The following is a 58,091-nucleotide window of genomic DNA, read 5'->3' as shown; positions in this document are numbered from 1 at the left end:
AGTTTCAATAATACCATTGTGACAGTTACAGATGTACGAGGGTGGGTGGTTTCTTGGTGCTCCGCGAGTTCTTGTGGGTTCAGAGGCATAAGAAGAGGAACATCATTTGTTGCTCAAACCGCAACAACAAATGTTATTCATATGGTAGTGGATCATCCCTTTCGGAGTCCTATATATGGATTGATTCCTCTACTGACGAGGTTAACTCTATTTGTTGGAACAGTTTCCTTTGATTTTCTGCACTTATCCTTTCCTTTGATTATCGCTTTCTAGGAACCCTTGTTTTCTGTAAACAGTAATTGGCTCAGGATTGCCCATTTCTCATTCCAGATGGGGAATCTTATTGCTATTACTCAATCAAGCATGAAACGTATGCTTGCATATTCGTCCATAGGTTAAATCAGATATCTAATTATTGGAATAATTGTTGGAGACTTAAATAATGGATATACAAGCATGAAGTCTATCCATCGAATATATGCTTCAAGGGACACCATGGCATAATCGTCGTGGTGAAGTAGGGACCTAAAAGATCGGATGGAATGGTACATAGACAAGTAAATCCCTTATGAATTCCAAAGTATTCTTTTATTCCAAAGTATTATTTTAATATATATTAAATAATCTTTTTGTAGATTTTTATATTAGACATAAAACAATATAAATGATATATTATATTAATTTAAATAAATATATAATAGTATAAACTAAATAAATGGTAATAATTTAAATATAAATATGTGATATCTATAGCACACTACAATATATATTATAGTGTATTTTATATTTATTTTTTAATATATGTAATAAAATATATTTTATTACATAAATATGTAATTTATATATATATATATATATTATATATAGTATATATAAATATATATTATATTATATATATAACATAATACAAATATAATATAATGTATTTTATATTTATTTTATTATATAAAAAGTGTGTTTTATAATTATTTTATTATATACATAGTGTGTTTTATAATTATTTTTATTATATATATATATATATATAACATAATATAATATATAATATAGTGTACTTTACATTTAACATAGTGTGCTTTGCATTTATTTTATTAGATAATATATAATAAAATATATTATAATACATAAATATATATACTATGTAAAACAAATACATTAATGATATAAATATAAATATATTATATATATAACATAATATAATATATTATATATTGTATTTTATACTTATTCTATTAATATTTATTGTATAATATAATATATGTTGTATTTTATATTTATCCTATTAATATAAATTTATTATATATAATATTATAAATATCTATTATATAAGTATATAATAAAAAAATATATATACTATGTAATACAAATACATTAATAATATATATATAAATATATAATATATATAACATAATATAATATATTATATATTGTATTTTATACTTATTCTATTAATATATATTGTATAATATAATATATGTTGTATTTTATATTTATCCTATTAATATATATTTATTATATATAATATTATAAATATCTATTATATAAATAAAATCTATTAGATAACAAACTATATTATATATTATACAATGAAATATAAAACATATATTCTATATAATGTAATATAATATATTTTATATTTATTTTATTAATATATATATTATAATATCATAAATTATTTTAGTAATATTTATTTGTATTATTTGATATATGTAAAATAATATAATATAATACAAATACAAATATAAATTAACAATATAAATATAATGAGGGAGGCAAAATAGGGTTTGACGGATAAAGTTCCTATTTTAAGTTCCATCATTTTAGTTGGAACTTTTTTTTTTAAGGGAGTAAGGAAGTTCTAGGGTGAACTTCTTTACTATATAAGTTTCGTGCTCCAAACACAAAACTTGTACCGTAATGGGGAAGTTCCTTCTTCCTCCCCCCAATTATCAAACACGTCCCTACAAATTGAAAACTTTAGTCTATTTTAGAAAACTTAGAAGAGTTGAGAAAAGGAAAAAGTTTATATAAGGTTGCAACCTTAAAATGTAGAATTAAATATGTACTTAAAAAATCCATCGAAAAAGGTTGTTTTGATGCTCAAAAACCATTTAATTGATAATCTCAACATCGAGATGTATAAATATGAAAGAAAAAAAGATTTTGAGTCCTAAAAATAGTGCATCTTGCAACACATTATCTAGATCGTCCATTTTCAAGAGTTTCATATGTTTAAAGATCTACTTGATTTTAACTATTTTTGGAGTTTAAACTTTTATAATTAGATATGAAAATTGATTTTGAGATAATCATAAGAATATTTTATACCAAAATTGTATGCTATGATAAAATCTAGAGGTGCATCTTAATTTGGATTGTTTAAGGTTGGATTATTGAAAATTTTGATACGGATTTTGAATATTTGAAAAGGAAAAAATATGCAGATTTTTAAATCATCTTAAAAACTACCAAAATCATCTTAACATATATTTCCAACAAATATAGTGGTGTTTCTCAAAATTTTCAACAATTTTTTAATTTTTTGTATTTTTTAATACATTTATGAGGTTGGACGAATTGCCGTGGAACTCGCCCCAATCCGGCCTCGCCATTGGGACGACTCCGAGTGACACGCCCGAGTCGGCGTGGCCTTGGGCGAGTCAAGGAATGGTGTGTTCTCTAGTAGAGAGAGGAAAAGATAGAGATTAATATATAAAGGAAATCAATTACGAGGAGCCAAGGAGTCGTCCTCTTCCTATTGTTTTAAATCAAAACGTTGGGTAGCATCGTAATTTATTGTAGTGTAAGGGTAAGTCTGGTCATTTACCTCTCCTTTTTATATTTTTGCTCGTTAAAGTTGGAAGGACTTGTAGCACAAGAAAACCAGAGTGAGAGACGAGGGTTTCTTGCTCCTATAGCAAACCCAAATCATCTGCAAAATTTCTCCTGTTTTTCCTTGAAACGGCCGGCTATGTCTGCTTTGAAGTATCTCGAGTCTCAGAGGAATGCTCAGCCCGAGCTCGCTGAATGGTACAGTTCACTCGCAGATTTATATCAGAGGAAGCTCTGGCACCAGCTAACGTTAAAGCTCGAGCAGTTTGTTGCCCTGGCTGTGCTTCAGGTACCGTCTTTGAATTAGCGTTTTATCATGGTATATACTTACTATTGTATATTCATTCGTTGTGCTGTTTCAAAATGAGGGTTTTTGTATTTCTAGTTTTAGTTTAATATTTCATGTATTCTCCAAAGGTTTTCCCGTGCAGCTGTTTTTTCTTTATATTTAGATGCTTTCTTACGTTGATTTTTTTTTGTTTTTCACTCTCATGGGTTTGACTAATTAGGGTTCTTATGTGTTGTTTTTTAATGTTCTGAGAAAAGTGATTGTGTTTGGTTATGATATAGATCTAGGGATTGAGACACATGTTAGGTGTGGAGTTTCTGTTTGATTAGATACACGGGTTTTCAGTTAGGAAATGGGAAAATTGGAATTAATTGCTCAAACAGCGTTATTTTGATATTGGTTTGTGAACATAGATTTTTGGCATTTCTGGATCTTCGAATTGTGATGATATGTGACATGTTGTTTGGATTAGATACAATGTATATAATTAGTTGGGTGTTTTTTTTTGGGATATATGGACTGAAAGATATTTTTGTATGACTGAAAAATGTTTTTTTTTATTTTTATATAATTTTATTAGAAGAAATACCCGGGTTTTAGCACTACAAATAAGTGCATTGATATGTGTGTTGAATCAGGTTTTGGGGGTGTTGAGTAAAACGACTGGATGCTTGTGAAATTAAGTGTTTTAGTGTTATTCATTGGATATGGGGATTGAATTTATTTGGGTATTTTAACTTAATATTCAGGCTTAGGAAGCCCCTTCGCCTGATAACAATCTCCACCCTGCCCTCAATTCAGAATCATTTTTCACATAAGTTGAAACATGGTCTTTTCTGTTTGTCCAATCAGAAACCACACTCTATGCCCCTTCTATAGCAGTCTCACCCTTAAATTTCCTATCCGCAGTCCTTTCTATAGCAGTCTCGCCCTTAAATTTCTTTTGTCCATAGTGGTTACCAGGCAGTTAATACAACACTCTCTGGTGCTTGTCATAGTTGGTAGTTGGAAGGAAGCTTGGTTGCAAGTTGGAGCGTTGTTTCATTCTAAACATATTTCAGAGACCAATGTGACTCTCTCTCTCTCTCTCTCTCTTCTCTACCTTTAATTCAAGGGAACAAAATTTCCCTTGTGTAGCACCCATGTCTCCCATGTATTTCCCTTTCATCAGCTGCGTTTGTCTGCTGCTTGTGATGTCCTCTAGTTTTCAGTGGAACTTCCTTAGATTTTCTATGTGTGTTTCCCATTAGATTTTCTATGTGTGTTTCCCATGTGATTAAATTGTTTTTTCATGCATCTCTTATCACAATTCCCCCCATCTATATTCTTTGTGTGATATGCCTGTGTGTGTGTTGTTAGTGTGATGTGCTTCTGTGTGGGTGTGCGTTCCTGTGTGTGTTAATGTATATTACTTCTATCCATTTGTTTCTCAACACTTCCCTTCCACGTGCCAATTTCCCGAGTCCTTTTAAACTTGTTTTTTTCCCTTTTGGAAATTATGGCTTGTCTAATGGATCGCCTCTAACTCATTACCCTTTCAAACCTCATAATACTCCTGATGTTCACCCTTCACTTGTATGAAAATCACTAGCTTTACACTTTTACTCCTCGTTAAGTAGGTCATTTGACCCGTCTTGATTCTTGTTGAGCCTTTAGCATGGAGTGACATGTCACCTGTAAGGCACGTCATCACCAAGTTCAAAGGTCTAAGACAGGTTTGATTGTGTATTTTATGTAGTCAAGATTAGTGTCTTTGATAAAAGCATGTGTTCATCAAGTTGTACTCAAGGTGGTTGAGATTCAGATAGATTTTTCATTCTTAAGATGCTATGCTTTTTTGGCTTCAAGTCCGGGTGACAATTCACTTTGCTTTCCTGCCTCATGGTAAGCATGAGTGGTTTGTTGCTGGGTGGATGGCAATTTTAGTCAGTTTTGCCTGGCTGATCAAAATGGCTTTGAACTGTTGAAAGTTGGCATGGAATCAGTTTGAGCTTAGACCGAACTGTTTTCTTTGATATAAATTAAATCTCACGGAGGATGGTTGCAAAATACTAGGTCTTTTTATCCCATCTGCTTTTAACATAATGAGGATGTTGCGCATCTATTTGAGTTCTGCTCATATAAATATTTCTTGCTTAAATGCTTAATTCATCTTGGACTTCTCTTTTTCGCAGGCTGGGGATACTCTAATACAACTGTACCACAATTTCATAACTGATTTTGAGACAAAAATCAACCTTCTGAAACTTGCGCACTTTGCTGTCATAGTTTCTCGCCAATATTCAGAAAAGGAGGCTGCTATTAGCTACCTTGAAGGGGTGATTGAGAAGCTCCGTCCTTCTAGGCAAACACGTATAGAGGAACCCATTCTTTATGTCAAGATGCAAATAGCGGCATTCAAGCTTGAGCAAGGAGACCAGAAAGAGTGCAAGAAACTTCTTGAAGAGGGAAAGAGTACTTTAGACAGTATGACAGATATTGATCCTTCTGTCTATGCTAGTTATCATTGGATCTCATCCCAATATCATAAATCTCGTAAGGAATATGCGGAATTCTACAAAAGTGCTCTTCTTTATCTTGCATATACGAATGTGGAGTCTCTTTCAGAAAATTTCAAAGTGGTAAGAATTTCTGAATGCATCTTTGAAGGAGAATGGATGAAGCTAATGCAGATTTTCCATGGTTTCTTAGTTTTTGTTTTCCTTTTCCTGCTGGTTTATTTGATTGCACTTGGTTGCTCTCTTGTGAATATTGGATGTCTTAAATGATGCGAATTTAAGCTTATGCAAAAAGAGGAAATATGGAACTTATTGTGTTTAACTTCTAATAATTGATGATGATGATGATGGTGATGACAATGATGATAATAATGATCAATATTTGAATGCCTGGCTTCCTCTGGGACTTGTCAAGGGCCTGGAGTGTGTTAGCTCGCACCAAGTGGACTCGCTGAGTCTAGTTAGAGCTGGTTGAGTTGCCCATGAAAAATCTCTCAGAAAAAAGGAAAAAAATAAGAAATTCCAAAATACAAAGATAAAAAAATTAAATATATATAAAATTGAAAGAATATGAAAAATTGTTTTATTAGGATTCGAGCTTGGATCTAGTTGATTTGAGCTTTGGAAATTGTCAACCAAATGGTGTTCAAATGTCAAAGTCTAGCAAATCTGAGATTTTGAGAATCTTTTGTGAAAAATAAGCCTATGATTCTATGTAGAACTCAAAAATAGGCTTAAGTAACAAATATCAACCATGATCGAGGTGGGATTGTGAAGAAATCATAAATTTTCCTACTTCAGCCAAACCCTAGTTTGAAATTACAATCCCACTAATCCAAGAAACCTGATGTTTTTCTCTCGAATATACATTTCTAGCAGCTAGAGAATGTGAAAACGACCCTAAACACTAAATTTGAAACCAAATCGGAGCTTGGTTGAGTATAAAAAGTGAGAAAGCAGAGGTTTACACCCCCACCACCACCACCCCCCTCTTGTACTTGACGAATTCTAATAGACTTGGTATGTTTTTTTGATAAAGAATAGACTTGGTACGTTAGGAACTCATTGAGTTTGACAGCTTGCCCTAGTTATTATAGTAACTGGGGCAACTTCAATAACCTGTCAAATCTGAGTACTTCGGATGAGTCCACGTTAGACTCACCTTTTTTCTAATACTGATAATAATAACGTCGAGAATTATAATGGCGATTATACAGATCCGAAAAACAATAATGATGATTTGATGAGGTTGAATGGCGACAATGATTATGATGTTGATGATGCCCAATGCTTTAAAAGGACCACCTCGGCAAACAACGGCCTTGGTCACCAAGGCAGCGTCTTGGCCTCTGAGGCAGGCTCCTCATAATTGAGGTGCCCCAACAATAGTGGGAAGGGGTCTAGATGGGGGTATTGGGGTTGGGTTGGGTTCGATACCAAACCATTGTTCAACAAACGGACCGCCCAGCTCCTAGGCGGTCTAGAAGGCTTGGGCGCATCGCCTAGGCCTAGGCGGCCAAGTTGGGCGATGGTCCCTGGGTGGCTGCCTAGGCGGCCGCACAGCGCCCACCCCAGAGGCGGAGAAGTACTTTTTTTTTTTTTTTTCTTTTTTTTCAAGATATAAAGTTTAGAATGATGGGTTTTAGGTTCATTTGAAACTTAAACCCACAAGAACCCCTTTTAGAGAGAAAGAAACCTCCAAAAAACTACATTTCATTGGATTGAATCATTAAAGTGTTTCTCAAAGTTTGGAGTTCGAGCAACCAAAGTAAGTGTATTTTTTAGATTGCTTGTTTTATTTTGAGATGTCTTCTTTAAGAGTTAGTCGGAGTGAGATTCAGGTTGGAAATATGGATACAACCCGAATCCAAATGACAAACATTGCGTTAAATACAATTTTTGTGAAAAATACAAAAAGAGGCATAAACTAGTTTAAAAAACATCTTACCGGTATTAAGGGGGATGTTGCCCCTTGTAAAGATGTTCCAGAAGCTATCTGAGAGGAGAGTAAGCAATTTATACGTTATGGAAAACAAAAACAAGAACAAAATCCTTGCCATAGATCTATTTCTATTTCTGCTGCTTCTAGAAGAAGTGATCCGGGTTGGAAGTATGGGTACAACCCAAAACCAAATGATAAAAATTATATAAGGTGTAATTTTTGTGAAAAAGATACCAATGGGGGTATTAGCTGATTCAAAAAACACCTTGTTGGTGTTAGAGGTAATGTTGCTTCTTATACAAAGGTTTCTGAAGCAGTTCGGGATGAGATTAGACATTTTCTGAATTTTGAAGAACCAGAAAATGATGAAAATAAGCCTTGTTCTATGATGTATCTTCTCCAGGTTTTAGTCGGAGTGGTGATCCGGGTTAGAAGTATGGTTATATCCTGAATCCAAGTGATAAAAATCGTATTAAATGTAATTATTGTGGAAATGATACTAATGGGGGCATTTATCTGTTTCAAAAACACCTTACCGGTATTAAGGGGGATGTTGCCCAGTGTAAAATGTACTTGAGGCTATCAAGGGGGAAATTATACAATATTTGAGTTCAGAGAAGCACAAAGAAAATGGTAGAGCAGCCAAGACTCCTAGGACCTCATCTGCACAGACTGCACATACTAGTAAGAGGAAGGTAGAAGAAGAGGAGGAAGAGGCAGATTCAAAAGAAACAAAGGAGGACAAGCGTTATGTTGAAGAGGGAGATGACTCTGATGATGGTGGCCTCGACTCTGATGCATATGATGAGGCTTGCCCTATTGATATTCCCTCTGATGATGACGACGACGACTGAAGACTCTTGCCTCTTGCTGCTGAGTGTTGAGTGTTGAGTCTGTCGGCTGTTGTGTTGAGTCATGAGTGTTGATTTTTGTTAGACTGTATATTTTCTAAATTTCTGTATATTTTTGTTGTGTTGAGTGTTGACTTTTATATCCTACACTTGTATGGTTTTGCAGTTTACTATTTTAACAATACGGATTATCAAAATTCTCTTCTTGACGTCAATTTTTTTTTCCAACTTGGAATATGGTATATTGGTATGTTTTTTACTTTTTTTCAATTGGGCAGCCGCCCAGGTTGTGGACGCTCCCCTAGGCGCTGAGTGGCCTGGACCCCTCAGGCCGCCTAGGATCCGCCTAGCGCTTTTTGATACACCGTACCCAACCTCCCTAATTATGATTATTTATTAAGTCAAAATTATGGTTGTTTATTAAACAATAAGAAAATTGACTTGTAGAGTGTTTTTTGTGCTTTTGTTATATTGTGTGTACATACATGAGTTGAAACTTGAACTGTTGAGACTCTGAGTGATTGAAACTTGTCCATCTTGAACTTGAATTAAAATTACAATTACTTCAGTCATACAACATTGTGGATATGGATTAAGGGCCATACATCACATAGACCTTATGGACTAAACAATGACATGGGACACCTTACGAACAATTATAATGTCTCAGAAGGCCTCTGAATCCATTCTCATGTCCCAAAAGTTAAGAGAAGAAAAGAAATGTTAAGTTGTGAATTAAGATTCATGGTGATCATCAGTTCATCACCACTAGGTCCACCACCATCATCACTATCGTTTGCATTTGATTCCTAGGTCCACCACCATCGTCACCATTGTCACTATCAGTTCATCACCACTAGGTCAACCACCATCGTCACTATCGTTTGCATTTGATTCCTACTCTTCATCATCGAAGTCATTCCACTCCTTAATGTATTATACCCCTTACTCTATCTCCTCTAAGTCAGGCTCCTTTATTGTTCTCAAGCTCTTCCTTGAAGATCTAGTAGCCTATGTTGGCTCGATGTGCTTCCAGCAGCCTCACGAGCTTGGCCCCAACTCAAACTCTTATGGAAACTCTTGATCATATGTATGTCTCTTAGCAATGGGTTCAATATGAAAGCACTCTGGACAAGACTCTTTCAACCTTTGTTCAAACTGAACATGTACAAGCTCATTATGTTTCTTTTGCTCAAGTTTGTTTGTCCTTTACATAAGGACATATTGGATAATGCATGAATGCCTGATTTTGAATAAAGTTAATCTATGTTGGGATGCCTTGTTAGGCATATGAGGAGTGCATATGAGGAGTGATAGGAGCAGGAACATGAGTTAAGAAATCACCAACTCAAATGAGCTAAAGTTGTGCTCACAACCACATGAGCTACAAGTCAGATTCAATACACAACTTCTGCAATTGTCTTAGCTTTTCCCCCTGGTGTGGCCATCATAGAGTTGCATTACCTAGCAAAGATTTATAGTAGATGCTTAGAATATAGAGTATGCTGTAAACTAGTAATGTAACTCGCAATAATATCCTTACTTCGCTACTATAGAAGTCAAGTAATCACAATTTTATGATGAAAAAGTAAGTACAAAGATTACATGGATGGATTTTGGTCTTCTGCCTTAACTGCAATATCTGTCCCAAGTGACTCTATTGAGAACTGGTACATATTCGACTCCATTGTTACTAGGTCCTCAGTTCTGTCATCTTTCATTTTGATATTGAATCCATCCATGATCCAACCTTAGTTATCAATGTCATAATCAATGGAAAAGTAAGCAGGGCATGGAAAATGCTTTGTTGCATGCAAGGGCCTGTATAGCTGGTTGGGACACTTATCATCTACAACCTTTCATTGTACCCATAGTTCTCTGATTCACTTCCTTAATAAGACCCATGAGTTGTTCTTCATCACTATCTACCATGCACAAGACCTTCACCGGTGGATCAAATGCCTCAAGGGAGTAGAGCACCCCATTCCAAAACTGAGGTTGCAAAATAATTCTAAACATTCAATTCTTGGTCCATTGTTTAGAAACAAACATATCCCTGAGGTTGTTTATATAAGAAGTGGCAAATATTGTCACCCATGGCCTCACAACTCCCTCTTCTATGTGAACTTCCTTATCATGCCAGGACTTGTGTGCGACACTTTTGCTTTCTTTATTTTGATTCCACAATTTTCAATTTTCTTATCGCCTCAACCTCGTGGTCGATCCAATGCACCTGCAGTATGCCCAAAAAATACGTGACCTTTTTTCTGACAACAGTGTGGCAGTCAAAATATTGGCTACAACCATATATTTAACCACTCGAATGACATATTGCTTCTCACCTCCTTTGAACTCTGTCTGCTATTACTGAAAATAAACTCTGCATTTTGAGTTTGCTCAAATGCTTCAATGGGCTTCGGAAAAATTCTCCCCGTTAGATAATTCACCATGAATTCATGCTGATTCCCCCTCCTACAAGTCCATGATCAAGCTTTATTGTGACCTCGTGGTTCCTGTGCACTGTGTGGGTCTTAAAATACTTGTGACTTGTGAGCTCCACTTCTTCATAAGCAAGGGCTCCTTGAACTCATAAGGTGTGGGGGTTTTTCAACCTAGGCCCAAAGTGCCTCATTCCAACATAACTTGGAATCTCCAAGTTAGTGGCATTAAAAGAAATGCTTACTTGGTACATCTGTTATGTATCAACATACCCGATCCTTGTCTTCCTTCTTGAAGTCGTTTTCTGTGGTATCCTACTTCTTGTCTCTAACCACAATCTCATGATCAAGGAAAAATAAGAATCAATAGGCCGCTTTGTGTAAGGTTTCTTTAGCCCAAACTCCCTTTGCCTACTAATTTCGGGGCCTACCTTAGACTCCCCTCTTCAGTATAATAATATTCTTCTTCTTCGTTCTTCCCAAAGACCTCATATTTCTTCTTCTCTTCTTTCTGCTTTTGGCCTACCTCAAATTGGTCAATGGTTCTTTCCTGGTGCCAACTTTTATGTGCCTATATCACTTCTAATATTGGCCTAAGGTTTCTTTACTCTATGTATGCTAGCATAATAAATATTGTTGCAGAACTTGCATTCCGCCCTATTTCTGCCCTATTTCAATGTTTTGGATTGGGCAAAGAGTCATATTTTCAACCTTGATCACTTTATTTATTTGAACCTGAAGATGACATTGTCAACTACTCAAAAACGAAGTAACGTAACTAACATCCAGACCTGAAAACTCCACAAAACCGAAACCCAATCTTGAATATATATAGGATGCAATAAATCAAGCTTCAGTCTTGAATAAAGTAAAGAAATGAAAATCAAATATTGAAGGAAGTGTTAAACTCAATCTTGACAAATGTTATCAAGAAACTTAAGCCCATACTAGACAAAATTTACAAAGCCAAAAGGTCTAAAATTGAAAATCAAAACTAGGAAAAAAATCACACAACCAAAACCCAAGTATTGGAAAAGGTCACTCAACCAAAACAAAATATTGAAGAAGGTCATCAAAAACCCAAATTGATACTAGAAAAAAGTTGCAAACCGAAAGGTCCAAAATCAAATTTGAAAAAGGAAAAAATTCACAAAATCCGAACCCAAATTTGAAAAAATCTCAACAATTCCAAATTCAAACCCTATCTTGAGAAGGGCTAACAGACCCAAAAACCCAAACTTGGAAAAAAAAAACACAAACATAAAACTTGAAAGGTCTAAGCAAACCCTAAACCGAAAATTGACATAAACTAAGCTTTTGAAACCTAATTAAATTTGCTCGAATCATCGAGTTTTAGTTTCGAAGACACCCCGTTGGATACCGCTTAAGTCTCTCAAACAATTGCTTTCTACCATTTTCGGTTTTGCAATATTCACTAGTCCATAATTTCTCAAAAAAAAAGAAAAGAGAAGAAATATTCAATAGTCCATAAAAAAGTCCCTAATGTTGCTTTTAGAGGGTTTTCTATCTCTACTACATGGAAAAAGGACCCCACTCTTGGGGCTATTTCAATCCTCAGACGGGGAACTTGGAGCCGCTCGCCTAGGCTGCTAGTATGTTCCCTTCCTAGGTGCCCCTCCTAACCTTAGCGGGGTACTTAGGGCCTCAGCTCAGACGTGGCTGCCTTTTGTATTATTGGATGTAACTAATAGTTATAATGGACTGATGTTGGTAGTAGTACTAGTAATGGTCTTATTAAAAAAAAAAGTGCTAGTAATGTTAGTAATAATGTAACATTCATATTGGCATTTATATTTTATTATGTATTATTATTGTGATCAGTGTTTCAAAAAGTGCTAAGACCTAGGCGGTCGGGGGGGTCCAGGCTGCCCAGCGCCTACCCGGGCGTCCAGGGGGGCGCTTAGAACTTGGGCGGCTCAGTAATTTTTTTTTTTTTTTGGGTTTTTCTCACTAAAATAGCCACAAATGGGTTTTAGGTTCATTTGAAACCTAAAATCCACAATTTTGCACCTTTAGTATTAAAAAAATGACCCAAAAATGGCCTCAACGAGCGGCATCTCCGCCTCTAAGCGGGCGTTTAGGCGGGCGCCTAGGCTGGTTCGTGGGCGCCTAGGCGGGCACCCGAGGATACCCGCCTAATTTGGCAGCCTAGGCTTGGGCAATGCCCCCAGGCCTTCTGGACCGCCTAGGCGGGCCGCCCAGGCGCTGAGCGGTCCGCTTTTTGAAACACTGATTGTGATAGAATGATTATAATAAAGTTGATGCTTTTTATGGCCTCCTATGAGATCTAGATGATGAGACGTGGTCTTGATCTTGAAGACATGAACTAGTTTTGTGATTATTGAGACTTGTGCAATGGAATTTGTAATAGAGCTACTCTTCTGGTATCCCTTGTTTGGGTATCTGCTTCTGGAATGTATGATTGTTGGCGATGCCCCATCGATAATTGGCCTTCTGTTTGCCCTTTCATTTTGAACTCTAAAGAAGTATTCAAAATGATCTTTGGAAGAAAATGATCTACTTGACCATTGGGGAAAAAAGAGAATTGTTGGTGAGCTAGTAGATTAATGAAGAACATTTAAATGGAATTAGTAGATGGAATTAGTAGACTTTAATTTCTATTGGTTGTTAAGAGTTTTGCATTGTAGTAAAATTATAGCATGAAAATTAAAATGGAAGATTTGTTTGTTCAGTTAGCACTTCAATGAGTAATTGACCTCCCTATCTTATCATGATCACGAGTTTTTGTATTTTGAATTCCTAGGGAGTAAACCTTATGTTTTTGGCCTACTTGTCATTTGTCTTGTGAGGTAGGGAAAAGGATCTGGAAAAATATTCATTCGAAGTCCAAATTATCGAACTTCTATTCTTTTCTCTATTTTATGTTTATTGTCGTTTGGTTAAAGAAATAGGGTAGCCAAAACACGTTTATTTGTCTTGGGAAATGAAGTACTTAGAATTATGAAGTGGAAAGGCATGGAACATAAATCGAAAATAAATGAAAAATAAAAATTTTAAAACTATTTTTCTATAGGTACGGGGATCAACCACTATAGGTGGTGATTTTGGTTCGGAATTGCGACTCTATTTTTCTGTAAAGGAATCACGACAAATCCTGATTCTTGAAGTTAGGAATCGCGATTCCACATTTTTTGAATCTCGTTATGATGTCTTTCGAATCCAGATTCTACTTGACCAAATTTTGTGATTCATAAGTGTACGAGACTTCATTCAACCAATATGAGACCTCGCGTCCAATTTTTAGTAGCAACAATCAGAGATATTTGGAATCTAAATCAACAACATCAAAATGATTGCTAGAATTTTATGTGTTTCTTAAAATTTTAAAAAAATTCTTTGAAAAATTTTGTAATTTAAATTTATTAATAGGTAATATAGATATCCAAAAACTCTAATTATCACAAAAAAAAAAATCCAAAAACTCTATAAGCGTGTTTGCTAATGGGAACCACATCTAAAAACTCTATGAGTGTGCTTAGGGTTAATAGTTTATATATATATATATATATATATATATATATCTAAAAAGCCTACACCCCACATGCCCAATTCCATTTCTGCCTTTTAATGTTCTCCAAACCTCAATCATGAAATCCTGGTCTACTACTTGATGGTCCAAAGCTCCATTTCCCCATATACTTTCGCATTCACTCACACTCTCAAAATATGCTCTCTTGCCCCAAAAAGGGAAGGAATGCATGCATGGTCAAAACAGGTTTCCAATCAGATATCTTCTCTCTAAACTCTCTCACTCACATGTATGATCTCTCTAGAGCATTGTTCAAAAAAAGGGACCGCCCAGTGCCTAGGCGGTACGGAACCCGCCTAGCCCCTAGCCCAGGGCGGTCGCCCATGGCTAGCGCCTTGCCTAGAGGTGGAAAAAATGAATTTTTTTTGTTTTTTTGTTTTGTTAATTTGAAAGATTTAAAGGATAAGAATGATGGCTTTTAGGTTCATTTGAACCCTAAACCCACAAGATGCCCCTTTAGACTAAAAAAACTCCTAAAAACTACATTTCATTGGATTGATCATCGAAGTGTTTCTCAAAGTTTGGAGTTCAAGCAACCAAAGTAAGTGCATTTTTTAGATTGCTTGTTTTAATTTGAGATGTCTTCTTCAGGAGTTAGTCGGAGTGGAGATCCGGGTTGGAAATATGGATACAACGCGAATCCAAATGACAAAAATTGCGTTAGATGTAATTTTTGTGAAAAGATACAAAAGGAGGCATAAACCGGTTTAAGAAACATCTTACCGGTATTAAGGGGGGTGTTGCCCCTTGTAAAAGTGTTCCTGAAGATGTCAGAGAGGAGATTAAGCAATTTTTAAGTTATGTAAAATAAAAACAAGAACAAAATCCTTGTCATAGATCTATTTTTGCTACTCCTAGAAAAAGTGATCCAGGTTGGAAGTATGGATATAACCCAAAACCAAATGATAAAAATTGTATAAGGTGTGATTTTTGTGAAAAAGATACCAATGGAGGTATTAGCCGATTCAAAAAACACCTTACTATTGTTAGAGGTAATGTTGCTTCTTGTACGAAAGTTTCTGAAGCAGCTCGAGATGAGATTACGTCTTTTGAATTTTGAAGAACCAAAAAAAGATGAAAATAAGCCTTGTTTCTATGGAAGTATCTTCTCCAGCTTTTAGTCATCGGAGTGGTGATCTGGGTTGGAGTATGGTTATATCCTGAATCCAAGTGATAAAAATCGTATTAAATGTAATTATTGCGGAAATGATACCAATGGGGGCATTTACTGGTTTAAAAAACACCTTATCGGTATTACGGGGGATGTTACCCCGTGTAAAAATATTCCTGAGGCTACCAAGGGGGAAATTATACAATATTTGAGTTCAGAGAAGCACAAAAAGAAGGGTACAACAATCAAGACTCCTAGGGCCTTATCTGCACAGACTACACATACTAGTAAGAGGAAGGTAGAAGAAGAGGAGGAGGAAGAGGTAGATTAAGAAGAAACAGAGGAGGAAGAGGCATATTCAGAAGAAACAGAGGAGGATGAACATTATATTGAAGAGGGAGACGACTCTGATGATGATGGCCTCGACTCTGATGCATATGATGAGGCTTACGCTATTGATATTCCTTCTGATGATGTTGATGATTGAAGACTCTTGTCTCTTGGTGTTGAGTGTTGAGTCTGTTGACTGTTGTGTAACTTGTGTTGAGTCATGAGTGTTGACTTTTGTTAGACTGTATATTTTCTCAATTTCTGTATATTTCTGTTGTGTTGGGTGTTGACTTTTAGATCACTTGTATGGTTTTACAGTTACTGTTTTAACAATATGAATTGTCAAAATTCTCTTATCGACTTCTATTTATTTATTTTTATTATTTTTTCAAGTTGGATTGTTGGAATATGGTATATTGGGATTTTTATTTTTTTTCAACTGGGCAGCCGCCTATGTTTTGGGCGCCCACCTAGGCGCTAGGCGGCCTAGGACCCGCCTAGCGCTTTTTGATACACTGCTCTATAGACTTGGGTTCTGCCAAAGTGTTTGACACCATCCCTCAAAGAGATGTCGTCTCGTGGGCCTCAATCATATGTGGGTTTTTGAGGAATGATCTAGAGAAAGAAGCTGTATTAACATTTTGGATATGTGAATACGAGGCCTACTACAAGGACACTAATGAGTTTGCTACCAGTATGCTCAAAGAGTGATTGCAACAATGGGTTTGAGATTGGAGGGTCGAGAATGGGGAGATCAATTCATGGTTTTAATGTGAGAAACATGATGATTGACTGGGAAAGGGTGTTATGCAATGCATTAATGAAGATGCATGCCAAGTGTGGGGTTGTGGAGATTGCAAGGCTTGTTTTTTAATAGCATGGTAGAAAGGTGTGGCTTCTTGGACCACCATGATCTCAGGCTGTGCATATTGTGGTTGCATTGGGGAAGCTATTGGGCTCTTTGATGAGATGCTAAAAGCAAGGGTGGAGCCTAATGAGGCCACCTATGTGAGTGCTTTGCATGCTTGTGCTGTGTTAGGTGCTTTGGGTCTAGGGAAATCGGTGCACCGATACATGATTGATAAAAATGTAAAAATGTGTCTTTTCTTGGAGAATTCTCTAGTGGACATGTATGCCCAATGTGGGGACCTTGACATGGCCACGAGGATCTTCAATGCAATGGCTCATAGGGATGTAATCACATGGAATGCCATCATGTGTGGAATAACCATGCATGGCATGGTACAAACACCCTCGAACGTTTCTCTGTTAGGGCAAAAGGAGATATTCGCTTGTATGCCATTACTTTCATCGGATTTTTTTTCTGCAGTAGCCATGTAGGTTTTGATTGATAATGCAAAAAAAAAATCTCGAGTGAGTTACTCAAAAAAAAAAAAAAAAAACTAACGTAGGAAGTGGTTTGACGTAATCAACATCAAACTGCCACAACAAGAAAATTAAAAAAAAGTAATTTGATGTTTTCAACATCGAACCGGTGGTAAAATTGAAATAAATAAAAAAGTATGACGGTGTAAGTATGAGAAAATATGGATCTAGAAATAATGAGGGAATAAAATTGATAGTAAAAAGTGCTAATGAAGTTTCTATGAAATGGTTGGGCTACTTATTGTATTTTATTACCTTTTGGGTTGGGTCTATATCGTTCTCCTTTTTGATCTATTGTGGATGACTTGATACATTCTCATGCAATAAACTAATATTGGAGCCCCCCACCCTCCTTACAAATTCTGCAATGTATGGGTTAATCTAGTTAATTGCCGTGTCTACAAGTTTGATAAATTCTAGGTGGTACCAAACACTGGTTTCCAGCCTCCTCTTAAATTCCAAACAGGTTACCAAACACAATATTTTCCTAGATCATTGAGCTTCACAGGGAGAGAGAACTTCTAGGTTCTAGATAACAACATGCTTCCATTTGTCATACAAGCCCTATGGGTGTTGATAAATTCTTGTTTGCATCATTCCGAAATTTCAAGAATATGTAATAAATGTCTTATTTTTAAAATACATTATTTTTGGGGAAAGGGTTAACTTTATATTTATAAAATAAAGTATTACAACAAAGAATAGAAGTCGGCATCCCACAAATTGGTTGCTCAGTTTACAAAAGTATTTTCATTGATAAATAGGGATTGAGGAGAAGAGAGAAAAACAGTAGAGAGGTAGGAGGGTGGCTTCATTACAGAGCCTGATACACAAAATAAGTACAAAAATATGCGAAGTTACAGAGTGCTGTATGTGGATCTGTCTTCAGAGTAGGCTTGGATGCTTGTGTCCTTACTGGCCTTGCTGCAAGAGGGAAAGGCGGGGCGAGGGCTATTGGTGTGAAAGAAAGAAGGGATAAGAGGGAAATGGGGTATTGGGTAGATTTGGAGGGGTTTGAAGAAAGAGGGGATTGACAACAGTGGGGAGGGGCTTAAGAAAGGAGAGAAAAGACAAAAGGGTTAAGAGGGTGAGAGAGAGTTAGAGAGAGCAGCAGAGAAGGAGAGTGAGAGGGGAGACGAGACGAAGGGTTGCGAGAGTGAGAGAATTAGAGATAGTAGGGAGCAACAGAGAGAGAGGGTGAATAGTGCAGTCTGTTTACTCCAAAAATGAACTTTCATAGATATACTTTTCTATCTTTTTCCTTTTCTCTTCCTCTTGTTTTTGTCTCCTTTTTTTTTTTTTTGAAAGAAATAGGAGGTAGAGTGGGAAGAGGGGTGAGAGATGGGAGAAAGAAAAAAGATTAGAGGGTAAGGGGTGCACATGTGAGCTTCGATTCTGTCATCCTCACTGGCCTTGCTGTTAGAGGGAAAGGAGGGTTGAGGGCCATTGGTGTGAAGGAAAGAGGGGGTAAGAGGGAGATGGGCTAGATTTAAAGGGGTTTGAAGGAAGAGAGGATTGACAACATTGAGGAGGGGCTTAAGAAAGGAGAGAAGAGGCGAAGGGTTGGTATGATGAGAGAGAGTTAGCAGTTATGGGATAGCAGTAGAGTGGGAGAATGAGAGGGGAGACGAGACGAAGGGTTGAGAGAGTGATAGAGAGTTAGAGATAATGGGGAGCAGCAGACATATGGTGAATAGCAGAGAGTTTGTTTACTCCAAATTGAATTTTCTAGGATATACTTTTCTTTTTTTCGTCTTCCCTTTTTTTCTCCTTTTTTTTTTCCGAAAGAAATAGGAGGAAGAGTGGGAAGAGGAATGAGAGATGGGAGAAAGAGAAAAGATTAGAGAGTAAGGGGTCTCAAGGAATAAGGGGTGCACATGTCGTGTTATGTGCTCCTTGGCTAATCTATATGCCTCACAGTTGGCCTCCTAGGATGTGATTGAAAGTGACATGTGGATGGAGCTGCAAAGGAAGGCAATATGCTAAAAAATGATCATGTTGCTAGAATCTAATTCTACAATCAAACCTTGGTATTGCAACCAAGATTGAGGTACGAGCTTGAGGCCTTCTAGGAGGGCCTTTGCTTTAGTGAAAGTGGAGTCTGAAGTCCCAATGAAGTCTGAAAAAGAGAGGAATATACCGGACAAATTTGGTAGGGTGCCTTCTATTCCAAAAGGTCTCGGGTTACCAAGAGAAGAGCCATCGATGTTTAGCTAAAGGAAACCAGTTGGTGGGGGAGAGGTATAGAAGGGACTTCCAACTAGCGAGTGGCTAATTGGGATAGATGCGAAAATGGGGATGAGCTTTGCTCAGAGAGAGATCAAGGCTGTGATGGTGTCTAAAATGGAGCTTTGACATTTCGATACTCCTGTGAAGGTTCCAGAGTTCCTCTCGAGCTAAATGCTCCAGAGAAGTGCAGCAATTGTTGGCTGCCATTGTCCAACCATCGTGGTCTGGAGGGGGACGTTCATGGCGGTTGGATCCTTGGATTGAGACTCTGATGTGCTAAGAGAGGCCATTACAATGCAAATGTAAGAGATAAGGGATTAGATCCAGTGCTTCACAAGCAACCAAGATTTTGAGATTCCTAAGGGAAGGGAGCCTAGGGACTTCCAATGAACCAAGATGAATTCCCCACAGTAGTTTCCTAAGGTTTTGCATACCTGGTGCGTCCAAAGGTAAATTGGGGTATCGTCTATCAAGATCCAAAACTTACCGTTTTGTTGAGCGTTCTGCAATTCGTCTCATTTCTTAAGAGATAAGAGTCCTCCATGAAAGATGAGCTTGGACCCAGTTCTATTATGAGGGGGTGAAATATGGTCCGGTAGAGAGATGAGGTACGAACTGCTATGCAGAGGTTATCAATTGCAGAATTTGCGAGGTGTTGGGCAAAAGCAACAAATTGACAAATTGCCTCAACTTCCAAGGGCATCAACTCAGCTTCTAGGAGCATAATATCATATTGAGTTAGTTGTTTTACCTTGAACTCTTCCAACAAAAAATGTTTTTGAATTTCTACTATTTCTTCCAATATTTGTTTGCTAATCTAGGGCCCCAAACTGCACAACCACAAAGGACAGTTGGCTGTACAATAGTGCGAAAAAACTGAACATCCCAACATAAGGTGGTGTCCTTTTTGCATTTGCTTCTCATTGCAAAGAAGGCTTTTATACCTCTTGCGATTCTTTATGCAATGCATTTATCCCATTTATAATTGTTGGAACATTCAAAATCTAAATATTTATATGATGAAACAATCTCAACCTGCTCAATTCCTATCTGAGAAGCAAAGTCAGTATTTCGTGTACCACATACCATAATTTTAGTTTTTTGAACATTAATATTCATTCCAGAATATTGGCAAAATTCATCCAAAATGTGAAGCATTTGCTGCTGACCTTGAGTCAACTTGGAAATTAAAGCCAGATCATCTGCAAAGAGCTAGAGATGGATGTGAGATTTTCCTAACCGAATAGAATGACTGAGAGGAATTTTTTTCATCCTTGTCTCTAGTTCAACAATGAAAATAGCGAATAGTGTGGGGAAAAGAGGGTAACCATGGTTAACACCAACAGAGCTATGAAACATCACACTTTCATGAGAATTATCATCTTTGAGGTGGATACATACCTTTGATTTGAGCATTTGGATTGCCAACATCAGAGGCATTCTGACCTCAATATTTTGTAGTCTTTGCTGTGGCTTTTTTCTAATTGAGAGAGTCATATGCTTTAGATAAATCCACAAAACATTTGAAAGTCTTCTCGTTTTTGGCCTTTAGCATGATCAATGAGACATTTCAAGGTGATGAGATGATCTACTGTAGAATGATGTTGTCAGAAACTTGCTTGAGAAATCGCTCGTAATTTTTTCCTCTTTGTCCATCTACCAATCTTTGATTCCGGAATAGTTTCCAAAAGCTTTTCCAAGATATTACTGATTACAATCAACCTGTAATTGTTTAAATTTGTTTTACTTCCCTACTTAAACAACATTACAACTTTCTTAATACACTACTCTTTGTCTAACCCAAATTCCAAATCATGACTGTGGTTTCTCCACACAATTTCCCAAACAAGAGGTCCATGCCATTTTAACATTTCTCCATATAAGCCTTCCTAAGGCTAGTCTTTGTAATTCTTCACATTTTCTTTAAATGTAAGAGATAATTTGGTATCAGCATTCTTTAGTGGTTCCATTGCTTTATTATCCTTGAATAAATCTTGGTAAAAGTTCTGAACTTTTGTGAAAGAGGAATGTTTTGTGTTTTTTGCCATCTTCACGGTAGCCTCCAAAAACTTCTTGGTTCTCTTTTGAGCAAATGAAGTAACTCGGTTTGGCGTTCTCTGACGTACTATATCGTCTTGTTGCGAATTAAATTTTTATAGGATTTGATAGAATTTTCATAGTGTTGGAGTGTCAATCTTGCTTTTTGACATTCATCATTAAACCATTGTTTCTTCCTCACACTTTTACATCCTGATACATGATGAGCAGCAACTAGTATAATGTTATTAAAGTTTCTATCATAGATAGGAGAGCACCATGTTTTTTGGACTTTAGCTTGAAAATCCAGTTTAGCTTCCTTCGTCGGTCTATGCAAAAAATATTCTTTTCTGATACTAAAAAGAATGTAAATTTACTGACATAATAAAATATAAAGGAAATTGGAAAAATTCAACCAATTTGTTACCTACTTCGAATTTTTTAATGGTTGATAGACTCACAGTATTTGTGAGCAGAAAGTCAATGCTAGAACATCCTTGGGGGCCTGCAAAATTAAAAGTATTTGACCATGGAAATCACTCCATCCCATTCAACGCTATGAGGTCTAGTGCTTGTCCCCATTGTGGCAGTTATTTTCCCCTGTAATTAAAGGCTTTGTCTTGTTAAAATCTATTCCATTCAACTTTGTTTTCTCAATCCAGGTGCCCCTGAGCGTCCTATTGAATAGTTTGAATTTGCTCTGGCCCAATTCTGGCATTAAGATCTCCACAAATGAAGATTTTCCCAGTTTGAGCAAAAGTAGTTGCATCTCTACCTAAATATTGAAATGGACAGTCTCGTGAAATACCTTCTCTATTGTACAAGGTAGCTTCTCTTGGAGCAAAAGAACAAAAAGCTAAATGCATCACTGATGTGTGCTGCTTAATTTTAAGCAAACATACGAAGTGTTTTCATCCACCTTTCCAATTTGAACTTGCTTGCATAAATGGTTGCGAAGAAGAATAGCCAAACCTTCGAAAGATCTCCCTCGCTTTTGTTTCCTTTTGTTAGGAAAAGAAGTAGCACGAAAAGCAGGAACTATTAAATCCCGGAACTATTAAATGGGGGATTCCTCATCGTGCCATGTCTCAACAATGCCAAAAATGTCAAATTTACTGAAAAAAGAAATATTATACAAACTAAGAACTTTATCTATTACAAAGCCCACACTATTAAAAAATTCACAGTGCAAGGACCAAAAACCCTATTTATTTTTATCTTTGATAAATGCACTGTATTTGACATTCTAGTATGCAAACCTACCTTCTTCTCTTGCTTGTTTAAGTTTAACTTTTTTCCATTCTTCAGTTTTTTCGCAAGTTCCTTACATGAAAGGTCTTCATTAATCTTAAGTTTTTCCCCTTTGAGATTGCATCGATTGTCCCAAATCTTTTCTTTTGCACATGTATCTCTGAAGTCTGAAGTTAATAATGATATGACGAGGTCGCTCTCCTTTGCGGCCTGTCCTGTATGCCTCTAGAATAGGCTGCTTCAGAACATGCATTTTGCTTCCAGCAATTTCGGAATTTCTCTTCATCTTCTTGTTTAGAACCCCCAACCAATCGAAGATTGAGGGTTTTTTCTCGCTTTTCCTCCTCGTCTTTAGGGTTTTGGACATCACAACACCGACATCGAAAGTGCTACCATCTGTATGTCCGATCCTCGAATCAATTACTTCTAACTTGTTTTGAAAATCTCGAGTAGTAGTTGTTTCAATTTTCGCATCTAGCTCTTATATTTTCTGAAGGACTTTTTTATGCTGGTTCTTTAAGAGATTCTAAAGGAATTTCATCTGTGTAATGAAAGTTTCCACCATGGTTTCTAGATGTTTAATTTTTGTTTACATCGTTCTCCCATTTAATCTTTGGAATTGTAATCATTTTTATTTATTCAAGGGTATTTTTCCCAGTTCATCTGTCTCCCCAAGAAACGACTCAATCTGTTATTTGTGTTGCAATTTCTTTCTTTGTCTGCTTCTAGCGAGGCATATGTTAATAGTAGACAAAGACTTGAAAGATAAAGTAGTTGATGTCAAGAGAGTAGGCGATAGGTTTTAGCTAATTAAATTTGTGTTAGGGTAGGAGATAATTAATGTTATTAGTGCTTATGTGCTATATGTAGGACTAGAGGATGGAATTAAGAGGCAATCAGTGTTTCAAAAAGCGCTAGGCGGCACTTAGGTGGTTGGGGGGTCCAGGCCGCCCTTTGCTAGGTGGGCGCCCAGAACCTGGGCGGCCTAGCAGAAATTTTTGTTTTGGGTTTTCTCTCTCTAAAATAGCCTTTAATGGGTTTTAGATTTCAAATGAACTAAAATCCATAATTTTTCCCTTTAGTATTAAAAAAATGACTTAAAAATACTCTCAAGGAGCTGCATTTCCCTTCTTGGGTGGGGCGCAGGCCCTGGGCGGGTTCAGGCGAGCACCCAGGGATATCCGCCTTGACGGTCGCCTAGGTGATGGGCCGTTCGCTTTTTGAAATAGTGGTGACAATTATGGGAAGACATGGATGGGCTAATCCAAGGGATGCCAAATGGAGAGAGGAGGTGGAAGGGTACATGGAGGATATGGTTTTGGGGAAAGAAATGAAATCAGTGATGCTATTTTGGATTGTGCTATGGCTTACGACTTAGAAAAGGAAACATCTACACTAAAAAGCGAGATGAACATTTTATAACTTATAAAAGTGGATCATATAGAACCTAGATAGACTTCGTTCTAGTTAAGAAGGCAGGTCGACCATGTAAAGTGTTTTAAGGTTATTTAGGCGAGAGTTTGACCACGTGACATATGCTTGTGGTTATGGATGTCTGCATAGAGAGAGGAACATGAGTGAAACTAATAGGTGTCCAAGAATTATGTGATGGAATTTAAGAAGGGGGAAAATAGACTTATTTAGGAATCAATTGGTAAAAGAAGGAAATGGAATTTTGAGCATGAAGTTAATGTCATGTGACTAGCAAAAGAAGTTTTAGGGGAATCTAGAAGGAAAAGAAATTGGGATAAGGAAACTTGGTAGTAGAGTGATGACGTTCAAAAGGTTATTAGTGAAAAATAATCATGTTATAAAGCTTGGCAATATGACAAAAATGATCAAAACTTAAAAAAATATAAAAATGCTAAGAAAAAGGCTGATAATATAGTAAGGCTCAACTTAAGGCATATGATAATCTATATAGTAAACTAGTGGCAAGAGAGTAAAAGCGATGTGTTCAAACTAGCAAAAATGAGAGAGAGGAAGTGTATGGATCTCGATCATATTCAATGTATGAAAAGTAATGATCAAAGGTTCTTGGTGAAGGATGACGAGGTCAACAAAAAAGGTGGAGAATTTATTTTCAAAAATATTTAAATGATGAACATTGTAGGAGCACAACATTAGGATGAACCTTTGACATAGATGAGTTTGGAGGTCATAGCTTTGAGAAAGATGAAGTTAGGAAAAGCTTTAGGATCATATGGTATCCTGATAGAGGTTTGGAAGTGCATGGGAGAGATTAACATATTGTGGTTTACCTAGCTGTTCAACAAGATATTGAGAACAAAGAAAATGGCAGACGAATGATGAAAAAGTACTATGATACCTATCTAGAAGAACAAACGAGACATACATAATTGTACGAACTATCGAGGAATTAAACTTATGAGCCATACTATGATTTAGAGAAAACATATGATATGGTATCTAGAGAGTTAATTTGGTGGGTGTTGGAAAAGAAATGAGTCTCTAGAGCATATATTGGTACTGTGAGAGATATGTACGAGGGAGCTCCAACTAGTATGAGGACAATGTGGAGAGTAGTGAGTTTTTTTAGTGATACTAGACCTATATCAGGGGTCAACATTGATCCCATATCTCCTTGTTCATCTTATGAATAAGTTAACTATGCATCTATAGGATGGGGTACCGTGGTGTATGTAATTCGCGGATGACATGGTTTTGATTGATGAGACTAGAGGGTCTCAATGCAAAGTTATAACTTTGGAGGGATGCTCTAGAATCTAAATGTTTTAAAATTTAGTTGGACTAAGACAGAATATATAGGATGCAAGGCTCATAATATTAACAGTAGAAACAAGGAAGTAGTTAAGATTGATGGCAAGAATACCCAAAAGAGATTATCTTGTATATCTTGGGTCGATAATCTAAGGGAATGGAAGGATTGAGGAAGATGTCACGCATTGAATTAGAGTTGGGGCGAAGTGGAGATGTGATCCGGAGTTTTATGCGATCGCTGCAATACCATTGAAACTGAAGGGAAATTCTATAAGACGGTTATAAGATTGGCCATGTTTTATGGAACAGAATGTTAAGCGACCAACAAACAACATGCCCATAGGATTGGTTTACTGCGATGGGATGTTGAAATGGATGAGTGGGTTTACTACGATGAGGATGTTGAGATGGATGAGTGGCAAGACAAAATGATAGAATTGAGAATGAATACATCTGAGGGAACTTAGGGGTGGCTCAAATAAGCAATAAGATGACGGAAAGTAGATTCAGGGGACTGACCATGCGCTATGTAGACTTAGAACAACATTGGTTACGAGGGGTGATTTGGTTCAAGTGGGAGGTTTTAAAAGGGCAAGGGGAAGGCCCAAAAGGATATGGATGGGAGTAGTGAGAAGAGATATGGTGACGTATGGTTTGACCGAGGCTATGGTCTTTGATAGAGTAGAATGATGGAATAGGATTCGTGTAGCCGACTCCAAATAGTTGGGATAAAGCTTTGATGACGATGATGATACTCTTCAGGGGTAATACAAAAGATAATTTTATGTTCTATGCAAGTGAGCTTAACTTTTTAATTGGGTTCTCCCTCGATTTTTTCCTATCATTTGGAGGTTAAAAATATCACTAAGATTAACTTGTGAATCTTTCCCTTAAAAATAAGACCAATACATGGGCATTTTATGGTTAGAGTTTATGAAGTAGGGCATTCTAACTTTACCCATAGAATAGTGTACTGTAAAAAGTCCAATAGATATTGAAAAAACTGTAAACAAGGAAAACAATTTGCAGAAATTTGTGAATTGTTGAGAATTGAAAATTATAAGTACATAGGACAAATTTTTCTTCAAAAAAAAGTAGAGGAAAAAAGTAGTTAGAAATACTGAAAAGATTCAATTGCCAAATAACTTAGAACTCATATTTTTGTATCAAATTGGAGGGTGGAACAAGTTCTTTGGTACCGTCTTTATGTCTATTTTATGTTTTGAGCTGCTTGGCACAATGATAGCGTAGATCATGATATTTTACATATTGTCCATTGATTTTCTGTCTTAAGTATTTGTTTTAATATGGTTTTTAGCTGGCTAATCATTTTGTTGAGTTTTTGTCTTTCAGGAGTTGGCATTTGATTTATCTCTGGCTGCTTTATTGGGTGATAACATTTACAACTTCGGAGAGCTGCTAGCACACCCAATTGTAAGATAAAAATTGAAAATACTTAGTACCTTGTTTGATTATTTTGAACATTTTTTTCTTGGAGTAGTAACATCTCCTATTGTTTGATGCTCCAATAGCTTGCTTATTTCAGTGGGCATGCTTGCTGTTATTTATTTGAAGTGTTTTCTTTCTGTTGTCTGTGAGCGATGCATGGTTTTCCTTCTCTGGTTAGCTTGATGTATATTTTGATCCAATCAATAGCTCAACTTTAAAAGCAGCATATCTAAAGAGGAAGATTGGAGCTAGTTTCAATGGAACTAGTCCAGATGTCTCCCTTGGTGGCTTGGCATAATGATGGTAATTTTGGTCTTCCCAAGGGAAAGGCCAATCATATTTTAGAGGCTGACTATTGGAAGAGCATAACATAATCATCAATACTACAGCATGTTGGTATTATAGAGGGCATCAAGGAGGGGCTCTTTTGTGGGTATTGGCTCTCAAATTTGAGAAAAAATGAACTTCCTTGATTCAGAGTAGGGGTTTAGATCCCTTTATGCAAAATTGCAAATACTCATGTTCAAACAACTAAAGTACCCCTTGTGGGGAGCATCCAAGTGCATGGAGTGACAAAATGCTTACAGGAAAATAGTCTTCCCAATAATTAAAAAAAAAAAGAAATTCCACATCCTGCGAAAAAGTGGGGCATCAATAGAAATGAATTCCAGTTTGTTAACCAAGCCTTTTTTGGCATTTGGGTCCAGCCAATACCTTGTAGGTTTGCCGGTGGGAGCAAGTGTACATTCTACTCCGGGGTAAGATACAATATTTCCTTTTTTTATGGTAAGGGCTTAGTGAAAGAAATGAGATGGGTGAGGCTGTTCTAGATTTTTCTATGGCCTATGACCTAGTAGCAGCAAACACTTTTTACTTAAAAAAGAGAGATGAACATTTAATAACCTATAAAAATAGATCACATAAAAGCCATGTGGACTTCTTTTTATTTAAGAAGGTAGATCGACCATCATGTGAAGACTTCATGTGAAGATTGCAAGGTTATCTCGGGAGAGAGTTTGATTACCAAACATAGGCTCGTGGTTATGGATGTTTGCATAACATGCAAGAGATGGGGTGAAATTAATAGGTGACCAAGAACTAGGTGGTAGAATTTTAGAAATGAGAAAATAGACTTCTTTATGGATAAATTAGTTAAAGAAGGAAAATGGAACTCTGGACATGAGGTCAATGTTATGTGGAATGAGATAGTTGACTGTATTAAGAAAGTGGAAAACGAAGTTTTAGGAGAATATAGAGGGAAAGGAAATTCCAATAAGGAAACTTGGTAGTGGAGTGATGAGGTTCAGAAGGCCATTAGCAAAAAATGGTCATGTTATAAAACTTGGCTAGAAACGATCAAACTTAGAAGAATATAAAAATGTTAAGAAAAATGCTAGACAAATAGTAAGGCTAAACTTAAGGTATATGATAATCTATATAGTAAATTGGGAGAAAGAAAAGGTGAAAATGATGTCTTCAAATTAGCAAAAAATGAGAGAGACAAAGTATGGGGATCCAGACCATATTAAATGCATTAAGAATGAGGATCAAAGGGTCTTGGTGAAGGATGAAGAGGCAAATGAAAGGTGGAGAGTTTATTTTAAAAAATTAGTAAATAATGAATACAATGGGAACATAGTGGTAGAAGGAACTGTTGACATAAATGAGAGCAGAGGTCATAGATACATTCACACGATTAAGATATCAGAAATGAAAGAAGCTTTGAAAAGGATGAAGATAGGAAAGGCTTTAAGATTAGATGATATCTCGATAGAGGTTAGGAAATGCATAGGGGAGATTGACTTGACTGGCTGACCAAGCTGCTCAATAAGGTGTTGAGAATAAAGAAATGCTAGATGAATGGAGGAAACGTACGGTGCTACCTATTTACAAGAACAAAGGAGATGTACAAAATTGTGTGAACTATCGAGGGATCAAACTTAGGAGCCACACTATGAAGCTCTGGGAGAGAGTGATTGAGCAACGACTAAGGAATGAAACGAGTGTATCAGAAAACCAATTTGTTTTATGCCAAGGAGGTCAACAACTAAGACTATTTTCCTACTTTGGCTGCTGATTAAGAAGTTTAGGGCGAAGAAAAGAGACCTCTACATGGTCTTTATTGATATAGAGAAAGCTAATGATAAAGTACCTCGATATTTGATTTTGTGGATGTTGGAAAAGAAATGAGTATCTAGACACTACATTGACTAGGGTGAGAGATATGTACGATGGAGTGCTAACTAGTGTACGACCAACTTGTGGCGCGATGAGCGAGTTTTCAGTGACAATAGGTCTACATCAGGGGTTTGTATTGAGCCCGTACCACTTTGTCTTAGTTATGTACGACTTAAGTAGGTACCTACAAGATGAGGTACCGTGGTGCATGTTGTTCGCAGATGACATAGTTTTAATTGATGAGATCCAGAATGACGTCAACACAAAGAACTTTGGAGAGGGGTGCTCTAGAATATAGAAGTTCTAAAATTAGCTGGAAAGATAAATTATATGAAATGCATTTTTAGTAATAGTAGGAGTAGAGACGAGAAAGTAGTTAAGATTGGCGGTCAGGAAATACCAAAAAGAACGCACTTTTGATACCATTGGTCAATAATCCAGAAAGATGGAGAGATTGAGGAAGATATCGCACATAAAATTAGAGTTGAGTGGGCAAAGTGGAGGTATGCAACCGGAATTTTATGTGATCTCCGCATACTAATGAAGCGGAAGGGCAAGTTCTATAGGACCACTGTGAGACTAGCTTCACTCTATGGGGCGGAATGTTGGGTGATCAAAAAACAATATACCCGTAGAATGAATGTAGCGGAGATGGGATATTGAGATGGATGAGTGGCAAGACAAGAAGGGATAGAATTCGAAATGAATACATTCAGGAAAATTTAGGTGTGGCACCAATAAGCAATAAGATTAGAGAGAGTAGAGTTAGGTGGGCTAACCATGTGTGGCGCAGACCCAGTACAACACCTATTAGGAGGTACGAGTTAGTCCAATAGGAAGGCTAAAAAAGGGCAAGGGGTAGCCCCAAAAGGACATGGTTGGAAGTAGTCATAAAATATGAGGATTTATGGCTTCACTTAGGGTATGACCCTTAATAGAGAAGAATGACGAACCATGACTCGTGTAGCCGACCTCAATTAGTTGGGAAAAGGCTTTCATGATGATGATGATGATGGTAACTGTTTTTCATTTTTCGTTGATTGTATGGTTGATTTACAAAATTGCATTTTTGTAGGATAAACACAAAATTTACATCATGAGTTTGGAAATTGATGTTTGATGGTGCCACCTGGTTAAGAGTGCATTTGATCAAGCATTTTGAATCACTTCAATTATGTTTTTGAATTCCTTCATTTGCAATTGCGATTTCATTTGACTCTCATCATGAGCGTCTTCAAATCTCAGCAAATTCATCTGCCAAATGCTGTGTTCAACTGCTACCATCTTTTGCATGGAAAAATAGTGTTTACTACGTCACCCTCAACAAATAAAATTCTGAAATCTAACTAGAAGAGTTGAAATCCTGTTTTGGGGCACCCCCATTTCAGCTTCATTTGCTAAGAAATATCCGCTTGAGAGTATGTGAGAAGCATCCATCTGTGGTATCGTGGATAATACCCCCAATTCCAGCAGGTCTATGGTTGCCTGTGAAGCTTCCGTTGAATAAGTTTAAAGACCGTTGTTGGTGGCAGCTATCTGCTGCGTCTTAGTTTGTTAATGTATTTGGGCCTATGCCAGTGGTGTTGTAGGTCAGTGATGGAGGACTATACTCCTTTTCTTGTGAGTGCCCAATGGGTAATGTGACTTTTGAGTCTGCCGACAATCTTGACATTGTTTGAATGAGTTCCATTTGCAAACTACTATTCCGTTCTACCATGTGTGCTGTGCTGTGCTGTGCTGTGCTGTGCTGTGCTGTTCTTTTGGTAGAATGGTGAAGAGGATTACTCCTTGCAGTGGGAGAGTACAACTCATTGATTAAGTCTTCTACTGAGGATGGAGTGACCCAACTCAAGCAATCTCTGGAGCGGATTGGGCGGGTAGCCTTGTAATGTAGGAATAAAATGAGGTGGTACTGTCTAAGTGTCCTCTATGCACATTACAATCTATTCATGATTAGTGCACTTTGGATTTGTAAATGGCTCATTCTGAGAATTTTATCAGATACCACTAATCCAAAAGCTAGAATTTTTTAACTTTTCAAAAAAGAAAGGTGGTTTTGGGATTTTCCAAAAAGAATGCTTATCTTATATCCCGGATCAGAATTAATGTGAGTTTTGGAATTAGTTGAGCATTCAATCCGTATTATGTAAGTTCAATTAAATAAAATTAAAAGATCCACCGGAATCTTATTTGTTAAATAGATATTAACTAGAATCTCACAACCAAACCTACAATGAATACAATGCCCCGTGTTATGAAAATTGTACATGCCTTTATCAATTCCTTTTATTTAGGCATGTCACTTCTAGGCATGTACTTTACTTGATATGATAACCATGTTCTAAGTAAGATCTCTTCACATCCAATATTCTGATGACAAGATTGAATCCCAATATTATCTAATAAATTTTTTTTCTGTGATTATATTGAAACCCTACAATCGCAGTAATTTCATTTTACTAGGATAATATCACAGGTATCATTGGTTAGATGAGTTACCATCTGGTGATGCTGAGGCAATCTACAAAAATTGTGGTCAAACAAACCCACTAAGACCTCGTTCCAACACCGTTTTAGAGCAACCGAAATGGGCAGTCCCATTAGCTGCATTTTCTCTCTTTGGTGGGGTTGATAAGATAAACATGGTCTAGCGTCTGTCAATATTTCTTACTAAGCTTTGCCAGACAAACAGATTGATTCTGCCTTCGTTAAATGGTACTGGGTAATATGATTCTAGTGTCATGCGACTGATGCATATTTCCCTCAATATTCCTCTTTTACCATTGGATAGTGATTTCCATGTTATAACTTCCTTTGTCTGATTTGTGCAGATGAGGAGCGAGAAGAATGTGTTGTGGATTTATGAAATATTGCAGGCATTTAATTCTGGTGATTTGGTCCTCTATCAAGTACTTTGCAGTGTCCATAGAGATCGTCTCATTGAGCAACCTGCATTAGTGGAAAACGAGAAGAAATTATTAGAAAAGATCAATATCCTTTGCCTGATGGAAATCATTTTCAGGTAATCACTGTTATGGTTTGAAGGTCTTTACTCGCCAAGTTCTATTGGGAATTGCCTGGGGCCTTGGCGGTAGTATTGCCGAGCCCCATGGTGAGGTCTCCGACTCCATTCTCACCAAAGGGTAGGGGCTCAAATCCCCACTGACTTACCACTTTCACTTACCCAAAAAAAGTTCAATTGAGTAGTTGTGATATTGCATTTTTATATTGATTGTTACTGAAACATGCCTTTATCCTGTTTTGTCCAAGTCGCCCGTCGGAAGACCGAACGATTCCACTAAATGTCATTGCAGAACGCACAAAACTTTCCATAGAAGATGTGGAGTATCTTCTTATGAAAAGCCTCTCTGTAAGTTTGCATTAGAATGTTCTCAACTTTGCAAGCTGTAGGCATTCTTACCATGTATTTTGTTAATATCGCTTTATATAGGTTTTCTTTAAAGTTTTTCAAATGCTGATGCATTAAGTCCAAGGTGATAATGTCGCCCATGCATTTTTGCTGACCTCTATGTTTTGCTATCGTTACTGAAGGATCCAGCAATGTGAATATTTTTCATTCTTTATATGCTAGCATTTTGAAGTTTTGTGATGGTGCTGGTAGTTATTATAGCTTGAGCTTTCTTTTATTACAGTAGTCTCATTTTCCCTTCTAAATTTGGTTCGACATTTTGTTACTTGTGGTTCATATTTTTGTTTTTGATGAGAAAGATGGTCTCTAGTATTCTTTGTAAGATATCTTTCATACTGGAATTACTTTCTATCTCATCTCTTGCTGCAAAAAGCTCAGTAAAGTTTGAAACTTAGAATTGGTTAATTTTTTCTGACGCAATATTTTGCCTCTGTCCTGATTCTTTTCGTATATGATATAAGTATTAAGACTGCCTTGAGCAGTAGGTGCTCCTGAATATGGGAAAGGTACGGCATTTACCAAAGTTCCTCTTATCACTTTTCATAGTTTTGCATGAATTGGGGAGCTTTCATGCGACCTACCTGATTCATCTCAGCTTGCTAATAAGTAAATCTTCCATGAGTCGCTAGGGGGAGACCTACTTGTTAACTGCAAAAGCAACTTTTTTGGCTGTTTTGATTCAAAGGTCCTAAATATTTTATGTACTATTGTTTCTAGATGGAGATCCAATAGCCAAATCTAGTAATTTGGTTTAAAGGCATGCTAGCAATGATGCAGTCCATACACTTTCATCATCATCATTGTTCGAGCATTAACTATTTGAGGTCGGCTACACGAATCTTGTTTCACCGTTCCACCCTAAGGGCCATGCCATCATTCAGATCATAAGTTACTATATGTCTTCTCACTACTTCCATCGATATTTTTTCTACTTCTCCTTTGCCCTCTTAGAGCCTTCCACTTAAAACGAAATCAGTGTTGTTTGAGGTCGCTGCTTCATATGCCTAGACGACCTAAGTCTACTTTCCCTTATCTTCTAGCCTATTAGAACTACCCTTGAGTTCCCTCAGATGTTTTCATTCTGAGTTCTATCCTTTCTTGTCTTGCAATTTCTCCATCTCAACATTCCCATCTCAGCTACACTCAGATTGTGGATACATCGTTTCTTGATTGTCCAACATTTTATCCCTTAAAGTATGGCGTTACAGCCGCCATCTAGGACTTCCCTTTTAATTTCATTGTTATGCAACGACAACATAAGACTCAAGAAGCACAACTCTAATTTGGCCACCCAACTCTAATTCTATGCGCAACATCTTCTTTAATATCTCTTTTTTCATGGATTATTGACCTAAGATATCGAAAGTGATATCTTTTCATCAATCTTAAGTAATTCCTCATTTCTATTTATATTATTTACTAGATTTGCATTCTGTATTTTTTGAGTACGTCTAGTTTTAAAACCTTAGGATTCTATAGCATCCATCCAAAGTTCTAACTTTGAGTTGATGCCATCTCTCTAGTCTCATCAATCGAAGTTATGTCATTCGCAAACAATGCCCTGCAGGAGGACCTCATCTTGTAGATGCTTAATAACTTGTTTGTAACCAAAGCGGGCAGAGATATGGGCTCAACACCAATCCCTCATATAGGCCTACTGTCATTGATTTCAGGGTGTGCATGTGATCCATAGCCTTTACTCACTAGATTTCAGGGTCCACATGTGATCCAATTGCTGATTGGAATTCCTGCAGCTTTATTGTCACTACCGTTTGGAAATTGGGCAACTGATTAACATCAATTACAAAAGAATATGTATATAAGTGTCAAAACTATTACAGAAAAATTACTGAAGATAGCTTAATTTACTTGGGTGTTTTATCAGAAAAGTAATTGGGATATTTTTTTCTTATTTTGGCTGCAGGTTCATCTTATTGAGGGAATAATCGACCAAGTTGAAGGTACAGTGCATGTTTCTTGGGTGCAACCAAGAGTTTTGGGCATACCACAAATTAAGTCATTGCGTGACCGGCTCGATAGCTGGTTGGATAAGGTTCATACCGCCCTCTTATCAGTGGAGGCAGAGACCCCTGATCTAGTTGCTTCATAGAATATTACGAGGTTTTCTTTATAACAGTTAAGGTCCTAGGCCTTTTACAAAGAGAGAAGAAAAGAGATATGCTTACAATTTAAAGAGTGAATACGCTCTCTTTGTTTTTTTCCCCCCCTCACCCACCTGTTTTTGCATGCTTTACCATTTTTGTGATGGGGGCAGCTTGTGTCCCTTGTTCACTATGCGTGTGAGGGCTGTATTTTTTTATTCGTGAACTTTTATATGTGCTAGACTGTTAAGGCGGATGCTTAGCAGACCTGATGAGTGGCAGGCGTTAACGAACGGCTGTTCTTTCCTTTTGGGTTTTCAACTTAGAGAATGTTAAATGATCTCTCGCTCTCCATTTTTTTCCTGATTGATAGCTGATATTGGTTGCTGGAGTAATGGATATATCGGGTTGTGTGGAGAGACAAACTGGAACAAGTGGATGGGAAAAAGTGAGAAAACTAGGGGCACCAGAGGGAGATTCCGGCAAACTGCCCACTTCTGATCTACTACTTGGGAATTTTAAGATGAAAAATGTCTCTCTCTGGAGAACCGTAAACTGTCACATATTATGTTTATAGGGAATGCTTAGCGTTTTTTCTGATCTACTACTTGGGAATTTTGGAAAACTAAGGGCCCCAGAGGGAGATTCTGGCAAACTGCCCACTTCTGATCTACTACTTGGGAATTTTAAGATGAAAAATTGTTCTGTCTTTGGAGAACCGTAAACCAATTAAAGGGTTTTGTTACGCTTATACTTTTAAAGTACTCAACATTTTTGAACATTTGGATATCTTTGTTTTGTAATACAAGTTCTTTTTTAGATGAGTGGCAGTTTTGGTCATTTAGAGAGGTATAATGGATATTTTTATTAATAAATAGCAGCATTTTATAGTAGTTTATGTATCAAATCAGGTTGGTGATGTTATTATCTACTATTTTTTGTAAATGCTTTTGTTTTTATTAAGAATTTCCATTTTATCTTTGACTAAAATATTTTTAGACAAAAAGTTACTATATAGTTTAAGGGTATCATAGTGTCAAAAAATGTTGAGGGCTTTAAGGGTATACATCATAGTGTAGAGGGTTTTAAGGTTATGCATCACAAACGGTGTAGTGGAACAAAACCCATTATTAAAATGAGAGCTTAGTGCATATGAAGCTTCCTTGATATCAATGAGAAAGCTCATCTCCGCCATCCATCGATCACAAAAAACGGGAGGCGGTAATTGAGTTTATGGACTATCAAAACTTTTGACGTGATAGAGATCAGCTTTTGCATGCATGTGAAGGATTCAAGTATGATATGCTTTATATTAGTCGTTTGACTCGAATTCGTTGGCTTCTAAATTTATATATTGGAAAATATCATATGAGCTTATAACCGATAGAATTATAGCCAATAGAAATAGTATAAGCTTGACAACTCGACGCTCACAAAAATGAATAGAATCACAAATTTGGGACTTTTCTAAAAACATATCTAAATTTTGGACACGTTATTCCTCATCTATGTGGTTTAAATGTAGGCAAAAATAGATGAGCTTAAAAATGCAGGCAAAAATATATCGCCGTTTTGGTGAATATGGACCATCCAGATCACTTCCTATCCCTCAACATGGGTCATCTAGCCTATGTTGTTCCATAAGCTGGTCAATTTACTTGGACAATAGCTTAGGATGGGGAAACTCCCTCACGGTTGGAAATCTCTCTCATGTCAAATTGCGACCAAGTGAGATATCTGCCTACAGCCCATTGTTTTCTCTCTCTCTCTCTCTCTCCCAACAATGTTATTCCTCTAATGTATTTTAGAGGAGAAATAATGGACCGGTATATTTTTGCGAGGGAAAAGGTTTATACAAGGGTGAGGTGAAAAACAATTAAATCAAGGTGCACCTCAAAAATTTTCTAGAAAAGGTGGTTTTGATGTTGAAAAACCCTCAATTTGATCATTTCAATCTCAAGCTGTATGGACATGAGAAAAAATAGATTTCAAGCTTGCAAATATTGTATTTTGTAACCGTCAATTTTCTGGATTTTCAAGTGTTCATAGATTTGTTCGATTTATACTTTTAAATACTTCTATTTATAAATTAGAGATAAAAATAAAATTTTAAGCTCTCACAAAGAATTCTGATACTGAAATAACATGTTTATGCACTACTGAAGTTTTGCTTACTTTGATTGGTTAGAGTCCCAGCCTTATACAAACCACACCCTTTTGTGAGATACTAGAGCCAATTATACCCCTTGCAACTTTGCGATATTGGGATATGGTGAGTCACATGAATCATGCTGTGTCAGATCCATAAGCATATATATGTCATCTCAACTATGTCATCTTAACCGATCCAAATCTATATGAATGTCATTTCAACTGTCATCGTTCTGGAAAGCTCTCGTTATGCAAGTGATATATATGCCAACCTTCTAGCCATCATGCCCAAATACAATTTTATTTTTAATTTTTTGTTTTACAATTACATTGACACCCAATTTGGGGTTACTATCCTCTCACAGTGCTGCACCTGTGATAAAATAAGATGACCAAGGTTTCAAAAGTAGTATGGTCATTTAATTTTGTCAAAATTATTTTTTATATTTTACCTTGGGAGAGGAAAGCTTGTGTACACCCTTCTCATCCTGCATAACGGTGGATTTTCCCTTTCTAATGTGACGAACTTAGTTCTACTTTACATGAGAACAATAAACTCTCAACTCTTGCGACTGTAATCCTTCGATCTCAATGTTGTACAAAATTACAGATACAGTACAGAATTTCCCTCTTAGAGAACGGCCCAGATTCATTGACCATCAAGAGGAGTCAATGGAGAACTCGACCCAAATAACATAGACCTGCCAGATCAAGGTTGAGTGTAGGATTTCTCACCTCTGTAGAGAGAGAGAGAGAGAGTTTCTGAGACCTACCAGTTGAGCTAATGGGCAGGAGGACATCTAGAGGAGATACAACTCCACTACAAGAATATTGACTGCCTAGAATAAATAGTGACATTTTCTCACTCTTGCCTAACAAATGGTGAAGAACTAGTATCCGTGCTATAAAATGAGTCATCCCCGAGCCCCCCACCATAGCAGTTCCCCTCTCTCTCCTCTTCCCACCTCAGCACCTCCCTCACATACCTAAACCCCTCGGCCACATTGGCCCTCTCTCTAGCCTTAGCCTGCCATACAAACAGCTTCCTCCCAGTAATGGAAGCATACAAGTCCTTAAACTTCATGGCTACATAGTAGTAGGCTTGGTGAGCCAGTGATTGGTTTGTATGGTGGGTTCGCACTGGGCTAAAGTCGTTGAACCAAGGGCATGTAGAAAGTGGGACACTGCTGACCTTCTCTTCGAAAGAGTCATATTTGTTCAGGATTAAGACGAAGGGGGTGCTGGTGAAGCACGGGTGGCTAGCAAGGGTAGTGAGGAGCTCCTTAGCGTGGAGCATTTTGTTCTTGAGTGGGCCAGAGGGCCCATCGGGAGCCCACAATTGGTCATAGTCACTTAGGGCCACGCAGAAGAGGAGGGCCCGCACGTCCTCAAACATGGACACCCATTTGCACCCCTCGCTCAGGCCCTTGGCGCCCATCCTTATCAGTTGGTATCTGCATGAAAACAAATGCCACATATAAATACCTCAAAAGTGTTTTACTTTTCTTCCCAAGTAGTCCTTTGCCTTTTCTTTTTTCTTTTTAGTTTGTGAGGGTGGCTAAATAAAGCAACTTGGGATGCGGTTTAGTTATGTCAAGGGATAAACTTTTTCAACGTCTTCAGTGACACCGGTTTGTACCACGAAAAGTACGCATATCAAAACGAATGGTGTTTTTCTATCCTTGAGCTGTTTCTTAAGAGATTGTTGAATTTTTCTAAAATGCTTGCAAACAATTTGGTATTAATGTTAGATAGAAACATGTGTTGCGTGCTTTTTATGGTGTATAAGTACACAAATGGAAAGAATAATGTAAGAACTGAGAGGAAAGAGAGGGGCTTACTTTGGGGGAGGTGAAGATTCAGAGTTCTCATTGAAGGGCTCTGACATGGGACTGCGGTCCTCGAGAGCAAAGTCAATGAACGTGAGCCCATTTCCTAGGGTGACTCCTTCGGCATACAGGATATCCCTTTCAGATGGTCCATAGTCATTGCTTGATACCTCCACAGCCTGTGATTGTTATCAGAGAAATTAATACTGAACATATCAGAATAATTTCATCTTATATCACCAATGAACAGTCAAACTTCTATGAAGGGTAATGCAGACCAGTTTCCTTTGAAAGGTATTTAGAATAGGCAGCTCAGTAGGTTACATTAATTCAAGCCAATCAATCCTCCCATGAATGGCAAAGGTATTATTGACATAATATTGGATGAAAAAAAGGAAACATGTAATACCACTGGTATGGAAATCGGGAGAGGAGGAGGATGAAAAAAAGAAAGCACGCAATATGTCTGGTATGAAAGTATGAAATCAGGAGAGAGAGAGAGAAAGAGAGAGAGAGAGAGGCGGGGGGCGAGCGCTGAGGTACCTTTTCTAAGAAATAGTTGGCTACATCAGGCAAGAAATGAAGCTCATCCCTTCTCTTGAAGGTTTCTTGGATAGCAGCATCTTTCCAAACCTCCTCTACAAGGGGAGCATACTCTCGTGTTGCAGCGGGAAAAAAAGCATCAATCTCTCCCATGGCAATAATCTCAAGAAGCCAGTCAGAGAAACTCTTTAGCCTTGGGTTGATGGAGTAGGCACATTGCCTTGAATTATATTCAAGTTCCCCCGCTTGGTTTCCAGAACCAACTGCTTGAGACATTTAAAGTCTTTAACTTATCAATATGCCTTAGCAACAGAACCTCAAATTTAACGATTCCATGTATGATATCGAGATTCAGGATGAAAAAGAATGGTGAGGCTATGTAAGCAAAGATATTGTCAGTCAAAAGTGAAGGTCCTAAAGAGGAATATAAAGAAGACAAACCAAATGAACCATCGATAAATGACATAATTTTTAATATATCTTTATATGTAGATGTGACCATAATAGTCGTCTTTGTATTGCTTTGCTACAGAAAATACATTTTAAAAAATATTCAGCAGGAACCAACCCACATTGACTATTTTGGACAAAGCACCAAAACCAGGTTCCTCAGACCAGTTACCTGATTCTGAGACTGTTTCATCAGGACCATGTGTTTTCATCATAGACAGAGCCTCCTCTTCAAAACGCTCTCGACCATCAAGTAAAATGCTCAGGTATTTGTATAGATTGCTTTGAATCATTAACTTGATATTCTGCAGTTCATCAGCAGAAAAACTGTCCCCATACAAGAACTTAGCCTGTTACATTGCCAGCAAAAGTGTCGTTAAATAGAAGGATAGAGGACATCGTATAGAAGAGAAGTAAAGAAATTATAACAACTTGGACAATGGAAACTCAGTAAAATACTATGGTTTATGGCAACAACAAAACTTCGGAAAAACAAAATCCCAAGATATTCCACCAAAGCAAGAAAGTTTGAAATAATTTGTTGTTTTTGACACATGCCCCATGTGAAGTTTTGCAAATCCAGACACGACTAACTTTAAGATACAAAACAAGCAAATTGGCTACCAAACCCATAAATCAGAACCCATGCAGATAGACCGTCATCCCTAACAATGGAAGTACGCAACTGCAAGAAATGATCAATTGGAGTAAAGAGAAAAATAAAAACAGATTGCAAGGTACAAGCAGAGGCTACACACACTCATAGCACTTGTTTTCTAGTACCTACAAATAACATAGATAATTGGATCTCACATAAGAGCTGATAGACAATCAAAAGCTTTGACATTATCAAGAAATCAAGAAGTAAACAAACAAATTCAATTGTAAGAAATTGGATACACGCCTTCTTTAGCTGGTAAAATATAGCAGCGTGATGCTATCCTATGATACCAAAGATGGAATGCAGCCAAATAAGCAATGACTTCCCCCGAAAAAAAAGAAAGAGTACTGAGCAAACCTTTCATAATTTACCAAAAAGAAGAGAATACATTCCATCTAAGCAAAATCACGAGAACATATTTTTCATCCAATTACAGAATCATATAAACCAGCAGAATGAACTGTAAGAAGAAAACTCTAGCCAGTACCTGCTTGAAAATAGTGCTGCTTCCAGAGCCTTGGAGGCCTATGAGTAAAAGCTTCTGAATTCTTTTCTGCTCTAAATACTCTGGAACAGTTCCACCAGAATTATTAGCAGTGTCGTCCTTTGACCCGTGACAGTTTCCAGGTGGTACAGGCAATGAGAATAAAGAACAGACCAGCCGGGTTGTTGCCTGACTAGCAAGGACCACGGACAAAACTTTTTACACCAATTCTTTTTAAAAGTCTACAAGGAAAAGATAACAGAAAAACATCGAAAGGTTTGTCGGGTTTGGTAACTTAATGCAAATTTTAGCCGCGGAGAGTACCTTTCCCCATATGTTCCCTTTTATGTTATTTTGGCCTTCCTCCTCATAGCGTCCATCTTCATAGACCCAAAAATGAGTGTCGCGTGGACATTGCACCTTTGCCAACTGAAAATTATAATAATAATCGCATAAAAGTCTTCAAATGATAATAATGAAACGGATAAAGTAGCAGGCAATTGCCCACCAATCATAGAAAATCCATGTAGTTCATGTTCTATGATGTTAAGGTAAATACAATTAATGAAGTATGAAGAGTGAGAACATAGAAAAAACTACTATGTCCAAATGGAATTTCTATAAGGCATCCAACATAGAGGAAACCAACCATACACATTTGGCCTTTTGGCTTAGCATTTAAGGCACAAGCAGCACAGCATTATGGCCTCCACACCCATGATCATAAAAAAGAGATAACTAACAGTAGTTTCAAAGGAAAGAATATAATTCACTTAGAATTTCTCAGAAATTTCTTATCTGCAAGTACTATAAGAAAGCAATGATCAAGAGAATCTTCACTACAATATAATCCAAAGTATTCACCAAATATCAAAACTTAATATGTTAAACAAAATTCGTATGACATGTAACTACAGAAAGCATTGTAATAGAGAGAATTTCCATGACACCAGAGGAGACATTAAAGATCAAAACTTGACATGAACATTTTATGAAGAGAAATCCTATCAAATCAAGATATTTATGGATTTTAATGGCCAAACTGTTCAAGTACATCCACATTCTTTTACAACGATATACTTCTAACAACAAATAACAACAATTATGAAATATAGTCTGTGATATCAACTCCCAGAAACTTTGGGGAAAAACAAGTGATATAGGGAGCTTTAAGCAATGACCAAATCAAAAGAATGCAACGGTTACCTATACAAAATATTTTCACGAAAATGCCACATAGCAAAAAACAAGCAGTAGACAATAATAGGAATCAGTGAAAAAATTGGGATAAAAGCCCGTAGAGGTACAGCTTCATGAGAATCATGTGGTTACCTTCAACATCCTCAATTCAATCTTTGTAATTTCCCGATTATTGATGTAAACCTCTGTATTCCCTTTGCTTGCATTAGGAAGAAGCTTCCCTCCTATATGCAGATTGGAACTAATGATTCTTTCTGGTTTTTCTCCCTCCTATACAAATTAGGAAGAGGCATAAGTAGGGTCAAAGAAAAATGTGCAGATAGACACAACACCCAATTCCTAGAGTCAGTATCAAAGAACATAAATGAAAATAGTGAGTGGACACTGGACAACACTTATTTGTAACAAGATTGGCAGCAAAATGACCAGAACATCTGAACAATATGAAAGTATCGCTGGAACCGGTATAACTTCGCATAGTAAATTTTAAGATGATTATATAGCCTGACCTACTTGCCTATGGGGATGCAGTACTTTCCGAGCAAGTTGCCACTTTTTTATCATTTTACTAGGCAGTGTTCAACCACCTTATTTTTTGTTCGTCGCACTCATTTCTTGTTCTGGGCACATATGATGTCTGTTTTAAACATTTTCCTGTTTTTTTTTTCAATCTCCATTTTAACTGTTTTCCTGTTCCATATGACCTGGATTGACGAAGGCGGGGTTCTAGCTCATTCTCAAAACAAATAAGAGAGAGAATTCCTCAAACAAAGATTTAAAACCACTAATAAAATTAACTACGAGTAAACAAATGTTCATCTTTAATTGCAGATATCAGACATTTCAAATTAAGGAAGGAGGTAGCAATTTTTCTTAAATTAAGAGATCTTTACCTTTCCCCAAAGCCCTGATTCCTTGTCATACCAATACCTCCCAGGCTTCAACTTCCTTGGAGGCCTTGCGCACCCAAGTAATTCGCTGAGTTCTTCCTGCCTCAGTACCCTCCCATTCACAATAAGTTGCTCAGGTCGAAGCTGATTTGCAGGGCATTCTTTCTCAGCCTTCATGATTTGCCTCACCTCCAAGGGGTTGAGAAGGCGACAAAGCATCCTTGAGCATTTTCCCAATACCATTCTCTTAGACTCGTCAATAGGCAACCCAATGCAAGTCACACATTTTCTTCCTTCAGGCATAGAACCCATTGCCCGAAGCACACAATTGCAACAATATCTTGCATCACAAACCAAGCAAGGCTCTCTCTCTTTAAGCCTGCTCTTTCTTCCACACCTACTACATACCCCTTTCTTCCTCTCCTTCTCTAAAGTCCCAAGCTGAATACACTGTACAAATTGCTTCTCTCTAAAATTCAGATGAGAAGGAGCATCTTTCCTTCCAGATGCATTAATAGTATCGAACGTGACAATTGGGTTTTTCTTAACTTCGTTCATGGTGGGCATAGATGGGTGAGTTGGGGGACTTTGGGTATGGTCAGGCGACGGTGAACATGAGTTGGATAGAGAGTTTGGACTTTCAGAAGATCTAGTGACCACCGCCATGTCCCGAGAATGGTTAAGCGAACCCACAAAGTGAGGTGAACCCAAATCCCTATGACTCAGTGAAATCTCAGAATGAGATGAAGCCAAACCCCTACAGCTCAATGAACCCACAAAATGAGATGAACCCATATCCCTATGGCTCAGTGAACCTACAGAATGAGGTGAATCCAAATCTTTAGAACTAGTGAGTTCGCCTGATACATGATGAAAATTGTTCTCTATGACTGATTCAGAGGTTTGACCAAGGGGACCAATGGTTACAGCAATATTTGAACACGGTAAGTGAATTGGTTCTACAATGGGAAGAGCAGAAGAGCTCACAAGGGTTGCATTCGATAAAGGTTCAGCCAAGGCAGCAGCAGCTATTCTCAAGGGCTGTACTTTTATGGGATCAATTTTGGGGACCTCATATGACACTGGTGGTCCTTTGTACTCAATGGCAATGGAATAATCAGGGTTTAGTGTTTCAGGGAGTGAAGAACCAGACGGGAGCATATCTTTGAGTACTTCTTGATACGTCTTCCTGTCGATGACCTCTGCCATAGCTCTCTCCACTATATCAATAGGTGTATCAAACCAAAACCTCATAGGAGGAGGTGTCTTCCATGGAGTGATGGATATTTAATCGTCAACCTGGAATATATTGCATAATATGGCAGGAAACAGCATAAGTTTCAATATGAAGAAGCTTAGGTAACCCTGACAAAGAAAATCTCATTTGAGAAGTATGAAACAATAAATGGATTAGCGAAGTACTAAAAATCTAATAAGTAAGACAAAAACAAAACCAAAAACAATAAGACAAAAACAAAAACAAAAACAAAAACATCCACACACACACACACACACACACACATATATATATGGAACATCATATTTATTACAACATCCTGAAAATTAAAAGCTCAAAAACCATAAAATATTATCTCATGAATCAAGCAAATATCCATTTCAATATCTTAATTAACACGACAAGTTTTGATTCCCAAGGAAGCATAACCCTAAAAAGCATAATCACTTCATAGAATCATGAGCGAAACCTGCAAACCATTCCTATTGCACAAAACTAATATTTTTTTTAAGTAGTCTATATGCCCCTTGTTATAAGCCCAAAAAATCCTAAAAATGTGTTCTTCATATACTAACGACCTAAAACCCTAAAACAACCACTACACCAAGTTTCCTAAGCAGAGGAACCTTAAACCACAGATGATATTCAAAAAGCTAAACCTACTGGTAGGGTAATCTGTACTTTCTGATGGAACTCATCCAATTTTATGCGGCGATTCTATCAAAAACACATTAAATGAAAACTTTCATCCCTAGACCAAAAATTAAAGGACAAATAAAATAAAGATGAAACTTTTTGGATCCCTAGTAACGCGAAACCGAAAAATCCAGCTTCTACTCTGCAATTTCACAGAAAATCCCATTTTTGCAGTCAAATGAATCTTTTCCAAACCATATGTAGCCTCAAATTTATATGCATATGGAATCAAGATCGAAAGCCTTGGTGACTTGGATGCTGGGATGTCCACTCGGATATATTACTGTCCCAATAAAAAAGAAATTCATTTACAGTCGAAATGGACACCTTTTATGGTCTAAAAATCTAAATGATCCATAGAACGTTATGTAAGAAAACGAAAATAAAATATCCTAGCTTCTAATCGTTTTACATGAATATTTTATAAGAAAACAACCATAACAGAAAAAGAGAAGCTTTTCATTAGCCTCTGATAATATCACAGAAATTATAGACATCTGAATAAAAGATTTTACGCTTCGCGATAGCTCAGATACTATCTGATGAGCTTTCTAAAGTTCCACGATGAAAAACCAATCACGAAACCACCATTTTTTAATTACAAAATGAAACAAACACAAGGGTTTGGAGTTCTTAAACATCACCAGACCTAAATTCAACATAAAACTTCCAGCTCAGGATCAAAATTAAGCAAAAGCTACGGTATCTTCGCGCCATGGATCATATTAATAGATTTATACAGTTCACCGCCAAAAGTTCATTAAAAAAATGTCATTTTAACAATCAAAAGAAAGGATTTCTCAAGAAAAATCTCAGATAAACGGGATTTTCAGAGAAAATACCAGGAAATGAAGAAGAATTCAAGGACGTCCGCGGTGGAAATTGGATAGGAGGAAACGATTTGGTAAAAAGAAGCTCCAAATAATCAATCAAAGGTATTTCTGCTCAATGACTTTGGGGCGTTTTAGACAGCAAAGCATGCCCTCGTTATTTAACTAAAAAGGTCCTAGTCGTTAATCCATATGACCATAATAACCTTCATCTTCTTAAAAATTCAAAAAATGCGACGCGGGATGGCAATGCACCGGGACCACCGGTAGACCCGATCCGGGTCCGGGCATCTGGGTGTCAAAAAGGGACCTTCCGGGTCGGGTCGGGTCGTGGTCCCGGCCGGATCCGGGTCCGGGTCCGTCCGGACCTGACCCATTGCCACCCCTAATGCCAAGATCAAACTTCTTCCAAATTCCTAAACCTCCCGTTTCTTATTCTATTTTTGAGGGGAAGATTTATGCTGATATCCTTCATTTTTTTGGAATTAAAAATGGATAAAAGTTTATATAAGATTGCAATCTTAAGATGTAGAAATAAAGATGCACTTCAAAAATCCATTGAAATTTTTTTTTTTAATGTTGAAAAACCCTTTAATTGATCATCTCGACATTGAGATATATGAAAATGAGAAAAAATAAATAAAAAAATTTGAGTCCCAAAAATTGTATATCTTGCAACACATTATCTAGACCGTCCATTTTAAAGATTTTCATATGTTTATAGATCTACTTGATTTTAACAATTTTTGGAGTTTAAAATTTTATATTAGATATGAAAATAGATTTTCAAATAATCTTAATAATTTTTTACATCAAAATTACATGTTACGATAAAATTGGGAGCTGCGTCTTAATTGGATTGTTTAAAGTTGCAACCTTATAGAAACCACACCCATTAAAAATATATCCCTAATTTACGCTTATATCTCTACTCTTTTATTTGTTTTCCATAATGCCATCGGTGTGAAATATCAAAATCTGAACCGGAACTATTGATAAAATAGTTCAAAAATTAAAATTCTGAACCAATTTTTTTTAAATCAACCGGTTTGGATTTTGAAATTATGAACCGGTTTATTTGAGTGTTGGGCTTGCAATTTCAAAATCCAAACCCCACTCATCACCTGCTTAACTTGATCCCTTCTCCCAAAACTCAAATAAACAAGTTTGGGATTTCAAAATCCGAATCGATTGGTTCACAAGAAACCATATTAGAATTTAATTTCCAAACCAATTTGTTCATGGTTTTTGTTTGGATTTTGAAAGTCCAAACCAATATCAAATTGAAAAAATAAAAAATTCATAAAGCAAGGAAATTACAAAGGGTGATTTTTATTTTTTTTAAATATATATTGGCATAAATTTCCTCTTTTTGTTTATTATGAGTGAGTTGGATATATTCGTGCTTTCTCAAAAAGATATGAGAGTGACAGGAATAGATCCTTTATCTTCACAAATGTCAAAGGCAACATAAATATATGCACGAAAAATGCCCAATTGCTGTGGATATATTTATCGTTTATCATTGGTATTTAAATAAGTGGGAAATGTTGAAATTAAGTTATATGTCCTTTTCAAAACCCATCAAGATTCGAATCACATTTTAAGTCAATCAAAATGCATTTTTGCTTTAGATCCATGATTTTGTCGCTCACAAAATACTGCAGATTTGATGAGCTTTAAAAAATTAAAAATAAATTGTGAGGATAGGTCTAGAAGTATGGTTTAAAATAAGGGATTGCATACAATGAGAGTATTTCTCTTTAGTAAAAGGAGGTCATAATTACTTACAACCATCCGATATGAAATCTGATAGTTTGGTTGCATTATAAAGTTCAAAAAAAATTCTTTTGAACTTTGAGTTTGGTCAATGAAATAAATGCAACCACCCAATTTTACATCCAAAGGTCAAGATTAATTGTGACTACTTTCTACAAAAGATAAATAATCTCATCACATACTTTCCCTTAAAAATAATATATTATTAAGGTTCAGAAATTTATTTTGAGATATATGTCATGCCGATCGCGTGATCGACTTGTGACATTTTAAGTACAAAATCCCTCCCTAAAATAGATTTTTGAAGGAGATTGTATTTGAACAAGTGTGTTGGCTAATATACGAAAACCCCATTTTTAATAAATTTACCATCGATACTATCACATAATATGTCAAATGTTAATGAAGGAAATAAGGATAAACCATTTCGCCACCTCGTTAAATTTGGAGCATTTTTGGCGTCACTAAAGCTTACAATTTTGATTTTTTTTTTGGTTTTTGAATTTTTTGCGATTTTTGAAATGTTTTTCTACTCCAATTGTTGGTTATGATGAGGGAAAGGAATGAAGCTTTCATTTATGTATTTTATGCTAACCACAATCCTATAGCATTTAGTCCTGGAAGGATTCATGGGGTTTATTTTGTACTTCACAAAAGGTGGCCATGATAGTCGCACATGGCCGTTATTTCAGCTTTCCAATTTGGTTACTTGCTATTTTGATATTTTAAGGTCACCTTTGTATTGTTATAAACACATACACTAAAGCGGTATTGTCAAATTCGCTTCGCTTTCGCCGCAGAGGCCAAAGCCTTCACATTTTAGGCTTAGATTGAAGTTAAATGAAGCTTGGTGCTATCGGTCAGATTTGGTTTGCTTCAGTTAGGTTTAGGTTTGTTTCGGGCCGATTCGGCTGAAGCAAAGAAATATCTCTATAAAACTTTTTTTTTTTTTGAAATTTTTAATTTTAATTTTATTTTTTTCATTTTTTATATATTTTATATATAAAATTTTAATTTATTTATATTAATTTTTTTAAAAAAGTATGAAATCTTCCCCCGAATTGATTGAAGCACCGAATTGCTTCATTTTTCTCACCGAATGAGAAGACTCCGAAGCGAATCTAACGACATTGCTCTAAAGGTTGATTGTGTTAACTATAAGTTATGGGCAAGCTTTCTATGCTTTCCCCACAGCATAGAAGTTCTATCCTCCTCCCCATTATCCAACCATCCATTTTGAATGGAAGGTTAAGATTGCCCCAATCACAATGTCACGTCTCTACACTATTTTATTTTTAATTTTTTTTCTATGAACTATTTTGACACCAAATTTTGGACATTCATATCTCTATTAAACTCGCACTAGTGAAAAATATAAAAAAATATTTTCAATAAAATAAAATAACCAAAATACCCTTGAAAATTTCAAGGGATATTTTGGTCATTATATTTTATTGAAAAATTATTTTTAATATTTTTATAGGTGCGCCCCAATGCGAAGATCGCATGTACCAAATTTCATATTCATATAATATGTATAAAAAAAAACTTAATATAAAATACTTTGAGATGTCGGATCTATGATCAAACGGTGACTGGCTCTCTTGATCAAAATTGGACGGCCGGATGGTAGAGGGAGGATAGAACTTCTATGCTGTAGAGGACGCATAGAAACATTTCCCAAAAGTTATTATCACTTGTTATTTCTCTATTACCACCCAACACATGTGGGAACTTTGTTTTTCTTTATGATTAAAGTAGCATCCATAGCCGACCACAAATACTTGGAAAAAAAGGCTATAAAGATGATGATGATGATAATGATTAAAACGACATCCAAGTTTTTTAGTATTGTTAGAAAACTAAGCACGAGAGGTAATATAAGTTCCATGCATAGAGTTTTATTTTTTAAGTGATTTCATATAAGAGTTTCATTCACGTCTTCAAATGAAAAAAATCATATTAGGGACATTCATATTACCCTAAATATTTAATGGCAAAGTATATAACGAGAACATTTACCTTTGGTACAAGGTAGTCACAATTAATCTTGACCATTGGATGTGAAATTAGGTGACGACATTTATTCATTGACCAAGCTCAAAGTTCGAAAGAAATTTTCTTGAACTTTGTGACATACCCAAACTATTAGAATTCACATCGGATGTTTGTAAGTAATTGTGACCTCTTTGTACCAAAATTAAACGAAATGGAGGTTTCCCATTTGGTAGATATTCATATTTGGGCCTTCAAGAGATGAAATTAACTCTTTATTTTTTAAACCATTTGTCTGATAAACAAGTTGCTGCACAAGGATCAGTGATTCGTTGAAATATTGTTTTGACAAAAATGTTTTCTTGTGGGTTTTTGGGTGCTGTATTGTATTTTTTCAAGTGTTTAGGTGCGTGGTAGTGAATTTTGTTCAGTCTTTTACATGGTTTAGTAGGATACTGTAGAATTGTATGAGTTTTTTTATTCTTCTAGTTATATGCTTTGTAACAATTGAATTGATGTAGTTCGTTCTTAATATAATTAAAATCTTGTTATTATTGTAAAAAAATAAAAAACTATTTTGGGGATATATTTTCAAAATATTTGCTTTTTTATTTAATAGAATATAAAGAATCTATCTTTAGAATTTGGAGACAAACAATTGTGGCAAGCATAATATTTGAAAGAGGATGAAATTCTTTCATTAAACAGCTCCTCTTTATAACGAGTATCTAAAAAAATTAGAGAAAGTTTCATTAAATTAGTAACAACATTAACTGTGAGGACATATATGCTTTGGAAGATATGCTTTAGACGTGTGCAAATCTTGACAAGCACGTGCACAAGTAGCTAGGTGCCTCACTGTTTCTCAATAAACTTGGGGTGACAAAAATGAGCCAAAAAAAAATCCTGAGGCACACCAAAATTACACATTTTTTTTAAGGGAAAATTATGGACATGTAGCACTTAAATATCACTAAACTGACCTTGCTTCAGAAAAGGTTTAAGATATAGGTCACACCTATTATTAAAATAAATTCCTGAGGACCCCATCAGCGTTGATTTTCAAGAGAGTGACATCTTATAACCGCCTAGACTCCTTGATGAATACTAAACTCTCTCTCTCTCTCTCTCTCTCTCTCTCCCTTGAAGTATTAAACCGCCTTTCTCTCTCACATACATTTTGGAGATATTAAATGTAAGGGTAGCAAAGGATCTGGGTTCTGACTCGGACCCAAAAATCGTATGGGATCCAGACCCGGACCCGACCCAAAAATTAATATATCTATATATTTAACTATATTTAAATATGTTTGATATATTTAGACCCATAAAATATTATCGGATCCAAACACGGACTCAGACTCTAACCCAAATAGTATTTCAATCCAAGATTTGGACTTGAACATGATCCGCCGAGTGTATATCCGGACAGGGATTGGATCTACCCCTCAGGTCCATTGCCACCCCTAGATATTAGAGTGGGGAAGAGTGAGTTTGATGGATTTTGCGTAAGGGAAATTTCCCTCTTGCTGTAATAAATTTGTGGACCCTCGTACCATGGAGAGTGAAGGCAAAGCTGAATTTTACTTGGAAGATGCAACTATATTTTTATTTTTTCGTTTTTTGGGTCATTTAGTGGGAAAGACAGACGCCTACCCGTTATTTTAAAATAGATTAAAGATTACCAGACAAACACTTTAACGAGATTCTTGCACAAGACATATAACACAACGTGTTGAACATAAATTTGCACAAGTTGTAGTAAGTGCCCAATAACTAAAGGTTAAGTATCCTTGGATTGGTTGGGTGAACTAGCTATCTAGGAATCTAGTTTGAAATGGCGAATTGCCAATCTACACCAGCAATCTGGTAGAGAGAATTGATCAACAAAAAAAATAAAAATAAAAATAAAAATAAAAATAAAAATAAAAATAAAAATGGTGAGAACTGAGTGGTCGGGTTCCTCAATAAAACCTGCTGGTTTTGTTAGAGAACCAAACAATTTTGTAGAGAATCCGTTGATTCCCAATTCTGACAAAAAATCAAATAAGTTCCTATCAATTTTCGATCCAAATCAGCCGATTCAAATCGAAACAAACATTTTTTTCAAAAGCTACTTAACTACATATTTTGATGGCTGGCACTACTTTCCCAATCCTGCATGCATCTAAGTTTTTTGACGCTTCAAAATCTGACCATCTGCCTCTGACTTTTGACATTTTCTTATCTTTGAACGCCATTAGGTTTATATAAATAACATAGGCCGGACGGGCACTTTATTGGACTACTTCTTGAGTTGAATGTTGGTATTCAATTGTAATTCAGGGTGAAATGATTTTTACGCGTAGGAATAGGTTACATGGACCAACCTCAGCCCCTTAAAATAATGAGGCCGCCTGTGAATTGGTTGCCGCACCCAAAAGTCATTTGCTATGTTTTGGGATATTTTAAGAGCCATTGGCACTTGATGAATCCATGTATAGAGCCTACTTGCAAATAGTATCGAGAAATGTGGTTTCAATACTGGAGATCTTTGTGATAGTTTTAAACTATATTTTTATCTTTATTTACAAAGTTTAACGTTTAAAAAATAGTGTAGATTCACTGATCGATAAAAATTTGAAAATCTTGAAAATTGACGGTAAAAAAATACATTACAAAATACACTATTTCCAAAACTTGAAATCTATTTTTTCCTCATGTCCATGCATCTTGATGTCAAGATGATCAATTTGAGGATATTTGAGTATCAAAACAACCTCTTTTAGTGAAATTTTTGATGTAGGATCTAATTTGATTGTTTAGAGCCTAGGCTCTATGTAAACTTTTTCCTTTTTATATTAGGGTGCGGTTTGTATGGGGCCAAGGCACACCTTCAAATAGCATCATGAAATGTGGTTTCAATACTGAAAATCTTTGTGAGATCTTTAAATTATATTTTCATCTCTAATTATAAAACTTAAAGCTTAAAAAAAAATGTACATCGAGTAGATCTATGAAAACTTAAAAATCATAGAAATTGATGGTCCAAAAATGCATTACAAGAAGCACTATTTCCAAAACTTGAAATCCATTTTCCCTCATATCCATGCATCTTGAGGCCGAGATGATCAATTTGAGGATATTTGGACCTCAAAACAACCCCTTTTAGTGAAATTTTTTAGGTGTGCCCTAATTTGATTGTTTAGAGCCTCGCACTTATACAAACTTTTCCCTTTATTCTTAGAACCATTAAAAAAAGGTAAAATATGTTGTGCTTTATCAAAGAAGGCACACGAGATGGTGGTTTTAATATATGACTCAGGGATGCCTTTGGACCTCATCGCTTACATTGTGTGAAAAAATATATTATATTTGAAAAAACATAGATAATTTGTAAAAAATTGACTAAAAATATTAGAATTCGTAGGAACATACATGCACAGATATTGAATGGAGAATAAAGAGAAGAAAAACAAACACAATATTTACGTGGTTTAGGCTGAAGCTTTACATCCACGGATTCAAAGCCCCAATGGATTATTTGAAAAAACATAAATAATTTGCAAAAAAATCGCCTAAGAATGTTAGAATTCGTGGGAGCATACATGCACAGATATTGAATGGAGAATGGAGAGAAGAAGAGCAAACACAATATTTACGTTGTTCAGGCTGAAGCTTTACATCAACGGATCTAAAGCCCCAATGGATTATTTGCAAAAACATAGTTAATTTGCAAAAAATTGACTAAAAATGTTAGAATTCGTGGGAGCATACATGCACATATATTGAATGGAGAATGGAGAGAAGAAAAGCAAACACAATATTTACGTGGTTCAGGCTGAAGCTTTAGATACACCGATCCAATGGAGAATGGAGAGAAGAAAAGCAAACACAATATTTACGTGGTTCAGGCTGAAGCTTTACATCCACCGATCCAATGGAGAATGGAGAGAAGAAAAGCAAACACAATATTTACGTGGTTCAGGTTGAAGCTTTACATCCACGGATTCAAAGCCCCAATGGATTATTTGAAAAAACGTAGATAATTTACAAAAAAATTACCTAAAAATGTCAGAATTCGTGGGAGCATACATGCACAGATATTGAATGGAGAATAGAGAAAAGAAGAGCAAACACAATATTTACATTGTTCAGGCTGAAGCTTTACATCCACGGATCTAAAGCCCCAATGAATTATTTGCAAAAACATAGATAATTTGCAAAAAATTGACTAAAAATGTTAGAATTCGTGGGAGCATACATGCACAGATATTGAATGAATAATGGAGAGAAGAAAAGCAAACACAATATTTACGTGGTTCAGGCCGAGGCTTTACATCCACCGATCCAATGGAGAATAGAGAGAAGAAACGTAAACACAATATTTACGTGGTTCAGGCTGAAGCTTTACACCTATCGATCCAATGGAAAATGGAGAGAAGAAAAGTAAACACAATATTTACGTGGTTCAGGTTGAAGCTTTACATCCACGGATCCAAAGCCCCAATGAATTATTTGAAAAAACGTAGATAATTTACAAAAAAATTGCCTAAAAATGTTAGAATTTGTGGGAGCATACATGCACAGATATTGAATGGAGAATAGTGAGAAGAAGAGCAAACACAATATTTACATTGTTCAGGCTGAAGCCCATGGATCTAAAGCCCCAATGGATTATTTGCCAAAACATAGATAATTTGCAAAAAATTGACTAAAAATGTTAGAATTCGTGGGAGTATACATACACAGATATTGAATAGAGAATGGAGAGAAGAAAAGAAAATGGAGAGAAGAAAAGCAAACACAATATTTACGTGGTTCAGGCTGAAGCTTTACATCCACCGATCCAAAGCCCCAACCGGTCAGAGGTTCACTACTTTGGATGAATGTTTAAAATCAAGAAGTACCTCTATATATAGATGACAATCTCTATATATAAATGACAATCATAAAATTAGAGGAGATAATTATGGTATGATAACATGATAATTAAGTAACTTGGTTTCTGGTATCTATCTTCTAGATATCTAATTATATATATATATATATATATATATATATATATATATATATATATCATAACTAATTATGTATATTAATTTGAACCCGATATATCCATATCTTAACAAAAAAAAAAGCAGTTATGATAGAAGTTTCTCTTTAGCGTGACCCCCTTATCTCCTCTCTCATAAAGCCCAACAATTTCTTTCGAGTCAGTCTCTCTCTCAACCAATACAAACTCATTCGTCTAAGAACAGGAAGAAAAGATCCTCAACAGAGACAAATAGAGCCTAAGCGGTACAAAGAGATAGAGGATTGAACAGTATCATATTTATACAAATACACAAGTACAATAAGATCTAGAGCAACAAATTTCTCTTCTTTCAAATGACATAAGAAGTGATATAAAAGCTACGTGCAAAATAACGTTAAAAGAGAGAAGTCCTTTTGGACTCCTTATAATTTCTAGAATTGATAATTTCTTTACAAAATTTGGGCACCACAACGTCCAAAATACTTCTCATAGTCCCTCCAAAAGAGGTCCCAATCCGTACCTATGGTATGGGGGCCTTATTTCTTTATCTTCCGCCATCAGAATGAGTGGTCGGATGCCACAAAATGTAGAAGACGATTGTATTGCAACGAATTTGTTGCGAAAAATCCAAGATTTAAGGTACTTTTAATCTATTTTTTGATTTTTGGAGTTTTATACAATTTCCCTAAACAAATTTCGCTTCATCACATCCAGATATTGTTATACTTCTTTATTTGGAGGCCAGATAATTGAAAGACTCACTGTCTCAATCGATTTGCACAAAAAACCAGCCAAAAACTTGCCCATTTGATCTGGCTTAAACCTAAGAACCATGAAAACCAATCCAAGGCTTTATGAAAACATGATAAAACTTCATCTCAAATCCTTGTCCGGAAAGCCCCATGACAAATGAAATTACCATTTTTGAACCGTCAATTTTCAAGTTTTCATAGATATGATCGATCTACACTATTTTTGAATCTTTAAAATTTATAATTAAAGATGAGAATATATTTTAAGGCTATCACAAAGCTATCTCAATGATTTCCAATGTTAAAGTCACATTTCTCAATACTATTTGAAGGTGCGCTTTACTTTGATTGTTTAGAGCCTCGGCTCTGTACAAACCGCATCCTTTTGCTGGGTTTTAAGAAGATAGAGACAAAATATCTAGTAAGGATGAAGAATTATCTCATGCAAAAGCCTGTATATTTTTTATGAAGGGCCTTTATTGTAATACAAGGAGAAGAGAGACAGAGATCCTTTCCTCACATTCGACATACAATATGCAACTTTTAAATATAGAATTACAGAAAAATTCATGGGATAAGCTTGTTTTTATGTTGAAAAAACTTTTAATTGGTCATCTTAACATCGAGATGTATCAATATGAAACAAAAGAAAAGATTTTGAGTCTCAAAAATAGTACATCTTGTATTACATTATCTAGACCGTCCATTTTCAAAAAAATTATATGTTTATAGATCTATTTGATTTTAACCATTTTCTGAGTTTAAAATTTTATAATTAGATATGAAAATAGATTTTGAGATAATCCTAATATTCTTTTTCACCAAAATTACAATACAATTTGGAGGTGCGCCTTAATTGCATTGTTAAAGGTTGCAACCTTATAGAAACCGCACCCATATTAAAAATTATCTTCTACAAAGAGACAATTTACCTTTTGTACAAGAATGTCACAATCATTCTAAAAATAGTTATCGGACTTCGTGAATCACCCCAGGCCATCCAATTTGACATCTAATGAGTGGGAATAGTTCAGACCTCCTTGTACAAAAAGATAAATGGTCACAATTTTTGTATGCCAAATTTCCCGAAAAGGAGAGAAAGAGAGAGATCAGCCAGCAGTCTTTGCATTCAAGTACAAATAGTTTTGTTTGGCCATTCCATGGTAGGGAATGTTTACAACTTACAACTAATGTCTTATAACGGATCGGCAACTTAAATCATTGGGACACCGATTCTGATTTCTCGTGGTTCAAACCAGGGATCCCGTTTCGACTTGACGTATAGGATTGCATTTAAAGAAAAGAAAAAGGAAAAAAAGAAAGAAAAGAAAACACTAAGAATATGAGGAATTGGGTAGGTTTCGTCCCTTTCGATTCACAACACTGTTTTCCTAAACACTGGTTATAGAAGGCCTCAAAGTTATTGTACAAAATCATTAGGGGCTGAAAAGATCCCAGTTACCACAACAGGGTTTACTTTTTCTGGCTCATTTCATAAAGTTGCCTCCCCAAAAATTTGTTCAATTATGTGGAATTGGGAACCCTAAACAATTAAGAACATATTGGTAATTTGACTCTACTTAAGTGACTCGAAATATTTTACAGTAAGACTACTGAATGTTCAAGGCTGGAAAAAACAGAACGAGAATTTAAATGAAAAACAATATTGCTGACTATGAATAACTAAGAGTTTTTGCCATTTTTCATAATTTGGCTTGGGTCATGTTAGTGGAGCAAAGTTATCAAAATGCCTTAGTTATTCACGGTTTTCAACACTAACATGAGTAATTTGAGAATTTAAAATAATTTTTTGAGGACCTTTATGAAATAAAAGTTAAAAAGTACACCTTAGATTGATAATCAGATATTTTGAGACCTTTAATGATTTTGCAAGATTGTTTGTGCTCTTTAATGGTACTTTGCTGCTCCACGATACATTTAAACTTGCCTAACAACCTAATTTTGAATTGATTTAGGGGCATGAAACTCCTTTTCCTTAAATTTATTTTTCATACTAAGTTGTGAAGTATATGTTGCTCTTATTTTTTATATTTATCGTGCTTCGGTTGTGAAATGATCGTTTCTATCCAATATCCAATGTCAAGAATGTGCACACAATCTGTCGTGTTTGGGTTGCATCATTGGTAAACCATGATTTAATTTAGCAGCAGTTTTCAATTAATTTATCTTAAAATCTCTCATGTGGATTCAATGGTTCGACACTTTGTATATTCTTGCGGTTTAATTAATGTCAAGTATAAAGAAATCATTTACTTTTAGTACAAAAAGATCATAATCATTATTGTCTATTGGGTTTCAAATCGGGTGGGTGTGAATGTGTTATTGATTAGACTCAAAATACAAAACAAAAATTCTCGAACTTCATGACACACATGCCATCCAATTTGATATCTGATGGTTATGAATAATTGTGAAATTCTTGTAACAAAGATAAAAAATCTCACAATATATAATCCCTTCTGTAATACAATTCACATGGGGATGAGAACAACATCACTTGCATATATCTCTGTCCAAAATATAATCCCTCCTATGATACAATTCATATGGCCATGAGAACAACAACATGACTTGCATATATCACTGTCCAAAGTTTGGGTCGGTTGGAGAGTGAGAAATAAGTATGATTTAAATGGGATTTTTGGTAGGAGTAGCTCCCTCCATCATGGTCCAACGGATTAATGGGACCGTGATAATCTCATGATCATGATTTTGTTACAACCACATGGATTTTATTCTGATTTCTTAATACATGTCGAAATACAAAACTATATGTTTAAATCCAAACACGACTCGCAATGCCATCCGAGGTCAACAACTAGCAATTGTGGAGTGCATCCAGATCAACAATTGATGGATGAGGGAGTTGTTATATCCAAGCATGATATAA

General features: G+C 36.2%; 2 protein-coding genes across 3 annotated transcripts; one reads left to right on the top strand and one right to left on the bottom strand.

Annotated features, from left to right (window-relative positions):
- Window positions 1–2,854: 2,854 nt before the first annotated feature.
- On the top strand, window positions 2,855–35,006 carry LOC18443820 (26S proteasome non-ATPase regulatory subunit 13 homolog A). The gene is made up of 6 exons (XM_006854001.4): window positions 2,855–3,121; window positions 5,296–5,742; window positions 26,861–26,941; window positions 31,966–32,156; window positions 32,405–32,504; window positions 34,489–35,006. The coding sequence occupies exons 1-6, from the start codon at window positions 2,972–2,974 to the stop codon at window positions 34,672–34,674; spliced, it is 1,155 nt and encodes a 384-aa protein (XP_006854063.1). The 5' UTR covers window positions 2,855–2,971; the 3' UTR covers window positions 34,675–35,006.
- A 2,365-nt stretch (window positions 35,007–37,371) lies between these two features.
- On the bottom strand, window positions 37,372–45,772 carry LOC18443821 (extra-large guanine nucleotide-binding protein 3). 2 transcript variants are annotated; one of them, XR_016051396.1, is made up of 9 exons: window positions 45,650–45,772; window positions 42,878–44,173; window positions 42,117–42,254; window positions 41,109–41,213; window positions 40,788–40,977; window positions 39,812–39,989; window positions 39,190–39,452; window positions 38,659–38,825; window positions 37,372–38,271 (listed from the first exon to the last, which is right to left on the bottom strand). XR_016051396.1 is itself a non-coding variant. In XM_006854002.4 (9 exons), exons 2-9 carry the CDS (start codon window positions 44,126–44,128, stop codon window positions 37,680–37,682), a joined length of 2,880 nt encoding a protein of 959 aa, XP_006854064.2. In that variant the 5' UTR covers window positions 44,129–44,173; window positions 45,650–45,772; the 3' UTR covers window positions 37,372–37,679. The 2 variants fall into 2 exon arrangements, 1 of the variants encoding a protein (XP_006854064.2); XM_006854002.4 differs by having other exon boundaries at window positions 40,788–40,973.
- Between the last annotated feature and the right edge of the window lie 12,319 nt (window positions 45,773–58,091).

The sequence above is a fragment of the Amborella trichopoda genome, chromosome 3, assembly GCF_054954075.1.
Source record: "Amborella trichopoda isolate Santa Cruz 75 chromosome 3, AtrichopodaSantaCruz75HAP2 v2.0, whole genome shotgun sequence".
In the NCBI taxonomy this organism is placed as follows: domain Eukaryota; kingdom Viridiplantae; phylum Streptophyta; class Magnoliopsida; order Amborellales; family Amborellaceae; genus Amborella; species Amborella trichopoda.
Note: the sequence above shows the minus strand (reverse complement) of the source record. Positions and strands in the feature narration are given on the sequence as shown.

What these genes read in the sequence shown, in the direction of transcription:
- LOC18443820 (XM_006854001.4), top strand. Translation starts at nt 2,972, where the DNA reads ATGTCTGCTTTGAAGTATCTCGAGTCTCAGAGGAATGCTCAGCCCGAG. An exon ending in TTGCCCTGGCTGTGCTTCAG is followed by an intron (nt 3,122 to 5,295) that starts GTACCGTCTTTG and finishes TCTTTTTCGCAG; the next exon opens with GCTGGGGATACTCTAATACA. An exon ending in CTGATGGAAATCATTTTCAG is followed by an intron (nt 32,157 to 32,404) that starts GTAATCACTGTT and finishes GTTTTGTCCAAG; the next exon opens with TCGCCCGTCGGAAGACCGAA.
- LOC18443821 (XM_006854002.4), bottom strand. Translation starts at nt 44,128, where the DNA reads ATGAGGTTTTGGTTTGATACACCTATTGATATAGTGGAGAGAGCTATG. An exon ending in GCAGCACTATTTTCAAGCAG is followed by an intron (nt 39,990 to 40,787) that starts GTACTGGCTAGA and finishes GCAATGTAACAG; the next exon opens with GCTAAGTTCTTGTATGGGGA. An exon ending in TGAAACAGTCTCAGAATCAG is followed by an intron (nt 39,453 to 39,811) that starts GTAACTGGTCTG and finishes TGTCTCAAGCAG; the next exon opens with TTGGTTCTGGAAACCAAGCG.